The 72,089-nt window shown below is 37.1% G+C and overlaps 1 protein-coding gene and 1 pseudogene across 1 annotated transcript; both read left to right on the forward strand.

Annotated features, from left to right (window-relative positions):
• The first annotated feature begins 16,713 nt into the window (after nucleotides 1-16,713).
• Nucleotides 16,714-22,878, forward strand: LOC126022060 (pregnancy zone protein-like; annotated as a pseudogene).
• A 3,861-nt stretch (nucleotides 22,879-26,739) lies between these two features.
• Nucleotides 26,740-60,688, forward strand: LOC126022061 (pregnancy zone protein-like). The gene is given in 17 exon segments (XM_049782927.1): nucleotides 26,740-26,827; nucleotides 35,311-35,394; nucleotides 35,618-35,782; nucleotides 36,059-36,146; nucleotides 43,132-43,249; nucleotides 43,251-43,289; nucleotides 43,455-43,529; nucleotides 43,863-43,995; nucleotides 43,998-44,039; nucleotides 45,131-45,271; nucleotides 45,274-45,353; nucleotides 46,606-46,824; nucleotides 46,963-47,090; nucleotides 55,016-55,106; nucleotides 55,964-56,071; nucleotides 57,030-57,132; nucleotides 60,600-60,688. Coding segments are annotated over 17 exon segments (1,791 nt in total).
• The last annotated feature ends 11,401 nt before the right edge of the window (nucleotides 60,689-72,089 follow it).

Here is a 72,089-nt window from a genome sequence, read left to right on the forward strand (position 1 = left end):
GCCTTTACAGGGGGAAGTGGTGCTCCATTATATGTCGGAGTATTTGGGGTGGACAGAGTGGGTAACAGAGATAGGTCACATACCCAAAGACGATTAAAAAAAAAAAAAAAAAGGAAATAAAAGTGTATGTGCCCACAAATGTATATGTAAGGCAAACATTTAAATAAATAAGTTAATTAAAAAAAATAAAAAAAATAAAATGAGTTAGCGAAGTTTTTAAAGGACCAACGTGGTGCAAAAGACTACTTTGCATTTGGGAGAGAACAGGTAAAGAGTTGGTGTATTACAGGTCTTATGCCTATGTTGGAAGTACAGTTTTCACATTGTCTTTTGGATTTTTCTTGTGGTGTGTGGGTTCCCAGGCATCTTCCAATCACACACCCTGCCCCCCTTCAGATTGGTAAAAATTTGCAGCTGGGAGGTCTTGGAAGAGTTCTTGCATTGGGGATACTATTGGACCTAAGTCCGGTTTCAAGAAACAGTCCATGTTAGGGGGAGTTGGTAGGGAGGGTCTCGCAGCATGTGTCCACAGGGGAGTTGGCTGTCTTTTCTTGCAGGAGACGATGTGTGGGTTTGGTTGGGTGTCCCCTCGCCTGGGTGCTGGGTACTGGTTCATTGGGTAGGAGGTCGATCTTGATGCCTAAAAGATTAAGGACTGAGGGTGGAGAGTTTTAATATGGTGGGAGATCTGGATGGGATTGAGGGGTGAAGGGATAGTTGGATTTCCGGGGGGGAGAAAGGGGAAGGTATATGGGAGGGGTATGAAGGAAGAGAAAAGAGAAAATACCGTAGAAAGGGAGAAGAGAAAGGGAAAAAAGTAAAGAGAAGAGTAGAAGAGAAAAAGAAAAGAGAAGAGAAAAAAAATAGAGAGAAGAAAGGAGAGAATAGCAAGGGAATGCTGGTTTGGTTGAATGTGTTCGATGACTAGAGCCTGTAGTTTAGGTCTGTACATCGCAGGTACTGCTTTGGTGGTCTGACTGGTCACGTGCTTCGATTCCTAAAAGAAGGTTTAACCTAGAGATAAAGTGTATGTTAAAGAGTTTTCTCGTGGCCGTCTCATAGTGCAAGCAAGGTATGGTATCTCGTGTGGTATCCCGAATTGCCATCTTAGTTTGTCCGCCCTTTGTATCTAAGGGCGCCTGTGGAAAGAAAAGCTGAGAGGTTATTTTTAAAATATAGTAAGGTAAAGGGATTAAAACGTAGTGTTATGGTATGTTGCCATTGCATTACGTGATTTCCCGTGGTGTTCTATACTTGTGTTCCTGTTTACGATCTCTAAGGGATTATTGTGGGCCTTTGTTGTAGGATTCTGGTTACATACCTGTTCTCTCCATGTTGCTGTTTCTGTTGTTGCTGTTTTCCTTGTGGTATAATGTGCAGTCAAGAGTTTGCATTGTTCCTTTTTCATGTATTTTGGACACTGCTCCCACGTATATGTTGACTATTACAGTGATCGGAGTTTCTACCCTGTTAAACCCTGTTATATGATTGTTAGGTATTAGTTGTGTATAAAATATATGTTCTAGGTGTTTCAGAATAGTGCTACCATTCTGTGTTTATCTTTTGTCTTCTGGCTTACTTCGTTTAACATAACATGATCTAGGTCCATCCACGTTGCTGCAAAGTCTGTGATTGTATCATTTCTAACTGCCATGTAATATTCCATTGTGTATATGTACCACATCTTAATGATCCATTCATCCGTTGTTGGACACCTAGGTTGGTTCCAAGATTTGGCTATTATACTGAGTGCTGCGATAAATAGTGGGGTGCATACGTATTTTGGAATGAATGTCCTTCCATCTTGTGGGTATATGCCTAGGAGGGAAATTGCTGGGTCAAATGGCAGCTCAATTCTGAGTTCTTTGAGCACTCTCCAGACTTTCCTCCATAGGTGTTGGACTAGGGGACATTCCCACCAGCAGTGGATGAGAGTTCCTTTCATACCGCATCCCCGCCAACAAAGGTTGTTTCCATTATTTTTGATGTGGGCCATCCTCACTGGTGTAAGGTGGTATCTCATTGTTGTCTTGATTTGGATCTCCCTGATGATGAGTGAAGGTGAGCATGTTTTCATGTGTTTGTTGGCCATCCTTCTGTCTTCCTCAGAGAAGTGTCTATTCATTTCGTCTCCCCATTTTTTTATAGCTTTGTTTGGTTTTGGGGGGCTCAGCTTTCTGAGTGCTTTGTATGTTCTAGATATCAGCCCTTTATCTGATATGTCGAGTGAAAAGATTTTTTCCCATTCTGTTAGCTGTCTTCTTGCGTTAAGCAGGGTTTCTTTTGCCATGCAGAAGCTTTTTAGTTTGATGTAGTCCCATTTGTTTATATTTGATGCTAACGTTCTTGCCATTGGTGCTCCATTCTTAAAGACCTTTTTGATATATAGGTCTTTGAGTGTTCTGCCTATTTTATTCTCAATAAACTTTATGGATTCGGGTCTGATTTCAAGGTCTTTGATCCACTTTGAGTTGATTTTTGTATAAGGAGTAAGGTATGGGTTGATTTTCACTTTCGTACATGTGGTTTTCCAGTTGTACCAACACCATTTGTTGAATAGGCTTTCTTTGTTCCATTTCAGATTCTTGCCTCTTTTATCAAATATTAGTTGGCTATATACCTGGGGGTTTATGTCTGGGAATTCTATTCTGACCCACTGGTCTGATGTCCTGTCTCTGTTCCAGTACCATGCTGTTTTGATTACTATGGCTTTATAGTATAGTTTCAAGTTAGGTAAGGAGATGCCTCCCAGCTTCTTGTTTTTCAGTATTTGTTTGGCTATCCTGGGTCTTTTGTGGTTCCAGATGAATTTTGTGAATGCTTGTTCTAATTCTTTAAAGAATTGTGTCTGGATTTGGATAGGGATTGCATTAAATTTATATAGGAGTTTGGGTAGGATAGTCATTTTGATTATGTTAATTCTACCTATCCATGAGCATGGGATGTTCTTCCATTTCTTTAGATCATCTTCAATTTCTTTCTGGAGTGTTTTGAAGTTTCCCTGGTATAGGTCTTTCACTTCTCTTGTAAGGTTGATTCCTAGATACTTGATATTTTTTGATACTATCTTAAATGGAATTGTATTTTTAATCTCTCTCTCCACAACTTCATTGTTTGTATATAGAAACGCTACTGTCTTTTGTGTATTGACTTTGTAACCAGCCACTTTGCTGTATTGGTTAATTGTTTCTAGGAGTTTTACTGTGGACTCTTTAGGGTTTTCGATGTATATCATCATATCGTCGGCAAAGAGAGATAGCTTGTGTTCCTCTTTCCCAATTTGAATTCCTTTGATTTCCTTCTCTTGTCGGATTGCTATTGCTAGGACTTCTAAGGTTATATTGAATAAGAGTGGAGAGAGTGGACAGCCTTGCCTAGTTCCTGATCTTAGTGGGAATGCTTCTAGTTTCTCACCATTGAGTATAATGTTGGCTGTAGGCTTTTCATAGATAGCTGTAACTATCTTGAGGAAGGTTCCTTCTAACCCTATTTTGCTGAGTGTCTTTAACATGAAAGGATGTTGGATTTTGTCAAATGCCTTCTCTGCATCGATTGATATGATCATGTGGTTTTTGTCTTTCATGTTGTTGATGTGGTGTATAATGTTGATTGATTTGCGTATATTGAACCAACCTTGCATTCCTGGGATGAATCCCACTTGATCGTGATGTATGATCTTTTTGATGAAGTGCTGGATTCGGTTTGCTAATATTTTATTGAGTATCTTTGCATCTATGTTCATTAGTGAGATTGGTCTGTAGTTTTCTTTTTTGGTAGTGTCTTTGCCTTCTTTGGGAATGAGTGTGATATTAGCCTCATAAAAGGAGTTGGGGAGGATTCCTGTTTTTTCTATGGTTTGGAAGAGCCTATGGAAAAGTGGTAGTAAGTCTTCTTGAAATGTTTGATAGAATTCACCTGTAAATCCATCTGGGCCTGGGCTTTTGTTCTTAGGGAGTTTTTTAATTACATCTTCAATTTCCTCTGAGGTGATTGGTCTGTTTAGGATTTCTAGATCTTCCTTTTCCAGTCTTGGAAGAGGGTGTTTTTCCAAGAATCTATCGATTTCTACTGGATTCTCTAGCCTAGTTGAGTATAGTTGTTCATAATATGATCTCATGATATGTTGTATTTCTTGGGGTTCTGTTGTAATCTCTCCCCTTTCATTTGTGATCCTACTGATTTGGGTGTTTTCTCTCTTTTTTTTGGTGAGTTTTGCCAGTGGTTTGTCTATCTTGTTTATTTTTTCGAAAAACCAACTCCTGGTCTCATTGATTTTTTGTATTGTTTTCTTGGTTTCTATGTTGTTTATTTCTGCTCTGGTTTTTATTATTTCTTGCCTTCTGGATGTGGTTGGACTTCTCTGTTGCTGATGTTCCAATTCTTTGAGGTGATCTTTTAAACTGTTGGTTTTGTTATTTTCCTGATTCTTGACATAGGCCTGTATTGCTATGAGTTTCCCCCTAATTACTGCTTTTGCTGTGTCCCATAAATTTTGACATGTTGTCTCTTCATTGTCATTTGTCTCAAGGAATCTTTTTATTTCTTCCTTGAGTTGTTCTTTGATCCAGCTGTTGTTGAGCAGCATGTTGTTTAATCTCCAGGTATTAGTTTTTCTCCATTGCTTCTTCTTGACCTCAATTTTGAGCTCTGTGGCATAGTGATCTGAGAGGGTACTTCTAATGATCCTTACCTTTGTGGTCTTATATAGGTTGGCTTTGTATCCTAATATATGGTCTATTCTGGAGAAGGTTTCATGTGGGCTTGAGAAGAATGTGTATTCTGCTTTCTGGGGGTGGAGGGCTCTATATAAGTCTATTAGCCCTAAATCTTCTAATTTTTCATTCAGAGCTCTTATTTCTTTGCTATTTTTCTGTTTGGTGGATCTGTCCAGTGGTGATAGTGGAGTATTGAGGTCCCCTGCTATTATCACATTTCCCTTCATGTGTTTCTCCAGGTTTGCCAGTAGTTGCCTCACATATTTTGCTGGCTCTACATTAGGTGCATAGATATTGACCAGGGTTAGTGTTTCTTGATCTAATGTTCCCCTGATCAGTAAGTAGTGACCCTCTTTGTCTCTGATCACTTTCTTGAGGTTGAATGCAATTTGGTCTGATATAAGAATTGCTGTCCCTGCTCTTTTTTGTTTTCCATTGGCCTGAATAATTACTTTCCATCCTTTTATTCTAAGCCTGTGCTTATCCTGCATCTGTAGGTGTGTTTCTTGCAGACAGCAGAAGTCCGGTTTATTTTTCCTAATCCAGTTCTCTACTATGTGTCTTTTAATTGGAGAGTTTAGTCCGTTAACATTTAGGGAGATTATTGAGAGAGAGGATTGTTGTGTAGTTGTGTTGTGTAGGGTGGTTTTTGTTACAATCGGGGGTTTGGATTGTGTAATTCGTCTTTGAGTAAGTCGTTTAGGATCGGTTTTGTTTGCACAAATAGTTCAAATTCGTTCTTGTTTGAGAATGTTTTTAGTCTATCCTCCCATATGAATGTAAGTTTTGCTGGGTATTGGACCCTAGGTTGGAAATTTCTTTCATTCAGTCGTTTAAATATGTCATTCCATTGTCTTCTTGCTTGAATTATTTCAAATGGGAGATCTGGTTTGATTCTCTATGTCCCTACCTTGGTACTTGAGGTTTTTTTTTCTTCCTTATTGCTTTAAGGAGTTTTCTTTTCTCTTTGTATTTTTGCCAATTGGATTACCATGTGTCTTGGTGTTTGTTTTTTGGGGGTCTATCTTATTGGAACCTCTTTTTCATTCCTGTATTGGCATTGCAGTATCCTCTCCAGAGGGTGGGGAAGTCTCTCCGCTATTATCTCCTCTGACTACTTGTTCTTCCCCTTTCCCCAACTCCTCCCCTTCTGGTATACCCACAATTCTTAGGTTGTTTCTTTTGTCCTTGTTAATTAGATACTGGACTTTCCTTCCAGTGCTTTGCCTTTTATTTCTTTGTTGGTTTCTTGATAATTTTTTGTTTGCAGTTTTCCTTCGAGTTTACATCAATGAGTTTCTCCAATTCTGTGTTTCTGCTATGTAAGGCTTGTTACTTCTGTCTGTTAATTCCTTCACTTCTTTTTGTATGGAATCTCCTCATGTTCTTTAACATTTCTTCTTTAATTTGGGCTGATTTGTTCATCCATAGATTTTCTTATACTCGATAGCTAGGGTTTCTCTCATCCTTTTATTAATTCTTGCATTTCCTTCCTCATGGCTGCTTTTAGGTCTTCATCGCGTGTATCTGTGCGTTTTGGTGGACTTGGAAGCTTGCAAGAGTTTGTCACCATATCTCCAGATATTAGTGATCTCCTTGATTTACGCATACTTCTTTGTATTTAATGGTGTGTTTTAGAGTGCTGTGCTTCTAATTTTCACTTGTTTTGATCCCCCTGTGGTTGTGGGAGTTGGTTCCCTCCCTGAGGGTGGTTCTAGAGGGACCTTTTGGGGTGAACTCGCTGAGGTTTTGATCTCCTGTACTCTTTATGTGGCCTGGTTAGTTGTTTTCCCCTTTTGTTGGCAGCTGAGTACTGGCCCTTTCCTGACACAGTGGTGGGGGGCACTGTTTCTTCCTCTCCTTTTTCTCCCTCTCCTCTACTACTTGGAAGTCAGTCTTCCTCTTAATTTCTGTCAGCAGGTGTAGTTCGCTTCTGGCCACACTGGTTGCGGGCGCTGTTGAGCCTGACTCTTCTGTTCCCTCCCTTATCTGGGGGTCAATGAAGCTCTGCTCCTCGAGTTTACCGCGGAGAAATTCCCCCAGTCAAGCCCTCCTGGTAGCTGCTCCTCAGCCCTAGGGGGGGGTCTCGGTCCACTCTGGGGCTCGGGGGCTAGGTTGCTCTAGGTTACCTAAAGGTCCAGGGGGCAGGCCCAAGCTCACTAGTCTATTCGTCCCACCTGTCCCAGCTGGGCAGGTGACTCCGGCCCACGAGGTACTAGGGAATGTCCTCCCCAGTCTACGCTCGGGTCAGGTGGGATGAACTCTGGGGCCTGGAAGTTGAGGCACCGGGTGGTGTGGTCTCTGTGCCAACCAGCTGGCCTCTGCAGTCTATGGGGGGGGGGGGTCGCGCGCAGGGTGGCTGGCGGCCTGTGGGTCGTCCACCTGTGAGCGCCCCCCTAGGAGAGTGCACTCACCCTGGACCGCCTGGGGTCCCTACTCCCCGGTTGGAGCGGCTGGCCTCTGCCAGTCTATGGGGGGGGGTCGCACGCAGGGTGGCTGGCGGCTGCGGGTCGTCCAAGTGTGAGCGCCCTAAAAAGAGTGCACTCACCATGGACGCCGGGGGGTCCCTACCTCCCCGTTGGCGCGGCTGGCCCTCTGCAGTCTATGGGGGGGGTCGCGCGCAGGGTGGCTGGCGGCTGCGGGTTGTCACGTGTGAGCGCCCCTAAAAGAGTGCACTCACCATGGACGCCGGGGGTCCCTACTCCCCCGTTGGCCGCGGCCTGGCCTCTGCAGTCTATGGGGGGGGGTCACGCGCAGGGTGGCTGGCGGCTGCGGGTCGTCCACGTTGTGAGCGCCCTACAAAGAGTGCACTCACCATGGACGCCGGGGGTCCCTACCTCCCAGTTGGCGCGGCTGGCCTCTGCAGTCTATGGGGGGGGTCGCGCGCAGGGTTGGCTGGTGGCTGCGGGTCGTCACGTGGTGAGCGCCCCTAAAAGAGGTGCACTCAACCATGGACGATGGGGGTCCCTACTCCCCGTTGGCGCAGCTGGCCTCTGCAGTCTATGGGGGGGGTCCGCGCGCAGGGTGGCTGGCGGGCCTGCGGGTCGTCCACGTGCTGAGCGCCCTAAAAGAGTGCCACTCACACCATGGACGCCGGGGGTCCCTACTCCCCCGTTGGCGCGGCTGGCCTCTGCAGTCTATGGGGGGGGTCGGCGCCGCAGGGTGGCTGGCGGCTGCGGGTCGTCCACCTGGTGAGCGCCCTAAAAGAGTGCACTCACCCATGGAGCCGGGGGTCCCTACTCCCCGTTGGCGCTGGCCTCTGCAAGTCTATGGGGGGGGTCGCCTTATTCTTTGTATTTTAAAATGGAATAAATAGAGCAGATTCTAAATGACTGTAAAAAAGAATATTTTTGTTGTTTTTACTTTAGCTATTTCTAAACTATATTTGTGAAGTTGTCTTGTTCTAAATTTAAAGCAATAAACGACATTGATATCAAATCTGAAACTATAAGGTTTATAGAAAAAATGTAGGCAAAACACTCCATGACATTGAAGCTAAAGGCATCTTCAAGGAGGAAATAGCACTGTCCAAACAAGTAGAAGCAGAGATAAACAAATGGAATTACATTAAACTGAGAAGCTTCTGCACTTCAAAGAAAACAGTGATTAGGGTCAAAGGTCACCCATGGAATTGGAGAAACTATTCACACAACACCCACCAGATAAGGGGCTATATCTATGATATACAAGGTACTGACAGAACTTAACAAGGAAAAATACATATATCCCCATCAAAAAATTGGGAGAAGAAATAAATGGACTCTTCCTCAAAGAAGAAATACAGCTGGACAAATGATACATAAAAAATGTTCTACATCACTAATCATCAGGTAGATGCAAATTAAAACAATGAGATATCATCTCATGCCACACATCACAAAAACAAAAACAACCACTGCTGATATGGCTGTGAAGAAAAAGAAACTCTCATTCACTGCTAGTGGGAATGCCTTCTAGTCAAGCCTTTCTGGAAAACAACATGGATATTCCTTAAAAAGCTGTATATTGAGCTACCATATAATCCAGCAATACCACTCCTAGGAATATACCCTAGGACCACCAAAACACAATACAATAATTTCCTCTGCATTCTTATTTTCACAGCAGTGCTATTTACAATAGCCAGAATCTGGAAACAACCCAGATGCCCAACAATAGATGAGTGGCTAAAGAAATGGTGGTATATCTATACAATGAAATACCATGGAACTATTAAAAATGGGGTCACAAAATTTGCTTATACGTGGATGGATATGGAGACTATTATGTTGAGTGAAATAAGTCAGAGGGAGAGCGATAAACACAGAATAGTCTCACTCATATTTGGGATCTAAGAAAAATAAGACAGTATAATAATAATAATACCCAAAGACAATAGAGATGAGAACTAAAAGAACCAGCCATAATAAGAAGCTTGTCACAGAGTGATAAGTGCAGTTAGAGAAATAACTACACTAACAACTTCCATGACAAAGATAGAGAAAGAAATGTGATGCCTGTCTAGAAGACAAGCAGTGGATAGGGAAGAGGAAATGAGGGACAGTGGTGGCAGGAAACTTATAATGTGAAGAGGGGTGTGCATTTTATAATTGAAACCCAATTTATTAATATGATTATAACCATGGTGCTTCAATAAAGAAATTTATAAAGCAAAGCAATAAAAAATTAAATCTGAGATGGTCCAGCATTTTATTTTAAGCTTTCCGACAAGCTTTGAGTTTATATTTAAAAAACATCTCCTGTCTTTTTGTGGCTTAATTGCTATTTAATTTTAATATTATTGGCTGGATACTAATTACTATACACATACTAAAGTCTTTCTTTTTATTTTAATTCATATTTTGGGGGTCACAATCACGATGCTTAGAGGCTACTCATGACTCTGCACCTGGAATCACTCCTGGTGGTACTTGGGGACCATATGAAATTCTAGGAATCAAACCCAGGTTGGCTGAGTGCAAGGCAAATGCCCTACTCACTGTACTATTACTCAAGCCCCAGTCTTCCTACATTTTATGTATTGTCAATTGTAATTAAAGATGCTAAATATAAAATAAAAATCTCTTCTTGCCATTAAAATTCTTCAGCAATATATATCAAATATTTCTCCTGTTATGATGATGAAAATAAAAAGAAAAAAAATGTTTTAGGTTTTAAGCTATTATTTTCTGTAATTCAATATAGATAGATATATAGATGATAGATAGAGATAGGTAGGTAGAGATAGAAAGATAGATAGATAGATAGATAGATAGATAGATAGATAGATAGATAGATAGATAGATAGATAGATATTCTTTTTTGGTTTTTGGGCCACACCCGGTGACGTTCAGGAGATACTCCTGGCTATGAGCTCAGAAATTGCTCCTGGATTGGGAAAACATATGGGATGCTGGTGGATCGAACCGAGATCCATCCTAGGTCAGCTTCACGCAAGGCAAAAGCCCTATTGCTGTGCCACCACTCCAGCCCCTGATTCAATATATATTTGTTGAAAGGTTGATTTGTATATTTTAAGGTTTGAACACCCATCAAGGAATGTTTGATTTGTATTAAATACAAAGTAGAAATATTGCTAAATATATTTCTTCTTAGAAATATTAATAATATAAACATTTCAAAGTTATTAAAATGACATTAATATGACATATCTTTCAAGGTTTTATTAGAGATTTGCAGGTACTTTTCTTACAAATGTTAAAACTAGACATTGAAATCATTAAAGTAAGGAAAACTCAAGGTGCAAAAGGCAAAGGTTCTATTTGAATTTCATTATTATAGAGCAAAGTTTTACCTGAGAAAAATCTGGGCCAAGATGTAATATGAACTTAATTTAGCAAAACTAAGCTTGTTATTTCCAGTAAATGATACTGGATTACTCAAAGGCTGTTAATATATAAACCACACAAAAGACTTTCATCATCAATACACATAAATGATATCTGGTCCAAATTTTTTATCATCAGGCATGAGTAATTGAATAATATAAAATTAAATTATTTTGTATCAAGCATTTTTAAAAGATTTTATAAAATAGAAAGACATTTATCAAATTTTATAAAGTAAAATAGCACTTTTTCTATGGAACAATTTATAATTCATACTGGTCTCATAGGTGAGTATTATTAACTGGTAAATTTGTATTTTAAGTAATTCTTTGTTAAGCATAATTATTTTTTTAAAAAAATACACAGTCTAGGGCCCGGAGAGATAGCACAGCAGCGTTTGCCTTGCAAGCAGCCGATCTAGGACCAAAGGTGGTTGGTTCGAATCCCGGTGTCCCATATGGTCCCCTGTGCCTGCCAGGAGCTATTTCTGAGCAGACAGCCAGGAGTAACCCCTGAGCAACGCTGGGTGTGGCCCAAAAACAAACAAAAAAAATACACATTCTATAAATAAAATTTTTATTCTTAAAGCTATAAAAATATGATTTTAAATAATAGTGACTTATATTATTTCCTAGTCAAATATTTTATGTAACAAAATATTTATCATTACATTATAACTGTGTCAAAAACCATCTAAATGATCATAACAGTTACAATTCGTAAGAAACTTTTAGAATAATAATGATGGTTTAGATATAACATTTAATAATGTAAATTATTCCATAAAATATTTTGGATCATATGTTTCATTTATATATATACATAACAAACTATAAAATAGCACTAAATTGTGAACTTTTAAAATGTATACAATGATATAAATTTTCATTCTTCCCTTAGGTAATTATTAAATGATCTTGTCCCAAATTATATTGAAAGAATGTAATTATATACATTTGCCTTGTGTTCGTTTACTTGAAGTTGTTTTTATTTAGTGTTTGATAGTTTTGGTGGCATTTATTACTCTTCATTAATTATTTTACCTATCAGTTAGGCAAATAGTAATGTTTTTGGATTTTGATAATTTTTATCCAACTGATTGGTCATGTAGACATTTTCTAATATGTCTGCAAATTCTTTAATATTAGGTATCTACTAAAATCACTCAATTAACTTTTATTCAAAAAATTTTAGAAAGAATCTTGATTTTGACATTTAAAATTTTCTATAGCTTGCTATTTCACCTTTCAGAAAGTTGGTATCAGTTTAAAATAGTAATTATAGTTTAGATAACAGATACAGTATAGTTTAGCTTAGAGATAGTATATTTAAGTTTCATGGTAACCATGAAGAAAAAAACTATAGTAATTGAACAAAAGGAAATGATACAGCTGTCAAAAACATAACACAAAATGATAGTAGGATATATTTTTGAAGCAAAAATCTTGAAACATAATTCATAGACATGCAAAATAATAAGAAAACAACAGGTACAGGAACAATTTTTTAAAGCTTCACTTTGTGGTCATACCCTGTCATTATATTTTTACAAAAATAAAGTTATAATAAAATCTGTATAAAATGGTGAAATATGGTTCCCTTCGAGTGCACATAAGCATTTTCTAAGATAAACCATATGCTAGACATCAAGTCAACAAATTCAAGAAGATTGAAATGATACAAAGTATAGTCTTTGATCCAGTACATTCTCATTGACAGAATAAAAGGGAGAAATCACATATCAATATGTGGGGAAAGTATTTGACAAAATTTAATATTTGTTCATGAAGGAATATTAACAAAATACATACAGAAAGAACATACTCAACATAATAAAGGCTTTTATGATAAATTCATAGCTGCAATCATGCTCAGTAGTGAAAGTTAAAACCATTTTTTCTAAGATCTAAAGCAAAAAATAATGTCCACTTCTATTTTTCCTATTGCAATGTAAATGCTAGCCAGATAAGAAAAAAAAGGAAATGGCATAGGAATTGGAAGCGAATGTAAAATTCTATTATTATATTATCCTACTTTACATATAGAAAAACCCTAAAAACCCTATCAATACTATTATATGTACTCAGCAAATTCGCTTAGTACTGGGTATATTTAAACATAAAAATCATTAGCCTTTCCATACACAAAAATTCACTTAGTACTGGGTATATTTAAACATAAAAATCATTAGCCTTTCCATACACAAAAATTAATCTTAAAAACAGTGAAAGAAAATGATAGCACTTAGCATATCATTTAAACGATCAAATAATTAGAATTAATTATCCAATGGGTGAAAGATCTGTATAGTTAAACCTCAAGATGTTTCTGAAAGGGGCAGAGAGTGTTTATGAAAGTGGCAGAGTTAAGGGTCGAGAGTGTGTTTTGCATTTGTGAGGTCCTAGGTTCTAGGTTCAATCTGAAGTACCAGATATCCCTCTGAGGTTTAAATATATACATAAATACCTCAACTCTACACCATTGATACCAGCACTATTTGCTGTTAAAAATAAAAGAGAAGGGCCCGGAGAGATAGCACAGTGGCGTTTGCCTTGCAAGCAGCCGATCCAGGACCAAAGGTGGTTGGTTCGAATCCCGGTGTCCCATATGGTCCCCCGTGCCTGCCAGGAGCTATTTCTGAGCAGACAGCCAGGAGTAATCCCTGAGCACCGCCGGGTGTGACCCAAAAACCAAAATAAATAAATAAATAAATAAATAAATAAATAAATAAATAAATAAATAAATAATAAAAAAATAAAAGAGAAAACTTTTTTTATAAACTGTTTCTGCTCCCTTACCACTAAGTTATCTATATTTGCTTGTGTTTATTTACTGGGAATCTCAATTTTCATTTTTTGAAGTATGATACTGCTTGAGTATTATATAGTATATTCTTATAGTATAAATTTGGATATGTGATGCCTCCACTTGATCCTTCTTGGGATTTCTAGGCTCTTTAGACCTCAATGGTTCCATATCCATTTTAGATTATTCTCTTTACTTCTATAAAATGTTATTCAGATTGCATTGAATCTATAGGTGGGTTTGGATATTGTAGACATTTTGATGATATTAATTTTTTCAAATGAATATGGACGCATTTCTATTTATTGGTGTCTATTTTCTTTTTTTAATTGAAGGGGATGGAAAGAGCATACTTAGCAGTGTACAAGGAATCCAGGAATAATTCTAGCAGTGATACGGAGGCAGGGTCATTTCACACAGACCTACATGAGTGGGGGTCATCAATACAATATTTGGTAATATCATCAGTAGTAAAGCCTCTACTGGTGGTGTTCATAGGGTGTAGAGCCAATCAGAGTCACACATAGAGAAGTGATTACTACTAAGGCCATTTCCAGTATGATACTGGCAAAAAGCACACAAAAATAAATGAAAATTTGAGACTTTCAAAAAATAAACACAAGCATATATAGATAACTTAGTGGTAAGGGACAGGAACAGTTTAAAAATAAAATGACTTTTCCCACAAATAGTACTGGTATCAATGGTGTAGAGTTGAGGTATATGTGCATACATTTAAACCACAGAGTCAGCAACACCAAACTATAATAACAAAACTTAAAAATATGCTCCTCTAGAAGGCAGACTCAGGGTAGAAAGAAAAACTGGGGATATTGGTGAAAGGAAGTTGATACAGGTGGTAGGATTGGTATTGGAAGATTGTCTATCTGAAACAACTCTACTATGAACAACTTTGTAAATCAAAGTGTCTTTTAAAAAAAATGACAAAAGGAACAATTCTATAATCACTCCTGTGGCATCAACACAAAGAATGCAGAAAAAAATCAAAGTTATGTAAGTATTTATCTTGAACACCGCCATCTCACACTCAAACCCTGGCACCAGTATTCTCGAAGCACTACCCTTATCACAGAGCCAGGAAAAGACCTTGAACATAACTCTGTGTGGTCCCCAAACAAACAAAAATATCACAACAGAACAAACTGAACAGAACACAATAGTTTCCCACATGCTATGGAGCTAACAAAATTTACTAGAGGAAACATCATAACCTCAGTGAAACCTAATCTGGGGAAGGCAGAACTATGAACAGCAATGCTAAGGAGTGAGTGAATGAAGGGAAGAAACCATGTCTGAAGAGAAAAGGGTACATAAGTCCAGCAAGCTGGTATTAGATAAAGGACACCACTTCAAATAAGAGGAATATGAGCACAAATGATTTATAGAACATGAATTTTGCTATGTCAAAAAGAGACTGGGTTATCGAAGCACATGTGGGCAGCTACTACCTATCTATGGATGCTGATAGTTAGCCTCCTGATGTGAGCCACCTCACATTCCTCCTGTGAGCCATCTAGTATCATTGTAGTCTAGACTCCACCCAAAATTATTTACCTCTGGAGCTGACACAGCTCTGTCCCAATGCCCTTTGGTAGATTCCTGTTAAGTTAAGCTGGTAGTTTTTTTTTTTTATTTTTGTATTCATCTCTGAACTTCTTAAAGCCAACAGAGGGTAGTAGAACCACTCTTGATCCTAGCTGCAAATGCCGTTCACACCAGCGAAGATGGGTCCATTCCAACATGTCCTTACCAACATGTACAAAGGCGTTGAATTCTGCTCCAAAAGACCCTGTCCTTCAGATTGCAGCAGACTGACAATTCAAGCTTGTAGTTATTGCTAGCTCGAAATCAATGGAATCTCCTCCAAAGTGGGCACACTGGACTTAATTTCTAACCTAAGCTGGAGAACACTTAGTACAAGGAAATCAAAAGAGTTTTGTTTGTGCCTGTTGTAATCCACAGTATCAGAAAAAGACTAGTGTCTGGCAATATACATTATAGACAGGGCTCATTTGTTTACAGTCAGCTAGAAGTAATCATTTACAAGAAAACAACTGGGTGCTGACACCCCAGAAATACAATGATTAGCAGCCATCCTAAAAGTGAGCCTTGACCATCAAGCCATGGTTTGAAAGAGTCATTTAAAAACTGCCATGGGAAAATTAAAAAATTCCCATTATGGATTGAAATATTTCCCAATGATGATCAGCTTCTAAATAAGTGAACAGGTACATGCGATCATAATCGCCAATCATTGTCCAAGTCAGTTAGACTGTGATGCCACATCCACTGCCAGAAACCAGAAACTGTGAACCTTGGGCTCAAGTCCAGGTGAGCTAGACATTGATGCTATAGTAGCAATTAGGTACTGTGTCACAAATCACTTGTTGCCATTTAGGTGAAAAATAAGGTTCCTCGGCTGATAATTTCAAATAGGAGCCCAAGACTGCTGTTTAGCACACTCAGAATTCAAAATTTCACTGTTAGTTTAATGAAACACTAGGGAAAAATGAAAGTATTCAACGTAACTAGACAGAAGTTCAAGGAAGTCCTCAATTGTGTCAGAACTTTTGAGATAGCTAAGCAAGACTTCAGAGCAGCAATACAATGTTCACTGAACTGAGAAAAAAATAGAAGAAATAGTTAATATACTTGAGAAATACTAATAGAAAAACAGAAATAACTCATTCAAAATTAGATTAACATCCCCAATGAATATCAATGAAATATCCCTAATAAATACCAATAAGAACATCCTCAGAACAATCTTAGCAAAACAAGATTTAATAAATACAAAAGGAACAAACACCATGATCAAGTAAATCAGAGTAAACTAATCAGTAAGAGGAAAAACTTAAAGCACATGACCATATAAACAGAGGTAGATACATCTTTGAGCAAGATTCAATTTCTGTCTCTAGAGCAATAGTACAGAGGGTAGGGTGCTTGCCTGGCATGCAGTTAACCTGGCTTCATTTCCTAGCACCACATATGATTCCTGGAGCCCACCGGGAGTGATCCCCCAAATCAACAACCTCTGGCGGTGTTTATTTTACAATATTTGTCTATTATGTAGTTAAATTTATAGAGTGATGCATGTCAATTATATCTCACTGAAGCTGTGAGGTAGGAGAGCCCAACCTTGACAAAAATGAGGCAATCACTGGGAGCAATGACCCTTTTAGGGAATCTATGCCCAGTTCTGAACTCTTATTGGAGGCCTTGGGGGTTTATCTGCTTTGCAAATAACAACCACATAAATTCTGGTGAGTTTAGAGAGCACATGGACCAGGCTGAGGGCAAGGCACTGGACTCAACAGAATCTCTGAGATTTTTGCCTCACTATGGGGAAAGACAGGCAACCTCATTCAATTCTTTGGTTAATCCTTTTTATCCTGTTTTCTATCAGTGACTCTGATTCTGCAGAACCGTAAGTCTCCCCTAGTTTCTTTTTTAAGAATAAATTCTTCCAGTTTCTTTCTTATATTTTTAAGTTTGTCATTCCTAGTAAATGCTAGCTTATATTATAAATGCTTAAGTCTTTTCTTTCTTTTGTCATACATTTGAAATGATTTTTCCCATAGGGTGAGCATCATAAATATAATGAGTAGAACCAACTTGTGGTACTTAGGGTTTGCTCTGAGCACCTCTTATTAAAGAAAACATGGATTGTTAAGACATTAGTCTCCTCAGACTTTACCTTCACAGACTCATTTTTAAAATGATAGCATTTCTCTCAAGATTCCCCCTTTGCTTCATTTACAATTTATATCCACCTCCCATTATATTCTACGCAGGGATATTGGACTGTGTGGGGCTTTCCTGTATTTAGTACAGTATGCAAATAATTTAATAGGGTAAAGAACTTAGTCATCTGCATTTTCATTCAATTTCATCCATTTCATTCAGACACAACACAGAACTATTCTGTCCCCTGGAAACCATTATTTTATATTATGTTTACTTAAAAAACATTCCTCATAACTATATGGTCAAAAGACAAAAGAGGTATTTTCTTCACCTTATTCAGAAAGCCTTACCTTCTTACTCTATCATTAGTACTTGTGTAAATATATGATAATTATTACTCAAGAGACACAATAATTGTTTACTCCTGAGGCAGATTCGGAGAGATAAAAGCTATGGTAGAACATGATCAGAAAGAGAAAATTAAAATTCATCAGTTTAATATTTGCTGATGTAATCACTCACCAAAGGTAAATGTTTAAAATGCAAATGTCTATGATTGAGCAATGTATCAAAATATTTTAGTTGCTCACTACAGACTACAGACGAAATCTTGGGCAACTTATTTAGCACTGATGAGTACCAATTTCATTATTTATTAAATAAATAGCAAATCTTGGAGCCAGTGAGGTGGCGCTAGAGGTAAGGTGTCTGCCTTGCAAGCGCTATCCAAGGAAGAACTGCGGTTCGATCCCCAGCGTCCCATATGGTCTGCCCAAGCCAGAGGGCAATTTCTGAGCTCTTAGCCAGGAATAACCCCTGAGCATCAAACGGGTGTGACCCCCCCCAAAAAAAAACCCAAATAAATAGCAAATCTTTGTGAACTAGCAGATATATCAAACATTTTTAATTGGTTTTATTTAATTAAAGTAACAGGATTTACAAAGTTATTTATAGTTGAATTTTAGACATAACATTTTTTAGGACCAATCACCCAAAGGGGTTAACTACCAGTGTCCCCAGATTCCCTTCCACATTCTCAGCCTGCCTCCTTGGCAGACACATTGTAAAGTTTGGTTGGTATATGTATAACTATGGTGGAGAGAAGTGTTCAGCTAAGAGAAGGTGCTGAAAGGTGGTAAGGTGTTATGCATGAAAACTATCAGTAATATAAACAACAATGCAAAAAAAATCCTTAAAAATATATGCACCTCTTATAGAAACAGAAGATGACTGAAGGTATTTGCCTTGCACATGAAAAATTTTCATTTGATTTCTGCCAACATGTATGGCCCTTTGAGCAACCCCATAAATAGTTACTAACCACAAATCCAGTAGTAATCTCTTGCGCCAGTCTGGTATAGCAAAAAAAAAAAATTTTTACACATTCACGAAGAGACACATATCACTACATCACATTAAAGAACCAAAGTAAATAAAATTCTCACTCTTTACTAATTTGTGATAGAACTTCTATTTTTCTCAGTGCATTAGTTCCTGATATAGAACTGATTGTTGCAATATACATTGTTATAGAAAATACATTTGGGGCCCGGAGAGATAGCACAGCGGTGTTTGCCTTGCAAGCAGCCGATCCAGGACCTAAGGTGGTTGGTTCAAATCCCGGTGTCCCATATGGTCCCCCGTGCCTGCCAGGAGCTATTTCTGAGCAGACAGCCAGGAGTAATCCCTGAGCACCGCCAGGTGTGACCCAAAAAACCAAAAAAAAAAAAAAAAAAAAAAGAAAATACATTTGGGTTTGAAAATGCTGACTGTCCTCTATTTTTCATATTGAGTTTTTTATTCCGCTTCTCAGCAAATACATGGTGCTGGTGCCCTCCCTGCTCCAACTAGGAGAGGGCCCCAGCAGAGCTGCCTCCTGCTGAAATTCTTGAATAAGTCAGTGACTGTAAGTGCTTCCCTGGAGTCTCTCACAGGAAACCAAAGTCTCTTCACAGACCTAGTGGCTGACAAGGACATATTCCAATGTGTTCACTTCCCTGTGAGTACTAGTTGTCCACCCCTGTTTGATACTTGACATTGAGTAAGGATGGAAATGTAAGTGGAACACCAAAAACTACTTAGTGAGTCCTTCAGAAAGGAATAATGAGAGTGAATTTCCAACTAGCTACTAAAAAACAAATTTTGGATTTTCCATATGAAGAAAAGAAAAATTTAAAAAACAAATTTTGAATTTTCCATATGAAGAAAAGAGAAATTTAAGCTTGTTAAAAAAATTTTATTGTTCATCAAAATAGAATCCTGTAGCTTTCGACACGTAATTTCTTTTTAAGAGCAAGGTTGAAAAAGACCTAAAAACAATACAAAAATTATAATGTTGCAGAATTTTCCTCTTGTACTGGATTTTCGGTGCTTTCTTCATCTGAATGTGTGAAATGATACAAGAAACTACAAATAAACATCCTCTACCTCTGTAAGCTTTCCAAACTTGAGATACTCATATTATCCCACATTTTTTCCAGAAATGTTTCTATTTTTCTATTTAATCCTTCAGAAAAAGTTCAAAGGGGTATAATTGAATAATTCGTTTCTGGTAAGCCATATTTGAATTCCCTCAATAGCTTTTGTTTTTGTTTTTTGTTTTTGGGCCACACCTGGTGACGCTCAGGGGTTACTCCTGGCTGTGCCCTCAGAAATCGCTCCTGGCTTGGGGTACCATATGGGACGCTGGGGGGATCAAACCTCGAATGAACCGATGTCAGTCCTAGATCAGCTGTGTGCAAGGCAAACACCCTTCCGCTGCGCTACTGCTCTGGCCCCATCTATCTGTAGCTATTTTTACTGGTACATTTCTCCTACATTTAAAATTACCATATTCATATTTATATCTAGAGTAGTATTCATATTTACCAACCCAGATCTCATGAAGATGAGAGAGAGAAAGAGAGAGAGAGAGTGAGAGAGAGAGAGAGAGAGAGAGAGAAATGGAGAGAGAGGGAGGGTGGGAGAGAGAGAGAGAGAGAGAGAGAGAGAGAGAGAGAGAGAGAGAGAGAGAGAGAGAGAGAGAGAGAGAGAGAGATTGGCAGTAGATGAGGACTCGAGGTCAATAATGTGTTCCTCAGCAATGCAATGCCTTTTATTTTTTAGGTCCCAAGTATCTCATCCTCTTCAGAGGTGGTGTTTCTTACTGTTCAGATAAAAGGATCAACACAATACTTGAGGAAGAAGAAAGCAATACTGGTAAAGAAGGCTCAAAGTCTGGTCTTTATTCAGACAGACAAAGCCATCTATAAACCAGGGCAGACAGGTATGTAGAAAAATCCCACTGGTTGGAGCAGGATTAAGAAGGGCTGCGTACTCAAAATCACTGTCACCTCCTCTGCCTATTAGCCTACAATCAAATTACCTTCTCTATCTTGCCTGATTCTTATGAGAGAGGATTTTTTTTTTTCAGTACAATTTTGCACTGTCTCTGTGGATGAAAATTTTTGCCCCTTAAGTGAACTGGTAAATATCTCAAAAACTGATTTGGGTGGAGGATGGAATGGAGGTGAATGAAGTGGAAAGGGCAAGGAAAGACAAGATAAAGGGGGTGAGTCTTCTTTACATGACTGAAACCCAAGTACAATTATATATGTAATCAAGGTGTTTAAATAAAGATATTAATTTAAAAAATAAAAAAGACATTTCTTTTAGAAACTGGTCCCACATCTCTACAGATCCAGTTTTATACAAGACATAATTGTAGGGAAGAAAATGAGAAAGCATTTTGTCTTAGCATAGCAATTAGTCAGTTTTTACCTGAACACACTAAATTAAACATAATGCAATAGTACAATAAAACAGGTGCTGAGAAAAAGTGTAGTTCAGTGGTAGAATACATGTGTGAAGTTTGATTCAATCCCTGGCACTGTGGGATGAAAAATCTAGGAGCTATTTATATCCATATTTTCAATAGTTTATGTTTTGAAAACACCAAAGTGCACTGAAACCCAATCTTAAACAACTTTGTAATTGTGTATCTCAGGGTGATTCAATTAAAGAATTTATTTTAAAAAAGAAAATAAATAAATTTTGGATGGGTTCAATTAAAAAATTTAAAGCAAACACAATGAAGTGTTAATATGTAATTTTACAAATGCATGTATAATATCTTGATAAGAATGTTCTGTTCAGATTTAAAATTCTGTAAAAAATTTTATAATTTTATATTTATTACCATCCAGTATGATTGGGTTATAAAATCATAGTTGATTTAAGGAAATGATCAACACTGGTTTGATCCCCAGAAACTCATATGGTCCCCAGAACAACTGCCAGTAGTGATCCCTGAATATAGAGCCAGGAGCAAGTCTTAGCGCTGCTGAATGTGGCTCAAAACCAAATCAAAATTTTAAGATTAGATTAGTTTATACATATTTAATCAATAAACAATGATCTCCGAAAGATACACAGCAAAGCAGCAACAAAAGGCCAAAGGCAACGTAATAGAAATATGGATTCACACAATTGAGTTGGGGAGGGAGATTGAAAGGAGGAGGATTTGAGTCTTGATGAGAGAGATGGGTACATGGTGATGGATATGATGTTGAAATTATATGATGGAATTATATAGCAATATTGTAACTCACAAAACTTCTATTATTAAAAAATATTGATAACTAAAAAAACCACCAAAGCATTTCACTACTTCTCAATATAGATACTTATAACAGTATATATTATAAAATCATAATATACACTTATATATTATAAATGTACTTATATAATACATTATACAAGGTTTACAATAATGGTATTTTTACAAATAAACTTTTATATTATAGATATACAACTATACTTTATAACATAGATGGTATGTGTTTATAACATCATATATTATGTGTATAGTGTGCTGTAAATAAATATTTTAAGCACGTAACATATGTTATATAAAATACGTTGTGATATATGTTAAATATAAAAATTCATTTTATGTTAATTTTTTCTTTGTCTATCCTCCAGTATTAAGGCAAAAGAACCAAAGTTACTATTAAATGGATATTTTAAAATAAAAACAAATCATGTGTTTAACTTTTAACCAAATATTTCTGGGAAGTCTCATTCTATTGGATCTAAATAATTATTAATTTTTTAATATTTAAGTAAACATCATAGTCATATTCTTTGCTAGTGAATTTTAGAAACTAATGTTGGTGAGTAAAAATAACTTAATGTTAATATAAAATATTCATCAATGATATTTTTTAGGAAAATGGCAATACAATCACTATTGAAGTACAACTTACAGGTTTTCCTAAGGAATTCCATTTATTTGATGTTTCAAGTTAAATGTTAGTATATATCCATTAGGACCAGTAAAATTATTCTAATCATATCTCTTTCTTTTTTTATTTAAATAGATTCCACTAGTATACCTTGAGGTTAGCATCATATAGATTATCTTATAAGTCAATCACTACATTAAGAGTACTAAGTTTTGATATTATCCCACACAGATAAACTGCTACTTAAAATTCTTTCAGAGTTTTCTACTTTCAGTGCTAAATTGATAAAATTTATCTTTGTTCTGCATTTGTCTTTCTGAATTTCACTTACTCCCTTTTAGAGTTATTTATTTTGTCCTTATAATATCATTGACAATAAATTATTCTTCATGTTATTTATATACCTCCAGAATCCAAAGAAAAATAGAATTGGACAATGGCAGAGTCTCAAAATGGAGAATTGCCTCCAACACCTAGCCTTTCCTCTCTCATTAAAGCCCATTCAGAGCTCTTACAATTTGGTGGTACAGAAGGAAGATGGCCAAAGAGCATTCTTTCACTGTGAAGGAATTTGGTATGACTTATGAAAGATGAAAAGAACAAATTTGGGGCCAATATTATGAACTCATTTAGATTCTTAGGATTCAGACATATTGAACTTGGATAAGTGCTGCAGAGTGTGACCAAAAACCAAAAAAAAAAAAAAAATCCAGAGCCAAGTAATATCAAAATAAAATATTTGGGATATTTTATTTGGAATTTGGAACATCAAATAAAGCAGCTGTCTATGCATGTCAACTTCCCCTGGCAATATCTGACCCAAACTCCAGACCTTCTTATACTTGCGTACCATTGTCTAAATCTCTCTTCCTTGACTGCATCTACCCTTTTCTCCAAAATATTTTGATCTGATTATTAATATAAACATCTTGAGGTTGGAGAGATAGTACAGCAGGCAAAGTACTTTCTTTGCAAAAAGCCATCCAAATTTTAATCCCCAGCATCTTATATGATCTACTGAGCAACACCAAAAGTGATCCCTAAGCAGAGAACTTAGAATAAGCACTGACCACAGCTGGGTGTGATCCACCCCTACCACAAAAAATGGCATAGATCTGAATCTAATATTATCTAATGTTTTTCTTTTCTTATTTCTCTTTTTAAATCAATATCTTTATTTAAGCACCAGGATTACAAACATGTTTGTAATTGGGTTTCAGTTATAAAAAAGAGCAACCCTCTTAACCAGTGCAATATTTTCACCACTGATGCCCCTCATTTCCCTCTCCAACTTATTGCCTGTCTTTGAGACAGGCATTCTTTTTTCTTTTCTTTTTTGTTTTTTTGGGCCACACCCGTTTGATGCTCAGGGCTTACTTCTGGCTAAGCACTCAGAAATTGCCCCTGGCATGGGGGGACTATGTGGGATGCAGGGGGATCAAACCATGGTCCTTCCTTGGCTTGCGCTTGCAAGGCAGACACCTTACCTCTAGCGCCAGCGCCACCTTGCCGGTCCCGAGACAGGCATTCTATTTCTCTCAGTCAATACCATTGTAATGATAGTTGTTAGTGTAGTTATTTCTCTAACTGACCCACCACTCCTTGTGGTAAGCTTCATACTATGGGCTGGTCCTTCCAGCCCTTATTTCTATTGTCTCTGTGTATTATTAATATACTATCTTTTATTTTTCTTAAATTCCATAGATGAGTGAGACTATTCTGTGTCTTTCTCTCTCCTTCTGACATATTTTACTCAGCATAATTGTTACCCCCCACTTAGGGGGGCACGCACCAGACATGGCTTTTTGCCTTCCTGGTACAGTGTCTAATTTTTCCTCCCAAGAATTATTTGCCAAAAGGCCCGTTCAGAAAAGTCAACTATTGACCATTTACATGGATTATTGGCTATAATTCTGTGACATTACATTCTCTTTATTTGAATTTTGTTCCTTTTCTTGTACAGAAATTTGGCTTTAGCTTCTCTTCACTCACAAAGGAATTTCAGTACCAAAGCCCGCCAAAAGTTCCCTGCTGGCTAGTTTATTTGTGACTCATATTTCTAGTATAACCTGGTGCCAGTAGCCTGTTTTTCTGAGTCTTGCTCTTGGTGGTAAACAATTATTTCTCTCCCCCCAAAAATCTATTTTCTGGCAACTAGATAAACATCATAAATATTTCTATCTCTCTCCTCCTGTTTCCTTGTCAAACCTGTTTTTCTGCTTACCTAAAAACAATTCCATCACCAACCTCCAACAGGGGTCTTTCTCACCTATAGGACAGTCATTTGAAATGTAGATTCTAGGCCTGTTTCCCCATTGTACTGCTCTCTTACTCTTTGTTCTCCCTGACAACACCCTGCATACCAGAGCTTGTGCTTAAAATATCATCAGCTGAAAAATAAATTTGTCTCTCGTCCCTTGGATGTGGGTCCCCATACAATTCATTGTGTGTGGTCTCATTTATTTCATTTTCATATTTCATATTTGTCTGCCTTGTGTACCTGCTTATTCCTAGTGAGATTTATCTAACCCACTAAGTTTTTGCTTAAGGATGCTAACACGTCTGCAGCATATAATAGTTTCCATGATCATCCATATATAGAAAAATTTCATGACTTCATTTTTCCTGATGGCTGCATAATATTCCATTGTGTAGATGTACCACAGTTTCTTTAGCCACTCTTCTATTATTGAACATCTGAGTTGTTTCTAGATTCTGGATATTGTAAGTAGTGCTGCAATGAATATAAGTGCACAGAAGTTATTTTTGTATTTTGTTATGGCCCTAGGGTATATCCCTAGGAGTTGTATGGCTGGATCATATGGGAGCTCATTTTACATTTTTTGAGGAATCTCTGTATTGTTTTCCATAAAGGTTGGATAAGACAACATTCCCACCAGCAATGAATGAGAGTTTCTTCTCCCCACATACCAGCTAGCACTAATTGTTCTTATTCTCTGTGATGTGTGCCTGTCTCTGTGCATGAAATGTTACGTCATAGTTGTTTTGATTTGCATCCCTCTGATGATTAGTGATGTAGAACTTTTTTTTGTTTGTTTTTTCGGGTCACACCCATTTGATGCTCAGGGGTTACTCCTGGCTAAGCACTCAGAAATTGCCACTGGCTTGGGAGGACCACATAGGATGCCGGGGGATCAAACCGCAGTCACAATCTTTCTTGGCTAATGCTTGCAAGGCAGACACCTTACCTCTTGCGCCACCTCACCGGCTAGAACATTTTTTATGTGTCTTTAGGCCATTTGTATTTCTTCTTCAAGGAATTGTCTATTCATTTTATTTCCCCATGTTTTGATGAGATTATGTTTTTTTTTTTTCTTGTTAAGTTCTGTCAGTACCTTTATATCTTAGATATTAGCCCTTAATCTAATGGGTATTGGGTGAATATTTTCTCCAATTCTGTGGGTGTCCTCTATATTTTAGTCACTATTTCCTTTGAGGTGCAGAAGCTTCTCGGCTTAATATAGTCTCACCTGTTTTTCTCCACTTCTCCTTGTTTGGGCAGTGCTGTTTCCTCCTGGAAGATGCCTTTAGTCTCAGTATCATGTAGTGTTTTTACCTACGTTTTCTTCCAGATACTGTATGGTTAAGAATCTGATATAGAGGTCTTTAATTCATTTGGATTTTTTCTTTGTGCATGGAGTTAGATGGAGGTCTGAATTCACTTTTTTGCATGTGGCTGACCAGTTTTCGCAAAACCACCTGTTGGAGAGGCTTTCCTTGCTACATTTTGTGTTTCATGCCCCCTTTATCAAAGATTAATTGATTGTATGTCTGGGGAACTTTCTCTGAAAATTCAAGTCTTTTCCACTGATTTGAGTGTCTGTCTTTATTTTAATATTGAGTTATTTTAATGACTATTGCTTTGTAGTGGAATTTAAAGTTGGGAAAAGTGATGCCTCCCATAAACCTTTCCACAGAGATTGTTCTAGCTATTTGTAGGTGTTTTCTAAATATAGTAATATGTTATCTACAAACAGTAGATGAATATTAAATAAATAATATAAATAAATAATAATATAATATATTATATATAATAATATAAATAATAATAAATTCCTATCTAGATGCCCTTGATATCTTTTTCTTTCCTGTTATGGCAATTACTTCTAGTACTTTATTGAATAGGAGTGATGAGAGGGGCAGCCTTGTCTTGTACCAGATTTCAGAGCAAAGACTTTTAGTTTATCCCCAGTGAGAATAATATTTGCTATTGAATTGTGGTGGATGGCCTTGACTATATTGAGAAAAGCTCCTTCCATTTCCATCGTGTTGAGAGTTTTTATCATGATTGGGTATTGGACCTTACTGAATGCTTTCTCTGCAATCATTGATATGACTTTATGGATTTTATTTTTCTGTTTGTTGATATGGTGTATTATGTTGATTTATTACATATGTTAAACCATCCAACCATGGAATAAAGCCTACTTGGTCATGTTGTATGACCTTCTTGATAAGGCGTTTGATCCTATTTGCAGGATTTTGTTAAAGATCTTTGCTTCCGTGTTCATCAGGAAACTAGGTCTGTTGTTCTGTTTTTGCAGCATCTCTCTGATTTTGGTGATGTTAGCTTCAGACAAACTATTGGGGAATGTTTCTGTTTCTTCATTTTCCTGAAAAAGCCTGAGAAGGATTGGTAGTAGTTTCTCTTGAAAGGTTTGAAAGAATTTATTAGTGAATCCTTCTTACCTGGGCTTTGGGGAAGACTTTTGATTACCATTTTAATTTCCTCAATAGTATTTTTTTTGTATTACCAATTAATTTATTTCTGCTTTAAGCCTTGTTATTTCCTTCTGCCTATCTATTTTTGGTTCCTTTTATTGATCACTTTTATTTTTTTGGTTTTTGGTTTTTAGGTCACACCATGTGACACTCAGGAGTTACTTCTGGCTATATGCTAAAAAATAGCTCCTGGCTCCTGGGACTACATGGGACACCAGAAATTGAACCCAGGTCCGTTCTAGGCCAGCTTTGTGTAAGGCAAACACTCTACTATTGTGCTATTGCTCTGGCCCCCTTTGTTGATCAATTTCTAAATTTATTTTATTGGCTGTGTTATTAAGCTTTTTAAGTAAGCCCATTCTTCCTTCCTGATGTGTGCCTGCATAGCTATAAATTTTCCTCTTAGTACTGCTTTTGCTGTGTCTCACAAAGTCTGATCATTTGTGTCTTCATTTGCATTTGTTTCCAGGAATGTTTTTATTTCCTCTTTTATTTCATCTCTGATGCACAGGTTGATCAGTAGTGAGCTTTTTAATTACCATATTTTAAAGTTTTTCTTCTGTGTCCTTTTGTAGTTCACTTCAATTTTAGTGCCTTGTGATTTGAGAAGATAGTTTGTACAATTTCTCTCCTCTTGATTTTATGGAGGTATATTTTATTGGCCAGCATGTGGTCTATCCTGGAGAATGACCCATGTGCTTTGGAGAAGAATATGTATCTAGTTTTCTGAGGCTGGAGTGCCCTCTGTATAACTACAAACTCCAAAAACCAATAAATAAATAAATAAATAAATAAATAAATAAATAAATAAATAAATAAATAAATAAATAAATAAGAATAGGGGCCAGAGAGATAGCACAACAGAATTTGCCTTGCAAGCAGCCGATCCAGGACCTAAGGTGATTGGTTCAAATCCCGGCATCCCATCGTGGTCCCTCATGCCGGGCAGGAGCTATTTCTGAGCAGATAGCCAGGAGTAACCCCTGAGCACCCAAAAACCAAAAATAATAAAATAAAATAAAATAAAAATATATATCTACAAAGTGACTCCCATTTCTCCTTTTAGGGTTAGTATATTCTTTTTCTTTTTTAGGGTTAGTATATTTTTGTTAGGTTTCATAATGGCTGACCTATCAAGGTATGATAGAGCAGTGTTGAGGTCTCCCCTATTTTTGTGTTGTCATCAATGTCTTTTTTTACATTTGTCAATAATATTTTAAAATATTTTTCTGGTCTCTCATTGGGTGCATATATATTTAGGAGTGTGAATTCTTCTTGTTGTATTTATCCCCTGATTATTACAAAATGTCCATCTTTGTCCCTTATAACTTTTAGAAGTCTAATGTTTGTGTCATCTGATATTAATATGGCCACTCCAGCTTTTTAAAAGAGTTGTTTGCTTAGATGATGTCCTAAAATTTTGATTTTGAGTTTGTATTTGTTCTGATTATTTAGATGTGTTTCCTGTAGGTAGCAGAATGTCAGATTCAGCTTTTGGGTCCAATTTGCCTTTCTGTCTCTTTTAACTGGTACATTTAGTCTATTGACATTGAGAGAGATAATTGTCATGGAATTTAGTATTTGTAGAAGTTTGGTATGTCTTTTGGTCTGTCTTGTCTTAAAGTAGACCTTTCTTTTGTCATTTTACTAACTTTTTTTTATTTTGGGGACCACATCCGGTGACACTCAGGGCTTACACCTGGCTATGCACTCAGAAATCTCCCCTTGCCAGGCTACAAAATTAACACACAAAAATCAATGGCCTTTCTATACACCAATAGTAATGAGGAAGAAATGGACATTAAGAAAACAACCCCATTCACAATAGTGCCACACAAACTCAAATATCTTGGAATCAACTTGACTAAAAATGTGAAGGACCTATACAAAGAAAACTATAAAACTCTGCTCCAAGAAATAAGAGAGGACACGCGGAAATGGAAACACATACTCTGCTCGTGGATTGGCAGGATTAACATCATCAAAATGGCAATACTCCCCAAGGCATTATACAGATTTAATGCCATCCCTCTAAAGATACCCATGACATTCTTCAAAGAAGTGGATCAGGCACTTTTGAAATTCATTTGGAACAATAAACACCCTTGAATAGCTAAAGCAATCATTGGGAAAAAGAATATGGGAGGAATTACTTTCCCCAACTTTAAACTGTACTACAAAGCAATAGTTATCAAAACAGCATGGTATTGAAATAAGGACAGGCCCTCAGATCAGTGGAACAGGCTTGAATACTCAGAAAATGTTCCTCAGACATACAATCACCTAATTTTTGATAAAGGAGCAGGAAACCCTAAATGGAGCAGGGAAAGCCTCTTCAACAAGTGGTGTTGGCACAATTGGATAGCCGCTTGCAAAAAATTGAACTTAGACCCCAGCTAACATCATGTACGAAGGTAAAATCCAAATGGATTAAAGACCTCGATATCAGCCCCCAAACCATAAGATATATAGAACAGCACATAGGTAAGACACTCCAGGACATTACAGGCATCTTCAAGGAGGAAACTGCACTCTCCAAGCAAGTGAAAGCAGAGATTAACAGATGGGAATATATTAACCTGAGAAGCTTCTGCACCTCAAAGGAAATAGTGCCCAGGATACAAGAGCCACCCACTGAGTGGGAGAAACTATTCACCCAATACCCATCAGATAAGGGGCTAATCTCCAAAATATACAAGGCACTGACAGAACTTTACAAGAAAGAAACATCTAATCCCATCAAAAAATGGGGAGAAGAAATGAACAAACACTTTGACAAAGAAGAAATACAAATGGCCAAAAGACACATGAAAAAGTGCTCCACATCACTAATCATCAGAGAGATGCAAATCAAAACAACGATGAGATACCACCTCACACCACAGAGAATGGCACACATCACAAAGAATGAGAATAAACAGTGTTGGCGGGGATGTGGAGAGAAAGGAACTCTTATCCACTGCTGGTGGGAATGCCGTCTAGTTCAACCTTTATAGAAAGCGATATGGAGATTCCTCCAAAAACTTGAAATCGAGCTCCCATATGATCCAGCTATACCACTCCTAGGAATATACCCTAGGAACACAAAAATACAATACAAAAACCCCTTCCTTACACCTATATTCATTGCAGCACTATTTACCATAGCAAGACTCTGGAAACAACCAAGATGCCCTTCAACAGACGAATGGCTAAAGAAACTGTGGTACATATACACAATGGAATATTATGCAGCTGTCAGGAGAGATGAAGTCATGAAATTTTCCTATACATGGATGTACACGGAATCTATTATGCTGAGTGAAATAAGTCAGAGAGAGAGAGAGAGAGAGAGAAACGCAGAATGGTCTCACTCATCTATGGGTTTTAAGAAAAATGAAAGACATTCTTGCAATAATAATTTTCAGACACAAAAGAGAAAAGAGCTGGAAGTTCCAGCTCACCTCAGGAAGCTCACCACAAAGAGTGATGAGTTTAGTTAGAGAAATAACTACGTTTTGAACTATCCTAATAATGAGAATGTATGAGGGAAATAGAGAGCCTGTTTAGAGTACAGGCGGGGGTCGGGTAGGGAGGAGGGAGACTTGGGACATTGGTGATGGGAATGTTGCACTGGTGATGGGTGGTGTTCTTTACATGACTGAAACCCAAACACAATCATGTATGTAATCAAGGTGTTTAAATAAAAAAAAGAAAGAAAGAAAGAAAGAAAAAGAAAGAAAGAAAGAAAGAAAAAAAAGAAATCGCCCCTTGCTTGGGGGAACCATATGGGATGCTGAGGATAAAACTGCTGTTCATCCTGAGTCAGTCACATGTTTCTTTTCTCTTTTTAGGCTGTTTTTGAGTCTGTAAAGTTTCTGAGCTGCTGAAGCTATGTATACTTCCTTCAAACCTGAAAGTGAATCTGACTGGGTGTAATATTTTAGGTAAAGCATTCATTTCATTGAGTTTTGTCACTATATCCCACCACTGCCTTCTGGCCTTTAGGGTTTCCTGTGACAGGTCTGCTATAAATCTCAAGGATGCTCCCTTTTTGATCTTGCTGCTTTCAGTAATTTATCTCTTTCTGTGGGATTAGTCATTGTGATTAGGATATGTTTTGGGGTGGTTTTCCTTGGGTCTCCTTTAGCTGGTACTCTTCGGGCATGCAGGATTTTTCTCTGTATTGATTTCGTTGACTGTTGATTCTTCCTGGGAATTTCTTCCTGGGTCTCTGGGACTCCAATGATTCTTATGTTGTTTCTGTTGAGTTTATCAATGACCTCTGTTTTCATCTGTTCCCATTCTTTAAGGATTTTTTCCATTGTCTAATTATTTGTTTTAAGGTTCTCTTTTCCATCCTCTTTTGTTGTATGGAGTTGTTATGCACCTCATCTTACAATTCACTGATTTGGTCCTCAGCTGCTTTTACTCTATTAGAGAGGCTTTCCAATGAGGTTTTCATTTTTTTCTACCACATTTTTCAGTCTTGTTATTTAAGTTTGGAGTTTTCTGATTTCTATTTTCTTTTCTTTTCTTTCTTTTTTTTTTTTTTTTTTTGCTGTTGTTTTGTTTTGTTTGTTTGGGGGCCATATCTGGTGATGCTCAGGAATTACTCCTGGTTATGCATTCAGATATGGCTCCTGGTTGGGGGACCTTATTGGATGTTGGGGGATCTACTGCAGTCTGTCCTAGGTTATTACATGCAGGCCAATGCCCTATCACTTGTGCCACCACTCTGGCCCCTGATTTCTATTATCTTTCTTTTAATTATCTTTATTTAAACACCGTGATTACAAATATAATTGTAGTTTATGATTACAGTCATGTAAAGAACACCCCCTTCACCAGTGCAGGATTCCCACCACCAATTTCCCAGATCTACCTACTCCCCACCCCACCCACACCTGTACTCGAGACAGGCTTCTTTTTCCCTCATTCATTCACATTGTTATGATAGTTTTCAGTGTAGTTATTTCTCTAACTGTACTTATCACTTTATGTCAATGGTCCTCAAACTACGGCCCGCGGGCCACATATTGTATTTATTCCAATTTTGTTTCTTCACTTCTAAATAAGATATATGCAGTATGCATAGAAATTTGTTTATAATTTTTGTTTTTATTATAATCTGGCCCTCCAACTGTCTGAAGGACAGTGAACTGGCCCCATGTTTAAAAAGTTTGAGGACCCCTGCTCTATGTGGTGAGCTTCATGTCATTAGCTGCACCTACAAAAGAAGATGGGGGGAAGTAAGGGTTGGGACTGAGGCAGTAAAATATTAGAAATGAGCTTTGTAGGGCAGTATCAAGGTCACAATACAAGATGGATATTATGGATATATAGAATATATGCATACAATACTATCAATATGAAAACAAGGAGAAAAATTTTCACTGACTGTCCCAACATAAACCAGTGCTGGACTGGCCAGCCCTCCTCCCAGAGCGCATTCCCACTAGTGTAGGGAGAGATAGGGAGAAAGCCTGTTAAACCTTATAGAGTCCACCTACACCAGCGCCCAGGGAAAGACTGAAGTCCAGGAGAGGAAAACCCTATACCTGGCAAGAGCTGGTCCCCAAAATCAAGGAGGAAACCGGAAGACAGATGCCTGCCCTCCCTCCTCCCCAGTCACCTCCCCCCTTGAACACGGAGGAAGGGGGGAAGCCTGAGGACCACTAAGAGTCCACCTGAACCCACTTCTGGCCATCTGAGCTGGCACTCAGGGAAGGCCTGGAGTCAGGGGGAAAAGACAAGGACAGCTGGGGGTCTGCCAAGCCTCCCAGAACTCCTCAGGCTAGGGATAAGGGCCCCGGTATGGGGCCTCCCCAAACCCTATACCTGGCAAGAGCTAGCTGTTTCCTAATTTTTAGATTATTAGAGGAGCCATCTTTATTTCTGTAAATATGGAGGTGTACTGCAAAATTACTCCATTGGTAAGGCTGTAGATTGCTTCTTACAATGTGCAGAAATGGAATTCAGGGGTTATAAGATAAGCTTTCCAGGTGTGGGTCCTAGAGAGAATACAGTCCTTGGTGTCTGTAGGCTGGCTCAGCTGAAAAGAGGCAGAGAGCATGGCCGCTGTTCTTTATAAGTCTCTGGGTTTCCAATCACATGGCAGGAATTGGCCCCATCTTCGTTGGGTGGGGACATCTTACTGGGTGTGGATCCTGGAGAGATTACAGTCCTTGGTGTCTGTAGGCTGGCTCAGCAGAAAAGAGCCTGATTTCTATTTTCATATTCTCTTGATTAATATTTGTAGTCCATTCAGCTCGATCTATGCTTTTAGTTCTATGAACATCTCCATATTTTTTCTCTAAACACCTTATTTAAGAGATTAAATAGGTGGTTGGCACTTTTTGGGTCATCAGAGCTTCTATCTTTATTTTCTATGCATGGTATTGGCTTGCATTGTTTTTCCATTGTCATGCCTGTAGTGTGATGTTGTGGGTTGTGCTAGGGTTCACTGACCAGTAGCTGTGCATGGCTGAGTTCCTCTGGCTCCACCCTTCTTGGGCAGTTCCAGCTCTCCTCCAATCACATTGCTTCCACAGATGCTTCTGTGTTGGGGGGGGGGTACCACGTCATGCAGCATAGACACCTTCATTTTAGGGGGAGCACACCTCCAGAAGTATCTATTATGATTTTCCTGGAACAGTGAGCTGATACTCCCTTGAAAAATATTTTTAGCCAGCAGGCCCATTGGTGGACGTTAATCATACCCCTTATGTGAATGACTGGCAATATTTCTGATATCCATGGCATGGTGGTGACATTAAATATCTCTTTTTCATATCATTTGGCTTTTTCTCCCTTGCAAAAAATACAGGCCAAAAATCGGCCTCAGTCAATGTATGCTCAGGGAAATTTCAGTATCTAAAGCTGCTAAAGTTCCCCTCTGGCAAAGTAAATTTGCAACTCAAAGACAAGTCTAGCTTCCTGCAACCTGCTTCAGCTACCAGGTGGTAAACAGTTTTCTAGCTTACTTGCTTTAGCTATTCTGGCCAGCTGCAAAGTTGTAGCAAAAACAAGTTTCTTATCTTTTGTCATAAGAACCTCCTTTCTAAACTAGAACTTCCTTTTAGCTTGGGATTCTTTTCACCTGATTGGCTAGTTTTTTTATATGTATATTTTAGGGCCTGCCTTTTGTCAGTGCAGAAATGCCTTTCATATCAGAGACTTGTATATATTTATCAAAATGAAGGAGTAAAGTTGTCTCACGTCTATTGAAGACACGGGTCCCCATACAACTTATTTTGTGTGGTTTCATTATTTCATATTTTGCCACCTGTGCAACCACTCTCCTAAAGTGGATTCATCAAAATCCTACTAATGGCTGTTGGACAAAAGACGCCTTTAGCAGGGGGGTTAATCTCACAAAGCCACAGCTGATGATCAGGCAGCTGCCACTTGCAATAACTTTCCGTTACAATCAGGCTCCACTCTCCTTATGCAATGCCAGCTCACCTCCAGTCACGTAGCTTCTGCAGATGTTTCTGGGCGGTATTGATCCCAAAAGCCACAGCCAGTGGTGTCAGGCAGCAGCTGCTTGCAATGGTGTTCAGCAGCAATCAGGCTCCACCCTCAAATATTATCTATTTATATGTTTGACTCCACTTGCAGTGGCTTGATCAGCAGAAAAATAAAAAAACTTATATTCTTAGCATAAATCTTTAGTGTTATTAAATCACAAAATCTAGCTTCCCACCAGTTCCTAATCTACAGCTGCAGTTCAGGACAATACAAGTTCTCAAAGATCTAACACAGGACTTATGGGTTGTTCCTTTCTTAGACTGGCCCTAGTTTAATTCTAAGCCTCATATACCACATGATCCCCTAGAACACTGCTATGAGTGGCTCCTGTTAAAGAGCTTGGAGTAGCTCTCAAGCATCACTAGATGTGGCTTCAAAACATAAAATGCAGAGAGTGGGTACACTGCAACACAAATGGATGTCAAACATTTCCTAGAAGAGAAAGTTTGTTATGGTAATCTCATCATATGTAAAGACATGTAAAAGTCTCAAACTAGGAAATATAATATTGCTAAATTTAATGATAACATCTCATATATGTGACATTTAATATGTTGCAGATGATGTTCCGATTAATACACTCTTCATGTATTAATCCCACTGAATCTTTGCATTTGCAACAGACAAGATATAAATAAAGTGTATAGGTTATAAAGTTCATGACTTGGATAGAATTGCATCCAGATAGAATTATCTGAAAAGTGGCTCCTATTCATTACATTTTATTGCTATGAAATGTCATCCTTTGATTGAAGTTGTTCACTTCCAAAGGTACAGAGATATCTGTGCAGTTAATCTGGAAGCTTCCACCAAATGTGGTCAAAGAATCTGCCAGAGCTTCTTTCTCAGTTTTGGGTGAGTCATTTCACATTTATGAAACTTAGGACAAAATTTGTATTCTAGTATCAACTTATTTATAGAATCTACTTCTAGTATGATCCTGGAATACCCTCCATTTCCACAGCAAATAATTCCTACCTAAATGACTGGTTCTAAAAATGAACAATCTTTGACTTGAACAGTAACAGCTATTTTTGTGTATAAATTTTTCTGATATCTAATCTTTCACATTGTCCAGGTGACATACTTGGTTCTTCTATGCAAAATACACAGAATCTCCTTGGCTGTAGGGAACAAAATATGGTTCGATTTGCTCCAAACATATATATCTTGAATTATTTGAATGAAACACAGCAATTGACTCTAGAAATACAATCTAAGGCCATTGGCTATCTCACCAATGGTAAGTAAGATAAAGACTTTTTCTTTGTTACTCTTAGAGTTTTCACAATTAGGTTTAAATTATATGCCCACATATGGTGACAATTTTTGTGGAAGAATCCATTTATCACCAGCTAATATGATATTGAACTTTAATATATCCATAATATACAAACAGCTATGATAGATTTGACATACAAGACTTTATAAAGTCATTCAATCATGGATGCATCAGTCTCCACATAGGGGTAGCTTAGAATACTTCTTAGCATAAATACAGTTGAGCATTTTATTCCAGGGTACCAGAGACAGTTGAACTACAAACACCAAGATGGTTCCTACAGCACATTTGGAGAGCAGTATAACAGGAATCCAGGCAACACTTGGTAAGGTCTGTTCTGAATTTCAACTGTGAATGCAAAGTATATATTAATATTAGCCTGCTTTATTTTTATAACAATTATATGAGGTACAGAGAAAAAAATGATATTCAGTATAAAAAAGTAGATATGGGTAGAAGAATAGTAAAGGTAAGAGAGACAGTCCAAGGGATATGGTGTTTGCCTTAAGACATGTACAACATGGAGTTGGAGAGAGAGCATGAAGGTAGGGCATTTACCTTGCATGTAGAAGGATAGTGATTTGAATCCTGGCATCCCATATGGTCCCCCTCCCCCACCCCTGAGTCAACCAGGTACTATTTCTGTGCATTGAGCCAGAAGTAACACTTGAGCGCTGCTGGGTGTGACCCAAAAAATAAAAAACAAACGAAATCTACACCGGCACAGTGGGGCCCGACTGTGAGAACTGTGAGTGCTGACTGTGTGTGCTTGTCTCCTGTCCTGTCTCCTAAACCTCTTGGGAGTGGGCCAAAAAGGCCTCAGAAAATTTGCTCTCCCAGAGGCTTCAGAAGAGCACTTAGCTCCGCTTCTCTACGTGGCCCTGCACTCTTTTTAAGGAAAGAATGCCACTGCAACAAGAAGAAAAATATCACACTAAGTACTGAGCTGGATCACAGAAGCCCAGCATTTCTCCCCGGACTGTCTTCTCTGCTGCGTGCACGGGCCTAAGATTTGATCCTGTGTGAGGCTTCATCCACAGAGGGCTCCCCTTCCTTGAAGGCAAGTCGACCCACCCAGAAATGGTGGAGCCAGAGGAGTGTGGCTGCATACATCATTTAGCCAATGAATACCACCACAACACATAGAAAAACCCACAATACAAGTGTGACAATGAGGAAACAACACAGGCCAGCATCAGACATAGAGAATGAAGATGACAATTCTGATGACCAGAAAAAGGCCAACCAACTAATCAATCTCTCAGATAAGGAGTTTAGACAAGCAATATGGAAGATGCTCAAAGAACTCAAAGAAACCATGGATCGAGATGAACAGAACTCTAACAAGAACCAAGAAAATATGAAGACAGAAATCACAAAACTCCAAACTGAAATAACAGGTCAAATAAAAGTCCTGAAAAACTCAGTAAATGAATTGAATGACAAAACGTTAATGCTCATCAATAGGCTAACAGAAGCTGAGAATAGAATTGGTGCTGTGGAATATGAGATAAATAACAACTCCATACAGAGAAAGAAATTGGAAAAAAACTTAAAGCAAATGAACAGACAATGGAAAAATTAGACAAAGAATGGGAACAGATGAAAATAGATGTCTATGATAAGCTCAACAGAAACAACTTAAGTCCCAGAGACCCAGGAAGAAAATTTCCAAGAAGAATCAATGGTCAAGAACATCATTAGAGAGAAACTTCCAGAGTTAAAAAATATACTCGATCAAATCCTTCATGCCCAAAGAGTACCAACCGAAAAAAAAAAAAAAAAAAAAAAAACCAGAAAATATACCCCAAGACACATTCTAGTCACAATGACAAATGCCACAGATAGAGACAGAATTCTGAAAGCAGCAAGATCAAAAATGGAAATTACATTCAAGGGAATATCCTTGAGATTTACAGCAGATCTGTCACCAGAAACACTCAAGGCCAGAAAGCAGTGGTGGGACATAGTGACAAAACTCAATGAAATAAATGCTTTGCCAAGAATACTGTACCCAGCAAAACTCATATTCAGGTTTGACAAAAAAATACATAGTTTCACAGACAAACAACAGCTCAGAAACTTTACAGACTCAAAACCAGTCTTAAGAGAAAAACGGAAAGACCTAATTTAAGACAAGACTGACCAAAAAATACACCAAATTTTGATAAAAAGATGTCATTAAATCCCAGGACAATTCTTTCTCTCAATGGAATAAATGCACCAGTTAACAGACACAGAGTGGCTAAATGGATCAAAAAACTCAATCCAACATTCTGCTGCCTACAAGAAACACACCTGAATAGTCAGAACAAATATAGACTCAAAATAAAAGGCTGGAGGAAAATTATCCAAGCAAACAACACCCATAAAAAGGCTGGATTAGCCATACTAATATCAGATAATGCAACATAATACACAACATCAACAACAAGAAAAATAAAAATCACATGATCATATCAATAGATTCAGAGAAAGCATTTGATAAGGTCCAACACCCATTCTTGATCAAAACTCTCAGCAAGATGGGATTGTAAGGAACCTTTCTCAGTATAGTTAAGGCCATCTACCACAAGCCAGTGGCAAACATTATCTTCAATGGATAAAAACTAAGAGCCTTCCTTCTAAATGCTTGCACAAGACAAGGCTGTCCTCTCTCACCACTCCTATTCAACATAGCACTGGAAGTACTTGCTATAGTGATTAGGCAAGAAAAATATATCAAGGGAATCCAGGTAGGAAAGGAAAAAGTCAAGCTCTAGCTGTTTGCCGATGACATGATACTCTACCGAGAAAACCCTAAAGACTCTAACAAAAAGCTTTTAGAAACAATAGACTCATATAGCAAGGTGGCAGGCTACAAAATTAACACACAAAAATCAATGGCCTTTCTATACACCAATAGTAATAAGAAAGAAATGAACATTAAGAAAACAACCCCATTCACAGTAGTGCCACACAGACTCCAATATCTTAGAATCAACTTGACTAAAAATGTGAAGGACCTATACAAAGAAAACTATAAAACTCTGCTCCAAGAAATAAGAGAAGACACACAGAAATGGAAACACATAAACTGCTCAGAAATTGGCAGGATTAACATCGTCAAAATGGCAATAGTCCCCCAAAGCATAGTACAGATTTAATACAATCCCTCTAAAGATACCCGTGACATTCTTCAAAGAAGTGGATTAGCCACTTTTGAAATTCATTTGGCATAATAAACACCCTAGAATAGCTAAAGCAATCATTGGGAAAAAGAATATGGAAAAATTGCTTTCCCCAACTTTAAACTTTACTACAAAGCAATAGTTATCAAAACAGCATGGTATTGGAATAAAGACAGGCCCTCAGATCAGTGGAATAGACTTGAATACTCAGAGAATGTTCCCCAGACATACAATCACCTAATTTTTGATAAAGGAGCAAGAAATCCTAAATGGAGCAAAGAAAGCCTCTTCAACAAGTGGTATTGGCACAACTGGCCACTTGCAAAAAATTGAACTTAGACCCCCAGTTTACATCATGTACAAAGGTAAAATCCAAATGGATTAAAGACCTAGATATCAAACCTGATACCATAAGGTATATAAAACAACACGTAGGCAAATCACTCCAGGACATTGAGACTACAAGCATATTCAATGAGGAAACTGCACTCTCCAAGCAAGTGAAAGCAGAGATTAACAGATGGGAATATATTAAGCTGAGAAGCTTCTGCACCTCAAAGGAAATAGTGCCCAGGATACAAGAGCCACCCACTGAGTGGGAGAAACTATTTACCCAATAACCATCAGATAAGGGGCTAATCTCCAAAATATAAAAGGCACTGACATAATTTTACAAGAAAAAAATCATCTAATCCTATCAAAAAATGGGGAAAAGAAATGGACAGACACTTTGACAAAGAAGAAATACAAATGCCAAAAGACACATGAAAAAATGTTCCACATTAATAGTCATCAAGGAGATGCAAATCAAAACAACTATGAGGTACCACCCCACACCACAGAGATTGGCACACATCACAAAGAATGAGAACAAACAGTGTTGGCGGGGATGTGGAGAGAAAGGAACTCTTATTCACTGCTGGTGGGAATGCTGTCTAGTTCAACCTTTATGGAAAGCAATATGGAGATTCCTCCAAAAACTGGAATTCAAGCTTCCATACGATCCAGTTATACCACTCCTAGGAATATACCCTAGGAACACAAAAATACAATACAAAAATCCCTTCCTTACACCTATATTCTTTGGAGCACTATTTACCATAGCATGACTCTGGAAACAACCAAGATGCCCTTCAACAGACAAATGGCTAAAGAAACGTGTTACATATACACAATGGAATATTATACAGTTGTCAGGAGAGATGAAGTCATGAAATTTCCCTACACATGGATGTACATGGAATCTATTATGCTGAGTGAAATAAGTCAGGAGAGAAAGAAAAACGCTGAATGGCCTCACTCATCTATGGGTTTTTTAGAAAAATGAAAGACATTCTTGCAATAATAACTTTCAGACACAAAAGAGAGAAGGGCTGGAGGTTATAGCTCACCTCATGAATCTCACCATGACCAGGGTTGAGTTTAGTTAGAGAAATAACTACATTTTGAATTATCCTAATAATGAGAATGTATGAGGGAAATAGAAAGCCTGTCTAGAGTACAGGCGTGGGTTGGGTGGGGAGGAGGGAGATTTGGGACATTGGTGATGGGAATGTTGCACTGGTGATGGGTGGTGTTCTTTTCATGCCTGAAACCCAAACACAATCATGTATGTAATCAAGGTGTTTAAATAATGTGTCCATTATGGACAAATAATCTATTCATTATCTATCTAACTGCCAATTTGCTATTATCTATTATCTATCACTCTATCCATATCTAACTACACAGAAAAACAAAAAAAATCATTGGTGGATGGGAAAATTTATAATATATAAATATATATGATTTATTTATAAAATATATCAAATAAAATATTTATGCTAAGAACATTTATAAAAGAGTACATTATAATATTTTATGTAGAAAATAATTTAAGAAATCTGTAAAAGAGGCTCGGCTGGGCATAGAACACTCCACATGCCAGGATTTCGTGTGCCTTTGACTGGTATGATGGGGGCTCTGGGCAGGACAGCTAGCAATAGGACCCCTGGACTGACCACTTAGTCCAGGCAAACAAGATTCCCCCCACACCAGGCGGGTCTTCAGGGCCACACCTGGTTAATCGGGCCCTGGGGGCCCCCGCGCGTACTTCATGTATTCAGAATATTCCTTATTCTTATGTTATGTTTTGCGTATACAGAATGTTCATTTTGTGTTCTGCCCTTTCCCACACCCCTACAAAGCTCTTTTTTACTCCTTAACTCTCTAACCCCCTCTCAAACATCACTAACCTACATTACTCTTTTTAACTTCAGTAGTGTACAATCCTAATCACAGTCCAAAGCTGTGCATTGTGTGTGACAACCCCAAACTGTTTCAAGATACATAAAATTGACACGTATTTCTTTAGAATATTTTGTGTTTTTTCTCTGACAGCTATAATTCTTACTAAATGTTGTTTTATACAGTGATGATTCTAACCACTTTTTACCTTCTGTTTTTGAGCTGTTTAACAAGGAATTTTGGTGGAAGAGTCCCCCAGTTTAATGCTTATGATTGAACCATGTCATGGTAATCATTGGAATTGTTCTTATGGCCCCCATATGCGCCAATAACACCACATGGCATTGCTTCTTATTTGCATAGTCACATTAAAATGAGAAAATACTATACATACAAATAAGATCCTATCTAATAGAGATTGGAACACACAAATCTTGTAGTGCAAAGGGACCTTACACCCTGAACATTGACATAGCGACCTGGCACAGACCTCAGAAGAAAGGGCATAATCCATTCTCCCCTGAACCAGGGAAGCCATCCACAAAACATCCAGGCTGGTCTATAACATCACCTGGAAACAATCCTCTACCACGAAAGACCTACACTGCTCAGACTTCAACCTGCTCAAAAGAGACTTCCCTTAACACTGAGAAGACTTAACAACAACAACGACCTGCTTACAGGACAGGGCTCCCTGCATTGCCCTTTGATTGTGAGGTGAAAGGAGAGGATGCTCCATATCCTGACTTCAATGTAAGATATGCAGATTCCAGGATCTTTAATACAGAAACATGATACCAACAACAGAGACTGTGTGAAAAATAAAAGTGTGTTGGCACTACAGACAATGTATTGGATTGGACGATCTAGCTTGCCTGGAGCCTAGACTTGGTCTTGTGCCAGGAAACTTCAGGGGTCTGGTCTCTTTGTACTTAGGCCAAGGTTATTTCTTTCCATGTCCCTCATATTTTGGTGGGCCTATGCAAACAACAATTGCCACTCTAACACCATTTTTACTGTGCTCCTTTGACTCTAATCCTTAAAAAGAACTCACTTAAAATTTGAGGTTAACTTAAGCTAATATGCATGTATATGGAAATGTACGAAAATACTATGCCTGTAATGTTTAAGGAGTTACATAAGTTTTGTGGCTTTAGATTGCCTTGTGTACTGTTAAGAAATATTATAATGTGTTACAATCTGGGGACTTGAGGGTCAAAGTAATTTTACATGGATTCTGTCTTATTTATCTTAATGTTCTTTGGCTGAAATTTCAAAGTTAAGATATCAGCAAGGGGACTTCTGAGAATTATGTTATGGGTGATTGTCCTTCCACTGTAACTTTACCTTGTCCTCTTTCTTTGCACCCTTGTTCTCATAATTAAAAATAAAAAAAAGAAAATATACAAATAAAAAAAAAGAAATCTGTAAAAAGAAATAAATATAGGGCACAGAGGTAGAACATGACCTTGCATGAGACCAATCCAGGTTAAATTCCCAAGTTCCAAAAGTAATGATCCCTGGGCAAAGAGCTAAGAATAAGTTCTGAGTAAAACTGCACGTGGTACCAAAATAATAAAAGAAAATATAAGTAGATAAACAAATATAGAAAATTCAGAAGGTTAGCAAAAATATCTATTTAACAACCAAGGCAACTAGACTCCCTAAATGATGCAGAAATGCCCTACAAATCAAGGACCAGTTTGAAATGCATTAAATATATACAAGCGGAAATAGTTTTAAAACTATTAAAAATTTCAGGTTAACAGAGAAAGTTTCCAAGCTTATCCACATTCCAATGGCTTGTCCACTCTTGTATGAATGCATTAGGAAGAAAAAGAATCAATGTGTTCATAACAGTGACCCAAGGAGTTGCTGGAAACAAATTACCCAGCACCCCCTTTTTCTCAACAGGCTCACAGCTTTTGTGCTGAAGACTTTTGCCCAAGCTCGAACTCACATCTTCATTGATGAAGCACACATTAACCAAGACCTCACTTGGCTCTCCCAGATGCAGAAAGATAACGGCTGTTTTTAAGAGTTCTGGATCGTTGCTCAACAATGCCATCAAGGTTAGCTGTTCTGAGTCTCTCTCTTAGCTTCATTAAACATCAAGGTTTGAAGGAGGAATAAAATAAAAAAGAAATTTCAAAGATTAAGTCATAGACATTGTGAGAGGGTATCAGAGAATACATCAAACTCTGGAGGTGGAATTAATCGTTATCTCTCATTTATAGGGAGGAGTAGATGATGAAGTGACCCTCTCTGCATATATTACAATTGCTCTTCTGGAGATTCCTCTCTCTTCCTCTGTAAGATTCCCTTAAATCCCAAATATCCCTACCATGAAAACTATAGACTCTCTGGCTGAGATGACACCCTACTAACGACAAGTCTCCACTTTCCTTTTGCCCCATGATGCCGTATTTCTCATAAGCTCTTTGATAATGATGTATAACGTAATATTATTAATCATTATTAATTAAACAATAATATTAATAATAATTAATACTGAATCATTATTAATGATGTATATAAAGTTCGGAGCTAGCCATAGCATCTAGTTTGCGTCTTGTTCCTCCTATCCTACCTTATCTTACCTGTATCTACCTAGTTTAATACCAATCTCTCTTCATCTTTACTAGCATCATGTTGTCCGCAATGCCCTGTTTTGTTTGGAGTCAGCCTGGAACGCAGCTAAAGAGGGGACCCATCGGAGTCACATCTACACCAAGGCACTGTTGGCCTATGCTTTTGCCCTAGTGGGAAATCAAAATAAGAGGAAATACTCAACTCTCTTAACAAGGAAGCTAGGAAAGAAGGTGAGAAAAATGGTTTAAAAAAAAAAAGGTAAGTCCTGCCTTGATTGGCTCAGGCCTCTAACTGCAGTCTCTTGCAAACATAGATGTCCTGTTTCTTCCCTTCCTTCCCACCTCCCCTAATAGTGAGACCTTTGGAGTGAGTTCTGGATCCATTATTCTAGCAATCCAGATGGAACACTAAGGCAAGAACAGACTGTCCTTTAAAATCAAACAACATAGTTTCTATTTGATAAGGATCAAGCGTTACCAGTATTCTAGTTTCATGTATAATTGAATTAAATATATTCTGTGGTTGAAAAAATAAAAAATAGGACCTGGAGAGATAGCACAGCGGCGTTTGCCTTGCAAGCAGCCAATCCAGGACCAAAGGTGGTTGGTTCAAATCCCGGTGTCCCATATGGTCCCCCGTGCCTGCCAGGAGCTATTTCTGAGCAGACAGCCAGGAGTAACCCCTGAGCACCACCGGGTGTGGCCCCCCCAAAAAAAAACTGATACTGGATTATAAAAATTATATTAAAATATTTTATTGATGAAACTGATAAGCTTTATATTAATTTTTCAGTAAATCATATATGATCAGAAAACCTCTTGGGAAAATGTATTATCTGAGATTTCATATGCTGCATAAATCATAACACATTAGCATAATGATAGAGTAAATTTAGAAACATCTCAAAGTTCTCTTATCTATTTTTGCAGAGATTATCCCAAATGTTCTCTGAGATCAAAAAGTTGATTTTATATTCAAATGATAATACAATCCTCATGAAAAGCAACAAACTTTATAAGTACTCTCTCTCACTTTGTGTCTCTACCAATATAACTGAAATAACATGAAAAATAAATAATGGGAGAAATGTATATGGAGGTTTTATGCTTCTTCCTTCAAAAATATTCTTCATCTTATCCCCTCCCATACTCACAAAATGAAATCAAGTTCAACATGGAGCTATAAATCAGTGAGTTTAGGAAACTTTTGAGAGAAAGAAGATTGTTTCATCTCCTAAATTATCTTCAGCTCAATAAAATGTATATTTACGTATTATTTACCAATGATTATCATTCTCTCCTTTTTTTTCTGCACCTATAAGACAATTCAATACACTGGAAGTGACCTGAGAAACCCAATTTACCAATGGACCAATTTTACCAACCCAAAGCTCCTTTAGCTGAGGTGGAGATGACTTCCTATGTGCTCTTGGCTTACCTCACAGCCCAGCCCAGCCCAACCCCGAAGACCTGACATCAACGAGTCACATTGTGAAGTGGATCATAAAGCAACAAAATTTTCAAGGAGGCTTCTCCTCTACTCAGGTCTGTGGTTTCCAATCTGCCCAATGGAAAATCTGACCAAAAAATATATGCAAGAAAAAGAGAACAAGATATTACTATATTACAAAAGATTCTTTTAGGGATTATTAAAATAGAATAGAAAGAAAAATATTCAAGACAATCCAAAAAACAATTTTAGTAATCCCAACCAATATGGTTCTTACCACAAGTATCACTCATTTCTTAAGTTTAATTATGTCATTATTACTCATTGGTGGTTGACTTCACTTTAGTGTTTCTCTTTTAGAACTGTTGACAATATGATCCAGTTAATCATCACTAAGTGGACTATCTTGGCCATTTTAAGAAGAGCTATCAAATTTCTGACTTCTTTCCCACTGATCCTAGTAACATCCTATTCCTAGTTGAAACCAGATTAGTTCATGGTTATAAATGAGTTTTCTAGACCACAGACTCACTAGAATTCTATAAGAAACACTCTCACATGAATCAGAAAATTCTTTGATTAAAAAAAAGCTACCAACTACAACATGGGTGATCGAAGAGTTCTACTTAACTCTTCCAGGTCCATTAGACTCCCTACTTAATTCTCTCTGTCCTGAGATCCCTTATGACTTGCCTTTAAAATTGATTTTTAAAACTGAACCTTTAAATATTTCTATTTATTCATGTCACTAGTTTGGAACTATTTTCTTGAGGTTATAAGTGATTGTGCAATAAACATGCAAAGAATTTAGGTTTTCCTTATTACACATCTATTTTAAATATTTAGAACATATATAATGCAACTTTTATCTTTTCAAATAATTTGTAAGATAAAAAGAAGCTATATCATGAGGAAAGAAATAAGAAATGTCAACTTAAGTTCTGCCAAGTTTTGGTTACACCTAATTTGTTCCCCTTGTCCATCAAAATGTTCTTATGTGAGCATCAGTTCTTTTCGTTCTTTTCTCTTAACTTCTCAATTTTTATCTACTCTTTAGTAGAGCTAGTCAAGAGGAATGTTGGTGGGAAAGATCAGATCATAATTATTGGGTTTAGAGATAATCTCATTTTACAATACTGACTGCCAATGCACCAATAATATATTTCTTTTGGAGTAACTAAAGCATGACTGATTGTGCTCAAGAGGCAGAATTAAAGAAAAGGCAATTAGTAAAGGTATATTTTAGGGGAATAAAATCATAGTCCTTGCAGTAGCTAATACCTTATGGGTGGAATTCCAGCAGCCAAAAATTTATTTTTTGGTGGTGTCATGTCTCTTCCCTTCCAGGAAACTGTAGTGGCCCTCCAGGCGCTGTCCAAACATGGAGCAGCAACTTATACTAGAACTGCGAGGGCTGCAAGTGACCATCCAGAATTTTCAGACAAATTTTCAACAAATTTCCAAGTGGACCACAACCACCTTCTTCTACTACAGCAGGTCCAATTGACAGAGCTACCTGAAGAATATGCCATAACAGTGACTGGGGAAAGATGTGTGCATCTGCAGGTGAGGCTGGTGTTATAAAGAGTCAAATTCAATGACTTCTCTTAAAAGGAAATCTTATTTCTGTGCAAATTAAATAATGCAATAAAGTCAGGAGTCCCAAGAAAAGAGAGGAACTGATGTGTGTTTGGTGTTCCACAGACATCCTTAAAGTACAATATTCTTCCAGAGAAAGATTATTTCACATTTGCTTTGGAGGTATACAGTCAGCCCCAAACTTGTGATGGACCAAAGGTACATACCAGCTTCCAAATATCACTGAACATCAGGTAATACCTCTAACTACATCAGATTGATCCTGAATCTAAAACTTACCTTGAACTTTAATATCATTAAAACTATGCTGCTAGATGATCATACTTTAAAATATAAAGACCTACATGATGAAGTTATCAACCTTTGAGAAGTAAGCTTTTTATGTAGAAATTTTAAGTTTTCTATAATGCTTTAAAAGTAAAGTTTGGTCTTAATTCCACCACCAACCCACCAAATATATTGATTTCCAAAAAAGGAAATAGCTCAGTGCTAGAACTTCTTTCCTTGAATGTGTGAAGTCCTGGGTTTGACCTCCAGAATAACATATACACACAGGTACCATTAAAATATAATGAGGGGAACACCAGGCGGGGAAAATCCTCGAAAGTACACCGGCCCAGTGGGGCCCAACTGTGAAAAACTGTGAGTGTGACCTGTCTATGTCTGTCTACTGTCCTCTTGCGTGAAACTCTTGCGAGTGGGGCAAAAAGAGGCTCCAGCGGAGCACGGCCACTCTGCTTCACTACGCGGCCGTGCACTCTTTCTAAGGAAAGAACTTAATTGCAACAAGAAGGAAAAATCACACTAAGAACGGCGCTATATCACAGAAGCAAACATTTCTCTCCGGACTGTCTTCTCTGTTGCATGCTCGGGCCTAAGATTTGACCCAGTGTGAGGCTTCATCCACGGAGGACTCCCCTACCTTAGAGGCAAGTCAGCCCATCCAGAAAGGGAGGAGCCAGAGGAGTGTGCTGCCTGCATCATATAGACAATGAATACCACCACAACACGTAGAAAAAACCCACAATATAAGTGTGACAATGGGGAAACAACGAAGGCCAGCATCAGACATAGAGAATGAAGATGACAATTCTGAGGACCAGATAATGACCAACCAACTAATCAACCTCTCAGATAAGGACTTTAGACTAGCAATATGGGAGATGCTCAATGGACTCCAAGAAACCATGGATTGAGTTGAACAGAACACTAATAAGAACCAAGAAAATATGAAGACAGAAATCACAAAACTCCAAACTGAAATAGCATGTCAACTAACAGGACTGAAAAAGTCAGTAAACGAAGTGAATGACAAAATGGATAAGCTCTGGGACAGGGTATCAGAAGCTGAGAATAGACTTGGTGCTGTGGAAGATGAGATACATAACAATTCCATACAGCAGGAGAGATTGGACAAAAAACTTAAAGCAAATGACCAGACAATGGAAAAATTAGTCAAAGAATGGGAACAGATGAAAATAGAAGTCTATGATAAGATCAACAGAAACAACTTAAGAATCATTGGAGTCCCAGAGACTCAGGAAGAAAATTTCCAGGAAGAATCAACGGTCAAAAACATCATTAAAGAGAAACTTCCAGAGCTAAAAAATATATGTGATCAAATCCTGCATGCCCGAAGAGTACCAACCAAAAGAGACCCCAGAAAAACCACCCCAAGACACATCCTAGTCACAATGACAAATCCCACAGATAGAGACAGAATTCTGAAAACAGCAAGATCAAAAGGGGAAATCACGTTCAAGCAAGCTTCCCTGAGATTTACAGCAGACCTGTCACCAGAAACACTCAATGCCAGAAAGCAGTGGTGGGATATTGTGACAAGACTGAATGAAATGAATGCTTCACCCAGAATACTATACCCAGCAAAACTCACTTTCCGGTTTTACGGAAGAATACATGGCTTCACAGACAAAAAACAGCTCAGAAACTTCACAGACACAAAACCAGTCTTAAGAGAAAAACTGAAAGACCTAATCTAAGACAAGACTACCCAAAAGACACACCAAATTTTGAAATAAAGATGGCGTTAAATCCCAGGACAATTCTTTCTATCAATGTCAATGGACTAAATGCACCAGTTAAGAGACACAGAGTGGCTAAATGGATCCAAAAACTCAATCCAACCCTCTGCTGCCTACAAGAAACGCACCTGAATAGTCAGAACAAACATAGATTCAAAATAAAAGGCTGGAGAAGAATTATCCAAGCAAACAACACCCATAAAAAAGCTGGAGTGGCCATACTAATATCAGATAATGCAAACTTTTACTCAGGAAGGTTGTAAGGGACAAAGATGGACATTTTATATTAATCAAGGGGTACGTAGAGCAGGAAGAATTCACTCTCCTAAACATATATGCACCGAATGAGGGGCCAGCAAAATATTTAATACAACTGTTGACAAATCTGAAAAATAATATCAACAACAACACAATAATTGTGGGGGACCTTAACACGGCTTTGTCAACACTGGATAGGTCAACCAGACTGAAACCCAACAAGAATATACTAGACCTGAGGAGAGAAATGGAAGAAAGAGGCCTAGTGGATATATATAGGACACTCCATCCCCAGAAACCTGGATACACATTCTTCTCCAATGTACATGGGACATTCTCCAGGATAGACTACATGCTGGCACATAAAACATACCTTCATAAGATCAAGAGGATAGAAATTTTGCAGACTACCTTCGCTGACCACAAGGCTCTGAAATTATTTGTGAACTCCAAAGGGACTCAGAAGAAACACTTTAACACCTGGAAGTTAAACAGCCTCATGCTCAATAACCAGTGGGTCCGAGATGAAATCAAGGAGGAAATAAAAAGGTTCCTGGAAACAAATGACAATAAAGACACAAACTATCAGAACTTATGGGACACATAAGTACACATAAGAACTTATGGGACACATAACTTATGGGACACATAAAAGCAGTACTGAGAGGAAAATTTATAGCTTTGCAAGCACACATCAGGAAGGAAGAAGGAGCTTACCTGAGTAGCTTAATGACACAGCTAATAGAACTAGAAAATGCTCAACAAAAGGACCCAGGAATAGGAAGGCAGAAGGAAATAACAAAGCTGAGAGCAGAAATCAATGAAGTGGAAACTCAAAAAAAATCCGAAAGATCAACGAAAGCAGAAGTTGGTTCTTTGAAAAAATAAACAAGATTGATAGACCACTGGCAAACCTAACAAAGAAAGAGAGAGAAACTTGATAACTCGTATCAGAAATGAAAAAGGAGAGATCACTACTGATATGACAGAGATTCAAAGGGTAATCAGAAACTACTTTGAAAAACTCTACGCCACTAAAAATGAGAACCTGGAAGAAATGGATAAATTCTTGGACTCTTATAATCTTCCACGGTTGAAGGAAGAGGATGTAGCATATCTAAACACCCCCATCACCATTGATGAAATTAAAACAGTAATCAAATGTCTGCCGAAAAACAAAAGCCCAGGTCCAGGTGGATTCACTAATGAATTCTATCAAACTTTCCAAGAGGAACTACTGCCAATCTTGGCAAGACTCTTTCATGAAATTGGACAAACAGAAACACTTCCAAATAGCTTTTATGAAGCCAACATCACCTTGCTACCTAAACCAGACAGAGACGCTACCAAAAAAGAAAATTACAGACCAATATCACTGATGAATGCAGATTCAAAGATCCTCAACAAAATCCTGGCAAATAGGATTCAATGCCTCGTTAAAAAGATCATCCACTACGATCAAGTAGGTTTCATCCCAGGAATGCAAGGCTGGGTTAACATCCGTAAATCTATCAACATAATACACAACATCAATAACAAGAAAAATAAAAACCACATGATCATATCAATAGATGCAAAGAAAGCATTTGATAAGGTCCAACACCCATTCTTGATCAAAACTCTCAGCAAGATGGGAATGGAGGGAACCTTTCTCAATATAGTGAAGGCCATCTACCACAAGCCAGTGGCAAATATTATCCTCAATGGAGAAAAACTGAAAGCCTTCCCTCTAAATTCTGGCACAAGACAAGGCTGTCCTCTCTCACAACTCCTATTCAACATAGCACTGGAAGTACTTGCTATAGCGATTAGGCAAGAAAAGGATATCAAGGGAATCCAGATAGGAAAGGAAGAAGTCAAGCTCTCACTGTTTGCAGATGACATGATACTCTACTTAGAAAACCCTAAAGACTCTATCAAAAAGCTTCTAGAAACAATAGACTCATATAGCAAGGTGGCAGGCTACAAAATTAACACACAAAAATCAATGGCCTTCCTATACACCAATAGTAATAAGGATGAAATGGACATTAAGAAAACAACCCCATTCACAATAGTGCCACACAAACTCAAATATCTTGGAATCAACTTGACTAAATATGTGAAGGACCTATACAAAGAAAACTATAGAACTCTGCTCCAAGAAATAAGAGAGGACACACGGAAATGGAAACGCATACCCTGCTCATGGATTGGCAGGAATAACATCATCAAAGTGGCAATACTCCCCAAGGCATTATACAGATTTAATGCCATCCCTCTAAAGATTCCCATGACATTCTTCAAAGAAGTGGATCAGACACTTTTGAAATTCATTTGGAACAATAAACACCCTCGAACAGCTAAAGCAATCATTGGGAAAAAGAATATGGGAGGAATTACTTTCCCCAACTTTAAATGTACTACAAAGCAACAGTTATCAAAACAGCATGGTATTGGAATAAGGATAGGTCCTCAGATCAGTGGAATAGGCTTGAATACTCAGAAAATGTTCCCCAGACATACAACCACCTAATTTTTGATAAAGGAGCAGGAAATCCTAAATGGAGCAGGGAAAGCCTCTTCAACAAGTGGTGTTGGCACAATTGGATAGCCGCTTGCAAAAAATTGAACTTAGACCCCCTGCTAACATCATGTACGAAGGTAAAATCCAAATGGATTAAAGACCTCGATATCAGCCCCAAAACCATAAGATATATAGAACAGCACATAGGCAAAACACTCCAGGACATTACAGGCATCTTCAAGGAGGAAACTGCACTCTCCAAGCAAGTGAAAGCAGAGATTAACAGATGGGAATATATTAAGCTGAGAAGCTTCTGCACCTCAAAGGAAATAGTGCCCAGGATACAAGAGCCACCCACTGAGTGGGAGAAACTATTCACCCAATACCCATCAGATAAGGGGCTAATCTCCAAAATATACAAGTCACTGACAGAACTTTACAAGAAAAAAAATCTAACCCCATCAAAAAATGGGGAGAAGAAATAAACAGACACTTTGACAAAGAAGAAATACAAATGGCCAAAAGACACATGAAAAAATGTTCCACATCACTAATCATCAGGGAGATCCAAATCAAAACAACGATGAGATACCACCTTACACCCCAGAGAATGGCACACATCACAAAGAATGAGAATAAACAGTGTTGGCGGGGATGTGGAGAGAAAGGAACTCTTATCCACTGCTGGTGGGAATGCCGTCTAGTTCAACCTTTCTGGAAAGCGATATGGAGATTCCTCCAAAAACTGGAAATCGAGCTCCCATACGATCCAGCTATACCACTCCTAGGAATATACCCTAGGAACACAAAAATACAATACAAAAACCCCTTCCTTACACCTATATTCATTGCAGCACTATTTACCATAGCAAGACTCTGGAAACAACCAAGATGCCCTTCAACAGACGAATGGCTAAAGAAACTGTGGTACATATACACAATGGAATATTATGCACCTGTCAGGAGAGATGAAGTCATGAAATTTTCCTATACATGGATGTACACGGAATCTATTATGCTGAGTGAAATAAGTCAGAGAGAGAGAGAAAAACGCAGAATGGTCTCACTCATCTATGGGTTTTAAGAAAAATGAAAGACACCCTTGTAATAATAATTTTCAGACACAAAAGAGAAAAGAGCCGGAAGTTCCAGCTCACCTCAGGAAGCTCACCACAAAGAGTGATGAGTTTAGTTAGGGAAATAACTACATTTTGAACTGTCCTAATAATGAGAATGTATGAGGAAAATGGAGAGCCTGTCTAGAGTACAGGCGGGAGTCGGGTGGGGCGAAGGGAGACTTGGGACATTGGTGATGGGAATGTTGCACTGGTGATGGGTGGTGTTCTTTACATGACTGAAACCCAAACACAATCATGTATGTAATTAAGGTGTTTAAATAAATTTAAAAAAATAATGTAAAAAAAATAAAATAAAATATTTTGCTCCTCTGCCAAAAAAAAAAACAAAAAAAACAAATGTCGACTGAGAAATATGATTCTTCAAATAGATACTTTTCTCATAGTTTTCAAGTTTTTAAGTAGAAAAAGAAGAAAAACAACTTCTAATCTTTGCCCACGGGGCATATTATTTCATATTATATAGCCAGGCAAGAAATGATGGCTCTTAAAAGTATAGATAAAATTGTAGTGATATATACTGAAGTTGTAACAGATTTGTAAATGTCCTGAGAAATTTTTATTTGGAATATGTTTAAGTCTCTACTTGTGCAAAAGGTAGGTAAAAGAGATATTAAACATGAAATAAAAAGAGAGATACCAGGAAAGTAGATGGTGGATGGTGGATGGACCTATGATTTTCTTCTGTAAACCAACATTCTTTGACTTTCTAAAACTTGTCTACCATTATCTGTTTTGCATCATGAACTGACAGATTCAAGGAAGTTGACAAGTGATTTTCAACCTTTCTACTCATGCTGGCAGTCATCCATGGACCATTGGCTGAATCCCATTGCTATTGACTGAAAAATTAAACACACACCCTAATTTGTTTATACCTTTAAGAAGGAAAGAAGACCTGCAAGAGTTGGGTCATCTACTTCTTAAAGAGTAAATTGATTAATCTGGAAAAAAAATATATAATTAGGGTTCTAGAGATTGTACAGAAATTAACGTATATGTCTTGTATGCAGCCAACCTCAATTTAATCCCTACCACCAAGTTGTACTCTGTGCAGAATCAGATACAGCTTTAGAGGACCCCTAAGTATTTCCATGGGAGTCTGGGTAATCCTCAGCACTACCAAGCCATAATAGCACATCAAGAGGCCCTTCCACTGAATCTACTATGCAGGTAACAAAGCCAAATCAGAAGGGGTCCCAGGAATCCTCAGTACTGCTTGGAACTACTAGGCAAAATTATGTTCTAATTAATTTCTACTTTTCTCCCATATTAAATGTTAAGTTTAATACTTGGAAACAAAGAATTTTTTATCAAAACTGTATGCTTTAAGCTGAAGGAAGCAAATATTTTTTACCTCTTCTGAACATTATTTATTCTTCTTCTAACCAACCAGATTACAAAAACTTATATTCATTATAAGCATAAATGAAGTAAAAATACATAATTTGCCCTATTATAATTTATCAAAAAATTATAAGAGCCTTTAAGAAAACCTAGCAACAATGTCACTGCATGGAACTTATGCTAATACTATAAAAACACACCCCACTTTATATAACAAACATAATTATTATAAATTAATTTGTTCAAAGTATGAATCATAGGACAGTATGAATCATAAGACAGCTATCTAATATCACAATATCATGTAGCTTCTTTGGGGAGACATGTAACATTTATTCTAACTCAACCTATAAAAATACTACATACAAGTAACATAAATATATGAAGTCTCTAAAAATTAAATGTATGTGTGCTCAAAATGCCAATTATCAAATCCTACTAAAATTTCTAAGTTGATAGTTTTAGACTGAGACTTAAAAATCTATTGTTTTAGTAAACTATAGATTTTATATGTATTCAGGTTCTAAACATGAATATAAAACAATTTCAAAAAAATTAGCCATGAGCCGGAGACATAACATGGAGGTATGGCTTTTGCCTTGCATGCAGGACTGTAGTTCGAATCCTGGCATTCCATATGATCCCCTGGGCCTGCCAGGAGCGATTTTTGAGCTTAGAGCCAGGAGTAACCCCTGAGCACTACCGGGTGTGACCCAAAACCAAAAATAAACAAACAAACAAAAATTCCATGGGTAACAATGTTAGGGGAAGCTTAATAAGTATTTGCAGGATCATTGTGAATCTTAAAGACAGAAACTTACTTTACTTCACATTGTAAGCCCTAATTCTTTTTTTCTTTGACATTTCAGTTACAAAGGTAGTCACCCTGTCTCTAATATGGTGATTGCTGATATAAAAATGGTGTCTGGTTTTAGCCCCATGAAACCAACAGTAAAAATGGTAGTTATATTTTATGTCTAGTAGTTCTTACTAAAAAGTATGCTTTTTACCTTTATGCTGAAACCATATTAATAATACCTTCTATTAAATATACTTTTCCTAAGACCAGAAAACTTAATTTCTGGATTTAAATTCACTTTCTCTTAGTTAAATAACATGCATGATACCAGAGAAATAGTGTAGTATGAACCTTAGGCTACTTACAACCTAGCTATGGATGTTTGTTTGTTTGTTTGTTTGTTTTGGTTTTTGGGCCACACCCGGCAGTGCTCAGGGGTTACTCCTGGCTGTCTGCTCAGATATAGCTCCAGGCAGACACGGGGGACCATATGGGATACCGGGATTCAAACCAACCACCTTAGGTCCTAGATTGGCTGCTTGCAAGGCAGACACTGCTGTGCTATCTCTCTGGGCCCTAGCTATGGATTTTTAATTCTTGGCTGTGAAATAGTAAATAACATCCAAAGAAAGACCATGATTAAATATCCATAAATAATTTCTATGCATAAAAATGACAATGACAAAATCAGTGTTGCTAAACTCATTAAAAGTGTCAGAGGGTCCTAAAATGTTACTAGAATATAAAAGCAACACTCTTACTTGAAAACACTTGGTTTCCTATGACAGAAAATCAGTTTATTTTTTTCAGTCAAGAAATGACAATGTTGATCCTTATACACATCTTTTTAAATAGCTAATGTACCTGACTGTTTGATTGTGATGATTTATATGAACAGCCTTCCTATTATTTGTAGGAAAAAATGTGTTTTATTTGGTATGCTGTAGGTTTAATGGTCTGAAGTTGTTTATATTTAATCTTTGTTTCCTAACTTTGTGAGTTTTCTAATTTTTTTCAGCTTGAAACATCTAGTAAGATGAGCAGGACAGAGGTGAACTCCAATCATGTCCTCATTTATGTGGATCAGGTAAGCTCTGTAACTATTTGGCTGAAACTACATACACTGGTGATCTAAGTCAGTATCTGCACTAAAAAATAAGCAATGTGAGGAACGCAATGGCTAGTAGTACATCTCTGAGGATTCCTCTTTTCAGAAATATGCTGTTAAATACATGGATTGTTCTGCCTTCTTTTTAACTATATTAAATTTGAAATATGATTATTTCAATAAAATTTCAATGTCATGGTGTTAAGAAAGGACAGAACTAAATATACAAGCCATAGTCAACAATAATAAAAATTATGAGGTCCCAAACTTTAACAACCAAACTTTAAAATGGGCCATTTATGCTGGCAGGCTAGGGCAGGGGATATGGCATGGAATGCATTCTGGGAACATTAGTGGTGGGAGGTTGACACTGGTGGCGGAATTGGGCCTAAAACATTGTATATCTAAAACCCAATTATGAACAACTTTTTAAATCACAAAGGTTTAAATTAAAAAATCAAAAAAAATTTCAAGGCAAAATGTTAGTAAAGCAAATTTATATTTGTGTCTATTTTTTGTTTAAAAGCCCCTCAAAAATAAATATATGAGTGAATTATCAATACTATTGACATTCAAATATATTACTACATAGAGAATAAGAAAAATATAAATTATATTACTATCTTCAAATATAATTATAAAACAAAAGGTGTGTTTTATACAATCATATAGAAATAATTTTTTGATGTTCCAATAGTACAAGTTTTGGCATCTTAGGAAACATTCACAAAGGCACAGAACTAACCTATACAGAAGACTATAGAGAATATAGTTACAGTTCTTTAAGAGAATATCTAGGAAATTTTCTTCACTGTATATCATTCTTCACATTGCATTATAAAATCTAGCTTGATATTTTCAAATGCTTGCTCACCTAAAAGACAGGTGTATAAGAGTCAGAAGACAATAAACAGTAAGCTTTACTTGCAGAAAGAAGAGTCTTTCTAGTGTCTAATTATTCCTCTTTTCCTCGTAGGTGACAAATCAGACTCTAAACTTTTCCTTTATGGTTCAACAAGACATCCCAGTACAAGACCGAAAGCCAGCAGTTGTTAAAGTCTATGATTACTATGAAACAGGTAAGTGAGAGAGGACTAAGATGAATCATTCTAACCAAGAGTTAAAAAAATAGATCTTGTAACAATAGATCCCAGTTTAAGGTTAATTCAACTAATATCATATATATCGATTTCTTCCTTGTGGGATATAAAATATAAGACTACCTAGAGCATAAATAGGCAAGTTAATATTTGCTTAATCAGAACATAAGGGTAACATATGATCACTGATCTCAAATAACTCAGACACAAAGTATATAAAACACATGAGAAGACAGCAAGAAAAAATAATAATAAATAAGGATAAGTGGAAGTAGTGAATAAAAAATTGGGAAATGATGCAGTACTATTCTGTATATAAAGCATTAATATTTTACTATTGTAAATCATGATGCCTAAAATATAACATTTATAAATTAAATAAGGAGTTGGGAGTTGAAAGTCTAAGTTGAAAGACTTAGAAAGAGAAATAGAGGGAGTACAACCTGAGTTGGGAGTTGAAAGTCTAAGTTGAAAGACTTAGAAAGAGAAATAGAGGGAGTACAACCTGAGTTAGATCATAAAGGGCAAGTATTATTTTTAGATAAGTTGAAATAGGAGCTGTTTCAGGTTGAAAAATCTTTCAGGGGCCAGGAATACAGTATAGAGAATAAGGCACTTGTCTTGCATGCAGCCAACCTGGGTTCAATCCCTGGCATCCCATATCCCTGAGCACTACCAGAAGTTTTTCCTGAGTGCAGAGCCAGGAGTAATCCCTGAGCATTACCATGGGTGACCCCCAAAAGGAACAAAACAAAAATCTTTCTAAGGAACTGTAAGGTTGAACAAAGTAAAGGGAAGCAGTTTATGGACTAGTGACAATAGATAATTTCCTAATAATGCAAAATGTGAGCAGTTTTTATCTAAGTAGGCTTCAAAATTCCCCTACCTGGCCTCTGAGGAAAAATAATGTTTTGGTTTTCTAATTATCCTTTTTAACTCTTGTTTATTTACACTGAGACCTGACATTCCTGATGTGATTTACATTTCTCCAAAAGTCAAATTGCATCTGGATTTATTGATCTTTCATTGTTTTCCCTTCACCCAATGATTCAGATAAGTTTGCTGTTGCTGAATACACTACCCCTTGCAGTGCAGGTAAGAGTGGACATGCTAGGATCAACATCATACCCATTCACTACTCTCTAAAATCTCTTCTAAGTTAGACACATCCTGCAAGGTTTTTTTGTAAAGCAATTTTATGTAGCACTTTCTCAAACAAAGAGAAAAGTCTGGAGAAGAGCACTTAACTCTGTAGATAGATTCTCTAAGGTGAGATATACGCTTCATTATCAGAAAAAATACAAGCTTTTCTTGTGAAGATACCCATCACAAATAAATAGCTCTTTGGGTTTCCATTAGTCAGAACTAATAAATTACAATTCTATAGCCAAAGTGAGTCTAATACAGATAGGTATTAGGTATTGAGTTTTAATGGAAGAAAATAACCCTCATTCTACAACTTTTATTGTGTTTTTTTTTCCAATAAATTAAGGAGTTTGACATAAATAATAAGACTTTAAAAAAACTGAAATATTTGCCTATTAATGACTACTAACAGAAAATTATTTTCTGACTCTGACTTTGGCCCACACAATTGTCTAGACTCAATTAGTATTCCGGAGGAAAGCCAACAACCTTCTTGCTTTTTCATCTTCTCCACAGATGCAGAATATGGGAATGCTTGAGGACAATTTGAATGTTGCATATTTTTTTTTCTGAATTTGCTGTGCTATATTTCCACTTGGAATTCATGGGGTTGTTTGTTTATAAAAACAAATTAAAAAGTACTTTTGAATAAATGTATTTTCTGATCATTTGTTCTATCATCACTTATTAAACATTGATTATAATAGTCACTTAAAAAACTTGAACAGTAACTTCTACTTCAATTTTCTTACAAGATCTAAGAATGATAGCTCTTATCTCAAAGTATTGTTGTAAGAACAGTGTTATAGAAGAAAGAAAAAAAAACTTGATTAAATACTAAGTCTCATGGCACTCATTTGAGGTAGCATAACTTCTATTGACTTTCTATTGTTATTGTAAGTTCGATGACCCAGTTTGATTTCAGCAGTCAAGATAGGGACAGCTTCCTAATGTGACACATATTACAGTTTACTTGGTATTTGTGTTACATATTTCTGTATTTAATCCATCTATAAATAAATATTTTATAATTTTATCCTTTGGTGGCTGTTTGTTTACAATGTCTCTTAAGAAGATTTATGTGTTTCAAGTGCTGCCAACAGTTTTCCATAGAGATTGTACCAAGTTGGTCAGTCTCCAGTGGTTATAACAATTTATGCTTTCCCAAATCTTAGTCAATACTTAATATAATGTTGTACATTAAAATTTAGCCATTCTTAATGAGCCTAGTGGCATTTCATTAAAAATTACATTTCGGGGCCGAGAGATAGCATGGAGATAAGGCAGTTTGCCTTGCGTGCAGAAGGTCAGTGGTTCGAATCCTAGCATCCCATGTGGTGCCCTGAGCCTGCCAAGAGCGATTTCTGAGTCAGAAGTAACCCTTGAGCACTGCCGGGTGTGACCCAAAAAAACAAAAATAAAATTATATTTTACAGTAAATTAAATATGGAGCAATTTCTTATAAATTTAATATAGCCTTTAACATTTTTGTTATGAAGAGTCTGCTAACATTGTATGCGTTCATTTATATTATCTACTATGCTGAATTTATAATTTTGTAGGTTTTTTTTTATAAACTTTTATTGCAACCAAAGTGCATTACAAAACTTTCACAGAATTATTTATGATACATAGTGACAATGAATGAGGGCTTTCCCACTACCAGTGTTGTCCTCCCTCCACCCCCGTTCCCAGCATGCATACCCTATCTCCCTCCTTTCCCCCCCAGAATACTAGTGTAAGTGGTCTCCATTTTACGGCTTGTTGTAGAGTGTCTATTCTGTTGTCGTTTGAGATAAAAAGGATAAGAAAAAAAGGAAAAAAAATTGGTAGCAATTACCAAAAAAAGAAAGAGAAAAAAAATGCACCCGGCTAATAAGAAAAAAAAAAATCACCAAATAATAACCACAGGAGTGAAAAAGAAAGAGAAAAGTAGAAGAAAAAAGAGAAGAAAAATAAAGTCAAAAGCTAAAAAATCAAAACAAAACAAGAAAAAGAAGGGGTGCTGGAGTGGCAGGATTTGGCATTCCCTCCTTTTTTTTTTTTTTTTTTTTTTCTGCATAGGCACAGTAAGCATTTGGGGAGAATGGAAATTCCCATGGCCTAAGAGAGGGGGTAGAAGAGACACAGGAGTGGAGGAGACGCAATACATGATAGGGGCTATATACAATATATAGATGAACTGTTTATAGTTTAGGCTTGGATTGAGTATAGAAAGTCATGTCCACATAAAGATTAGACATTAAAGGTCTATTTGAGTGTTGTCATCCAAATCTTGGGCATTCTGTTTCCATTCCTAGGAACAGTCAAGGATAAGGAACGTTTCTGGATAATAATTAAGAAGTATATTTGTCACGTGCACCCTCGCAGTATTGAAAATGAGTATTAGTAAGAAAAGGACATTGTTAGAGAGTAGATACTCTGTTGGATGGTGTGGTAGTGAAATGCCAATAACTGTTCATGTAACCACAGTGCCTAAAATCAAATTTAAAAAGTTAAATTAAATAGTTGTTGGTACTGAACTTCAGAAAGGTTCAAGACAAAAGGCTGGGGTGGAGTTATGGGAGGAAACTTGAGAATATGAGTGAAGGGAAATTGACACTGGTTGTGGGATTGGTGTTGGATGTTTAAGATTCAACTATGAATAACTTTGTAAATCATGGTTCTGTGATAAAACAAAAATTTAAAAGAATGACTCTAAAGGGGCCGGAGAGATACCATGGAGGTAGTGCGTTTGCCTTGCATGCAGAAGGACTGTGGTTCTAATCCCCGCATCCCATATGGTTCCCTGAGCCTGCCAGGAGCGATTCCTGAGCATAGAGCCAGGAGTAACTCCTGAGCACTGCCAGGTGTGACTCAGAAACCAAAAAAAAAAAAAAAAAAAGAATGCAGAAAAATACAAAATTAAAATTTAAAGGGAGGTGGAGGTACTAGAGGTTATGGAGCTATAGAAGTTATGGTGGTTGACTTACACAAGGTTGACCAAGTTTGATCCCACCAAACTCCTGAATGCAGAACCAAAAATAAATCCTAAGATCTATTAGGTCTGGTGCCCAAAACCTTAATTAATTAATTAATTAAAATAAAAAGAATCGGGGCTGGAGAGATAGCACAGCGGTGTTTGCCTTGCAAGCAGCTGATCCAGGACCAAAGTTGGTTGGTTCGAATCCCGGTATCCCATATGGTCCCCAGTGCCTGCCAGGAGCTATTTTCTGATACCTAAAGAGAAAGAGGCTTTCCCCTTCCTTTTTTTCTTATAGCATTTACTTTAGAACATAAATGGTAAATTTCTATCACTTTGAAATGATGCAAATCTCCCTAAAAACTAAATAAGCCTTTATAGATTATATAAAGACCTTGGAACATCTGTTTTATACAAAGAAGATAATCTCTCTTTGAGTGTGTCTGGCTTCTAACTGACTGCCTCTTTATCATGGTAATGCAAGAAGGTATTTTTATTTTCTTTTGGATTAAGGGGATTAGCCAACATTTACATTTGACTAGCAGTTTTAAAATAGTTTAACTAAATACTTGTGCCTGCTGGTTGGTGGTTGGAGGGAGGCCTGCCCAGTAGTGCTGATGGCTACCAAGGTTACATCCAGGGGTGCTCAGAAGATCATGCAGTGCCATTGATTGAATTTGGTGTTCTGTGCATTCTAGCCATATCCTCAAGCCCTTTCAGCTGGATGCTTAACACAATTCTTCCATGAGAATTGTAAAGATGCATCGAGAATAGTTTTTCCCACTTAGACTGTGTTCTCTTTGGTGCTCTTATGTGGCTGAACACTATTTGTGACTTTATACCCAGAAGATAGCTCCAAAAGCAACAAAAGTCACTGGTGAGACTGGATCTGAGACCCATCTCTGGTCAGTGACAGCAGTTAGACCTCAGGACATAGGACTGAGGAGCAGAACATCCACAGTTCCAGTCCTGTATATTGTGTTGTTTCGAGTTTGGATCAAACACAAACAGTGGTACTCAAACTATGGCCCGCGGGCCACATATTGTATTTGTATCTGTTTTGTTTCTTCATTGCAAAATAAGATATATGCAGTGTGCATAAGAATTCGTTCATAAGATTTGTTTTTACTATAGTCAGACCCTCCAATGGTCTGAGGGACAGTGAACTGGCCCCCTGTTTAAAAAGTTTGAGGACCCCCCAAACTAGGCAATCACTTGCAATCACAGCCCAGAGCAGAGGTAAGAGTGCTTTGAATAAGATTTCTGGCAAAACAGCATACTAAGGGGATTAAGGGAAGAAAAGCAAAAGAATGGAGTTTCTGTATTGGCTGCTACATGACAATACTATGAGGTACAGGAGGGACACAATTCAGGACATGGGGGTGGCTTGTTGCTGGGAATATTTAGGGTAGATACATTCTGTTACTAGTACTATTAATTGAATCTGTGTTCCCATACCCCTCCTCAGTAACCAGATGAACCTGGCTTTTCTGTTCTCTTTTAATTATAATCATGATCCATGACCTATTCATTTCTGCCACGTTCCCAGAAGAGAACCTATGCTCAGTTGCCTAACAATACATTAAGTTAAGCAGAGCAAAACAATCACTGCAATCTAATCTTTGTATATCATAAATTTAATATCAATACTAAGTATTATATAACAATATTAAGGAGCTACAACATTGACCAGAAGAGCAAAGCTCTTGAAGCACAACCAGAGAGCTCCACAGTAACAGGAATTCTCAGCCATCTCTCAGGACTGAAGTAGCAAAGGTTGAAGATATCCACAGCAATTCCCGGCACTGCTGGGTTCTTCCAGTCCCCCTGCTTTCAAATCCCTCCAAAAATATTTTTCTGTGGCAGGCTGTTCTGTACTGGGAGTGAGATAATGCAAATAAAATTCTTCCTATGCTTCTTAGGAAGCCAGTTTTGGTTTTTGAATTCCATAGGTTTTTTTTTATTGGAGCATTTTCTGTTCTCATTTAATCCTGGTGCTTAACACAGAAATCCTTAATCCTTTGGAATCTTGTGGGTCTTGGGTCTTTTGATAAAAGTAGGCATTTTTTTTTCTATTTCTCAGCAAAAGTTCAGGATTGGCAGCTGGTATGAGAAGAGCAATCTTTGAGAGAACTATTCCTGTGCAGAAATATTGGTATCCACCTCTGAACCTCCATGTTAGAGGTTGCTCAGACACTTTGTTTTATCTTTGCATATATATAATTTATCATTCAATTGTATTGCTTTGCTACCAACTTAAAAATCTCCAGCATCTCAGTGAAAACTTTGACTCAGTTTTATCCTATTTGTAGATTTATTCTTCTCATTTCATCTTCTTTTAAATGGGTAATTTGTAAGAGGAGAAAAGAGAATTTGTACAATTGATTTAGAAACCCAAATATGTTTCAGTTTCAGCTGCTGTCTTCTTGGTCAGAAAATTCTCAACACAATATTTTGTGAAATAATTTTTCCTATCACTTTTCGCTTTAGTTTGAGGAACTTCATTTTTATGGGAGAGGAAGCTGGTAAGAAAACTTACTACTGACATGATTTTATATTCGCATAATTTTTTTTACTTCACAGAGACTTTAAAAAATAGCTCACATTACTAAACTCTTCCAGAGGAAAATGCTAGGTGCAATGTAAAAAAACTTCTCCTTGGACCTCTTGTAGAGCAGAATCAAAGGCACAGTGTTTTACAATGGAAAAACTTAGAAGAAATCCTTAAAGATTATCTCAAAGATCTGAATTAGAATGTGAGAAAGAATTTTGTTTTGGTTTTGATTGGAAGGTTTCTCAATCACAGGGATTAGATCAACACAACAGGAAGGAGAAAAGAAGAAAAGGTCAGCCAGAAGTCTAAGAAATTTCTAAACTATACAACATTTGGATTTCAAAGAGACAATAAACTATGTACTGTTCTTCTTCCTCAAACTATACAGGCAGTACTGTTGATTACTGCATTCTTTTTTTCTTAGTTCTTCTATATTTTACAATTTTTATTGAGATCATTAAGAATTACGATGTCCTTCATAGTTGTATTTCAGGAATATAGTGACAATGATTTAGGGCCATTTCCACCATTCTTTATCCCTTTCGCATGAGGTCAAGTATTGCTCTTCCACATTTACATAAGAGATGAAATAAATAGGAAAGAGTAAGAAATACATACATATATATATATATATTACCATATTACTGTTTCCAGATAAAGTAAAGTTTCTTAATACTTGTCATCTCTTTGGGACCCCTGGAATAAAATTTCTAATGTCCAAAAACATATTTTTGCTTGCAGAGTAAGAATAGGGGAATAAGGCAGTGGTTAATACTTAGGACTAATGAAATTTGTGGGAAATGGACAGTTATAAACACTATTGTATAAGAAAATTATAGCTTGCAAGCATAGCATTCAGTCTGGATGTTGTGTTCACAAATGTGAAATTATGCTATATATATGGGAAGTAAGAATTTCCAAAGTCATTATTTCTGCTCTTCTTCCCTTCCTTTTTTCCCTTTTATTAAGAAAAAGGTAAATAAATTGCTTCAACTGAAACTGTATTTTTTCATATTTTCTTTTCAAAATGAGCAAAAGATGACTCAGTTTTCCCAGCTTTCTTTCCTAATATGGAAGGGTAACATTAAAATATTAACTGGTGTTTTGTTTTCACTATTGAAAAGAATTTGTAAGGAATGTGTTCTTTGCTGATTCTGATCCCTTGGCATTTCTACCTTCTCTAGTTCAGTGTATACTGGCCTTTGTGTTTGTTTGCCTTAAGAATTTCTAGATTAGAAGAGGACTTGTTTAAATATAACCATGAAAGCTCTTGCTCGTTGCTCCAGTAGATGAGGAAAAAGAAGTCCTTCACAGGAAGATGGAAATAGAAAACAAGTGGCAGGAAAAATCCAGAACTCAATGGTGGGAAGGTATTTGTGGGACCCAGAATTAGTGGACTTCCCTCTCCCATTGTGAAAGGATCTATGTATGAAGTAAATGGTTGTGCATGACTAACACTGAGCCATACTTATAGAAATATTAGTACCTGTGTCAACTATAACTTTAAGCTTCTTCCCATGAATTTCAAGGGTTATAAGTGGCTTTTATAATATTAGAGGTAAAGGCAACTAGGGGATCAGCAGAGGCGGCTAAAGAATTGTTGCTACCAAAATCTCCAATCCCAAAACTATTGGAGTGGCCAGGCATTACAAGAGGAAGTAATAGGAGTTAGGTGATGCAAGAGTTGGGCAATGTGTTCTCCCTTTTCAAAAATATAAACAGCTGGTACTGAAATGACAATTATTATTTTTCCAGAATGAGCAGAGTTTATCAAGTGATATGAATAGTGATTCATTTAAGAGTGAGACTGCTTCTTCCCAGGAGCAGGTCTACAGGGCAATTTCTGTGATTTCTGAGCACATAGCCAGGAGTAACCCCTAAGCGTCACCTGGTGTGCCCCCCCAAAAAGAAAATATTTTGAATAATTTATTCCTAAAACTTAATACACTATTTGAATTAACCTATTACTTGAGAGACATTTCTGCCAAAACATATAAAAAGAAGTAGGCATTAAGAGGTTTCTATTTCTTAAAAAATCAATAGTTTAAAACTTTCAGAGACCATCACTATTTCATTTCACCAAATACTTAAGGAAACAATGGTCAGAGCTTCCATCTTCATTCTCTATGAATACAAGAGGCCTGCATTTTTTTCCATTATCACGCCTGAAGTGTGTTGTTGAGCTAGAATTCCTTGACTAAGAGATGTACACAGCCACGAAGTGGAGGCTCCTTTGGCTCTGCCTTTTGGGGAGCCAGAAACAGCTCACCTCCATTGACATGGCTCCACAGGCCCTGCTCTTTGGGGGCCTATGTGGGTTCTGGCTCCGCTGGATGATGGCTTGTTCAGGATGGCACCAGCGTTGACATGTGCACATCTGGTGTGGAGCAGGCTCCACTTCATGTATCACTTTAATCAATCAAATTTAACCTAGCAAAATAGAAGAAATTTAAACATATATCACTCAAGATGCAAAGATCTTTTAGATATCTCTACTTAAAAGCTTTATAAATACATCAAACTCCACCATCCTTCTTACTTTTCTTTTCCTCTTATATGAACTATCTTGGTAATGACAAGCTCATAACTTAATCAGATAGCATTGGTCTCTCTACTTTCATTCTAAATCTTAATCTGAAGAACTATTATATACTACAGTTCCAAGAATCGCTTCTGATATCTTTGCTCCTTCTTGTTTTCATATCCATTGCTGACATAACTATCAATTTATTTTATTTTTCAGCTAATGCTACATCTTTGTATTTTACTTAAAACATTTTATTACTTAGTTAAAATTTAATCTTCAATATCCTTGCACAATGCAGACCTTCTAACTTCTTTAAATTTATCGCACTATCGTCCCTGTTCAATGTGTTCCATTAACAGTAACTTTACTCCATATCCTTAAATATTATTTAAAAAGATTTTTCTGCTGTCTTCAAAAAGTTTCAGAACGTCTTCTACTTCTGCCTGATAAATTCCTTCTCACTAATCTCTTGGTTAGAATACTTAGTAATCTATTAGTAAGAATACTCTTGCTTATTGAGGTCAGAGCAGTAGCACAGCAGTAGGGCTTTTGCCTTGCACTCGACTGACCCAGGACGGACCTGGAGTCCGTCGATCCCCAGAGTCCCATATGGTCCCCCAAATCAGGAGCAATTTATGAGTGCAGAGCCAGAAATAACCCCTGAGCATCACTGGGTGAGGCCCCAAAACAAAAACAAAACAAACAAACAAAGAATACTCTTGCTTGTATCTGACTCAAGTGTCACTTACTTTTCTGGCTACCTGTTGACCTGCCTTATACCTTATTGCCAAGATGCTTGAAGTACATTGATTATACCACTTCTTTATTGTAGTGCCTTTTAGAAAGGAAGTTAAGTTTAGGGTCTAGAGCCATGGCACCAGCAGTAGAGAGTCTGCCTTGTACACCCTAACCTAGGATGGACCGTGGTTTGATCCCCCATGTCCCATATGAGCCAGGAGAAATTTCTGAGCATACAGCCAGGAGTAACCCCTGAGCTTCACCAGGTGTGACCCAAAAAAGAAAGAAAAAAAAAAGGGAAAGTTAAGTTTTGCTCATTATATTGTAGACCCTATTTTTTCTGGTCCCAACACTTACTATTTTTATGCAACTGTTCTTAACTGTGCAATTTATCAGCTAGACCATGCCTTCTTTTTTTTAAATTTTAAAGCAGTTTATTTATTTATTTTTAATATAATTTTTATTTTAATCATAGTGGCTTACATATCGTTCACAGTAATATTTTAGGTACATATTAACATTGAATCAGGGGAATTCCCATCACCGAATTGTCCTCCCTCCACCTCCGTTTCCATCCTGCCTCCCATATCCTCCACCCTCACCCCAGGGGCTGCTAGAATGAGTGGTCCCCTCTGTGTCTAGCTTACTACTTAGTGATCTTATAACTGTTTGGTCTTGGTACCTCCATTATTTCCCCCTCTAATTGGGAGGTGGGACTAGATAGTTCAAGTTACGTGGTTTTGTTTGAGGAAGAGAAAAGTAATAAAATGGGGTAAAAATCAAATACATCGACATTGAGCGGAGTCCTTCTAAAGGCTCTCATCCTCGGTTTGAGAGACGAAGGGGAAAAAGAAGGTGAAACACCACAACAGTATAAAAAGAAGTATCAAATAAAATATCCAGTGAGCACTACAGCAATAAAGATAGGCACCACATACTTGCCATGGTCTTGAAATATAAAACATGACAGAGTGCAATAAGGAAGAAGAGAAAAGAAGCAAAAGTAAATATATAAATAATAATGGAGACAACAACTTCAATATCCACACCAAAACAAAGAAATCGACAAAAACTAGAAAAATAAATTAAAAAAATTATTTTGTGCTTTTTGTCTCTTTTTTTTTTTTCCCCTCCTGCATAGGCACAGTAAATATTGGGGCCATTCGAAAAGGACTTCCCTTGGCCTAAGAGATACAGGGTTTCTCCATCTTTGGAGTATATTGTCATGGGATTAACTATAGACTCCTTTCAAGTTCGTTTACTCTCCCCTTGGTGCTTTTGTGGTGTATAGAAGACTTCTGCTCTGTTCTGGGTGATAAAATCAGACCTCTGTATCTAGAGATCTAGTAGACTATGCCTTTTAACATCTGTGTGTGATGTTCTTATTTCCAGTCTACCACCTGAATAGTTCCTATAAATTCTCTTAGCCTCAGATTCATTGTATTATTTCAAGAACTTCCCTGTCAGATTTTAATATCTTTCCACTATATGTAGGCCTTTTAAGGTACTTGATACATAGTGGTATCATAGCTTATTTATCCATTTTACTATATTAAATTTTCTCAGGTAATTTTATATTCATGAATAAATTACCTCATACAGAATAAGTGGTAACAAATTATTATAAAATTGTTTACAAAAACAATATGGTGAATTTGCATGAATTCTTTTTATTTTATTGCAAGTTTATAAATAGTGCAGTTAAAAATATTTTGCAGATAATTTTAACAAAAATTTGAACCAAGTTTTCAAAAATAACAGCTTTGCTATCCTTAAAATTTTAAACATCATTTTATGAGTATAGTCACATGGCTCAAGTAATAGATGGTTTAAAAATATAGTGAGATATCATCTTCTCTCCCTTGTTCTTGTTTGCCCTGGTTTTACTCACCCCTCTTGCTTCTAAGTAATTTCCTTTCTCCATGTTATCTGTAACTTCCCAAATCTTACATATATCCAAATATTATTCATTCCATTTAGTTAAATCTCAAATGTGTTTTCACATCAGCCTGTATTTTCTTCTCCTGTGCTTCCACATCAGCACATATTTTCTTCTTCTCACCATAATATTATAACATATATTATAAGACATTCCCATGTAATGAAACAGCTACCTACTGAAGTAAATGTGCGCTCTTCCTTTGCTTTTATTATGACAAATAATATTGTAATGAATAACCTTGATCCTCTTTCACAAGAGTGCTAGTGTAATTGAGAATAACCTTGAACATCTTTCACAATAGTGTAACTGTAGACTGAATTCCTAGAAACGTCCTTGTTGAGTCAATTGATTTGCATGATTATAGTTTTCTTAATTGTAGTTTAATTATGTATTTACATGCTGACAAATATTATAAATAATAAATAATCATTTCATCTTTTTCTTTGATGCTTACTTTATCACTATTTTATTTTATTTTAAATAATATCTAAATCCTGTAGAATAAACTTGAACAGCAATAGAAACAGTCTTTTTCTGGACTCACTTATAAAATGGATTTGTCTTTCAAATATAGACAAACAAATATGTATTGTATTACATATAATACATATTATAACAAAATTACTCATTGGTTGTTCTTTTTTTCCTAAAGGGTAGATATTTAACTTTTTCTTTCATTTAAAAGAGTTCTTTTTTTGGGGGGGGGTTTGGCTTTTGGGCCACAACTAGGACACTCAGGGGTTACTCCTGACTATGTGCTCAGAAATCACTCCTGGCAAGGGGGACCATATGGGACATGGGGATTGAACCATGTCCATCCTGGATCTGCTACATGCAAGGCAAATGCCCTATAGCTGTGCTATTGCTCCAGCCCACAATTTTAACAGATTTTTAAATTTATTTAAGCACCATGGTTTTACAAAGTATTTGTAATATGGTTATTTCAGTCATGCAATATTCCAACATTAATCTCACCACCAGTGTGACATTCTTTTATCTTTTATAAGTGTCTATTTACATTTATAGCAGTGCAGTGTTGTCAACTTGACCATTAAAATGGTAAAACATCAACAATTTTCAAAACTAGCTTTCCCTTTGGAACTAGCATTCAAAAATGAGATTGGTCTAGTTTCTGTGTTATCTTTGCCATTTTATACATCAATACTGTGCTTAGTTACTACAAAAGAAAATTTGTTGGGGGTCTCAAGATTTTTATTCAAAAACAAATTTGATTTTGTTCATTCTAATCATTCCTTTACTGTGAGAAATTTATATATCAGTGTTATATTGTCCCACTTATTACTCATTAATTATTATTCATTACCTATTACTGTGAAGATCCAGACTGTGAGTTTTCTGTTTATGCTAAAATTCTACACCCATATGAGTGCACCAAAAAATAAATAAATAAAGAGCTTTGTTATTTTAAGAAAGAAAGATTTACCTTCAACTGAGAGTATGCTCAGTTGTTTCAAAGAGATAGATGGAAAAGGCAGGGATAAATCACTTGTTACATATTACAGGAGGAAGCAATTGTCTAACATAATTGGCAGAGAATCTAAAGCAATCATGTTGTTTTAGAAGGCCAGAAATGAAACTTGCATAATAGTGAATTTATAACTTAATTCATAATCAAATTGCTACACTTAAACTGCTAATTAACCAATGCCTTCATTATAGATTGGAACATAATCTTTTACAGGACTTAAAACTTCAAGCCTTTACTTCTTTGTGTTCTGTCAATGACTAAATACACAGAAAAGAGTGCTTATTACTTTAAAATAACAGTGCTGGGAAAGCAACTTTGTGGACATTGGAGCCTCATTTGGGAAACTGAAGATAAAGATCAACAGCTTCCAATTAACTCCTGTTTTATTTATTCAGCTCTCATTAATTATTGAGCATCTAAATGAAACCTGGCCATTATTTTTGGCATGAATATGCACATCTACCGTATGTTTTATATGATATAGTATTGTATTATATTATATTATATTTTTGGTAATAAAGTTATTTGGGTTTTATCAATTATTAAGCATCTAAATGAAAAATTGGGTACTATTCTTGGCACAAATATGCACATATACTATACATTTTATATAATATAATATTTATTTACATGTATGTATTAAGCAGTCCATATTTTATTTGATTTGCTTCTCAGTTGTTGACATCTAAATAAAAAACTGGTTACTATTCTTGTCATTAATATATACATGTTGTATATATTGTATATGTCATAGATATGTTATATACCGTATTTTCTGGCATATAAGATGACTGGGTATATAGACAACCCCCTACTTTTCCTGTTAAAATGTAGGGTTTGAGCACCAGAAAGCCACATTCCAGCGATGACACCCAGAGGCTGGATGGGATCTGTGCTTGGTAACTTAGCTCCTCTGTGTGGCCTGAAAGATTAATCAGAGCAAGCAGAGGACCGAGTGATGATTCCTGGCAGCTGCATGGGATGCGGCGGTAAGAGGGGGCGGATCACCTGTCCCTCCAGGGGTCCTCAAACTTTTTAAACAGGGGGCCAGTTCACTGTCCCTTAGACCATTGGAGGGTCTGACTATAGTAAAAACAAAACTTATGAACTAATTCTTATGCGCACTGCATATATCTTATTTTGCAATGAAGAAACAAAACAGATACAAATACAATATGTGGCCGACGGGCCATAGTTTGAGGACCACTGCTAGGCTGTAGTAAGTTTCAGCATGCCGTATATCAGAATATAAGAAGAACTCCGACTTTTAAGAAGTTTTTCATGGGTTAAAAAGTCGTCTTATACACCGGAAAATGTGGTAATAATTTATGTGTAATGTGATTTTCCTCTCATCACGTATGAGCATCTAAGTGAAAGACTGGGTACTATTCTTAATATTAATACCCCCATATACTATATATATTATATGGATGTAATATAGATATGAATTCATGCTATATAGCAATATAGGTTTATATGTAATGTAAAATTGTATATAGTCTTTTTCTATGAAGACTAGAACATCAGGTAAAGAAATAGAAGTCATTGTGGTAAGGACTGCTATTTTGGATAGATTAG

This window comes from Suncus etruscus, chromosome 11 (genome assembly GCF_024139225.1).
Source record: "Suncus etruscus isolate mSunEtr1 chromosome 11, mSunEtr1.pri.cur, whole genome shotgun sequence".
NCBI classification, from domain to species: Eukaryota; Metazoa; Chordata; class Mammalia; order Eulipotyphla; family Soricidae; genus Suncus; species Suncus etruscus.